Source organism: Glossina fuscipes, unplaced genomic scaffold (assembly GCF_014805625.2).
Source record: "Glossina fuscipes isolate IAEA_lab_2018 unplaced genomic scaffold, Yale_Gfus_2 222, whole genome shotgun sequence".
In the NCBI taxonomy this organism is placed as follows: domain Eukaryota; kingdom Metazoa; phylum Arthropoda; class Insecta; order Diptera; family Glossinidae; genus Glossina; species Glossina fuscipes.
Window position 1 is genome coordinate 826,313 of NW_023998565.1, and position 72,089 is coordinate 898,401.

The 72,089-nt window shown below is 33.7% G+C and overlaps 3 protein-coding genes across 11 annotated transcripts in view; 1 reads left to right on the top strand and 2 right to left on the bottom strand.

Annotated features, from left to right (window-relative positions):
- LOC119642344 (probable RNA helicase armi) overlaps positions 1-9,046 on the top strand; it is a 25,283-nt gene extending 16,237 nt beyond the window's left edge. The window contains exons 2-3 of one of the 3 annotated variants that reach the window (XM_038041482.1): positions 7,050-8,717; positions 8,790-9,046. In XM_038041482.1, the coding sequence (XP_037897410.1) occupies positions 8,577-8,717; positions 8,790-8,939 (291 nt within the window). In that variant the 5' untranslated portion in view covers positions 7,050-8,576 and the 3' untranslated portion in view covers positions 8,940-9,046. Of the gene's footprint in view, positions 1-5,543; positions 8,718-8,789 lie in introns of those variants that run through there. The other 2 variants (XM_038041483.1, XM_038041481.1) reach the window with 2 other exon arrangements.
- A 17,365-nt stretch (positions 9,047-26,411) lies between these two features.
- On the bottom strand, positions 26,412-29,078 carry LOC119642342 (glycoprotein-N-acetylgalactosamine 3-beta-galactosyltransferase 1-like). Its single transcript, XM_038041478.1, has 4 exons — positions 28,115-29,078; positions 27,967-28,060; positions 26,599-26,784; positions 26,412-26,546 (listed from the first exon to the last, which is right to left on the bottom strand). Exons 1-4 carry the CDS (start codon positions 28,594-28,596, stop codon positions 26,412-26,414), a joined length of 897 nt encoding a protein of 298 aa, XP_037897406.1. The 5' UTR covers positions 28,597-29,078.
- A 6,052-nt stretch (positions 29,079-35,130) lies between these two features.
- LOC119642340 (glycoprotein-N-acetylgalactosamine 3-beta-galactosyltransferase 1) lies at positions 35,131-50,085 on the bottom strand. Of its 7 annotated transcripts, none has more exons than XM_038041475.1 (7): positions 49,837-50,085; positions 37,872-38,502; positions 37,586-37,796; positions 37,009-37,519; positions 36,836-36,932; positions 36,489-36,773; positions 35,131-36,424 (listed from the first exon to the last, which is right to left on the bottom strand). In XM_038041475.1, the coding sequence occupies exons 3-7, from the start codon at positions 37,626-37,628 to the stop codon at positions 36,158-36,160; spliced, it is 1,203 nt and encodes a 400-aa protein (XP_037897403.1). In that variant the 5' UTR covers positions 37,629-37,796; positions 37,872-38,502; positions 49,837-50,085; the 3' UTR covers positions 35,131-36,157. The 7 variants fall into 7 exon arrangements, with proteins under 7 accessions (XP_037897403.1, XP_037897404.1, XP_037897402.1 ...); XM_038041476.1 differs by having other exon boundaries at positions 37,872-37,984; positions 49,763-50,085; XM_038041474.1 differs by having other exon boundaries at positions 37,872-38,426; positions 49,763-50,085.
- Positions 50,086-72,089: the final 22,004 nt, after the last annotated feature.

Consider the following 72,089-nt stretch of genomic DNA (forward strand, 5'->3'; position numbering starts at 1 on the left):
TTAGCTTTCTGAGCCGCATGACAAAGAAAGAAAAAAAAAACACACAAAAAGAGAAAATATTTTATGTCGGTAGCCTGTCGTTCGTCCGTCTAGAGTGAGCCCGTCTGTATCTGTCCTATGTCCCCCTATGGATAAACAGAATGAACTGCACATACAACTTCTTCAAACGTTGAAAATAAAAGTCCTTTGTTTTCAAATTTTCTTCTTGAGCACAATTTTCTTACAAAAACTTCTTTTATTGCCCGCTGCATATTTTTTATTTAACTATTTTTCTTTCATTTATTATATAAACGTACATTTATGTATCAGCGATCATTAAATTTTTTATTCAGTCACTTTTCGGTTTAATACAGTTTATTAAATCCGTATACATATTTATGTAACTTAATTATAGAACTTAGGTATATTTGATTAATTGAACACTTTGCACGATTGCCCTGGCTTTATTTCGCTTCCTCTTTTTCTTGTTTATTTCATTTTTGCCTCGTTTGGACATATTATTTAATCTTGATCAATTTTAAGAGAAAGAAACTTTGCTTCTGTATGTATGTGTACGGCTTTTACTCATCATGAATGCAGAGATCACACAAAAAAAAATAAACAGACCAATCGCACACTTTGGTAAGGTTCACCATGGAAATGTATGATTTAAATCCTTGCTACGACGTGCTACTAGCTTAAGCAATTGTTACCATTATGAGGAATCTTTTATGTCACCGTCGAGTTTCTTAGACACTATTTGTAGATTTGATTCCTTGAGTGAGCATATTTTTCACTGACGAAATCACTTCCACGCACTTCCTCAAAACTAATATTTTTAATTTTCATAGTGTATTTCTGTACATCTTTAATTTACAGTTAGTTTTAAAGGAATCTTTCCATTGTTTCTTTTTACTGCTATATTTATACTGTGTGTGTGTCCACACAGAAGGTTTTTAATTCGAATATATTTTTCTTTTTTTTATTTTCATTTTTTTCTTTCTTCTTTAAATTTTGATTACAATTATTTTCAGACTGATTTGTCCGCATGATTTTTGATTTGTTTTTTTCTTTTTTTTTTATTATGATACATAAATGAAACTTTTCGAGCACCCCTTTTACTAAGATTCCCTTTTTTTTTCTTTAATTCAATATTTCGTTTCCTATTTAGATTCACTGCTGTGTCTTGCAAAACATTTAAATTTTATTATTCATTAAATAAGGTTGAAGTTAATCGCAATCCCTTTTACACATATTGATCTAATTGCAATAAAAATTTCGCGTAGTCCGCACACTGTGTTAGTCATTTACTTTAGGCAATCCAAACTCAGACTGCCTGTACTCTTCGCATGATCTTTTTCTTTTTCCCTTTTTTTCTTTTGCTTTATGTTGCTATATAGCGGCCCGCCGCTACTTTTGCAAAAAAAGGACAGTATACCCCAAAATCATGCGATTTTGCATAACGGGATGCCGTTATTGCAATACTTTAGGCTGACATGGACCGACCGACACCCTACCCTAAGTTTATTCGCGGACATTACAATGTACAAATGCATATATTTTGCCCTAAGCCTGTACAACATTATGCCATTCTATAATGTACCTTTATCACTTTATAATATAAATATGTATAGGTCATATTACACTGTCAGTATGTATAATATTGTTGGCATTTTATACAGTTCTTCATTATTAACTTGATATACACACAATATTACATTCTAGATCTGATATTATATTTCAAATATTTTATGTTATCAACATATCCTCAAACATTAAAGTTCATCACATTATAAGATTACACTATATTGGTCTTTATTATTCTCAATGTTACATTATTATTATATTTCATATTATTCAGATATTTTATTACAATTACTGCATTCATCTATACTCTTTATTTCTCATTTTATGTCGACATGAGTTCTTCTCTTATAAGTTATAACTGTAAATATTTACTATGGGTATTACATAAAGTTAGCTTAAGTTATCCTTACGTTATTTCCCACCAAATTCAAAACATGAATATGGCTGTGACGATATAAAGGGCGCAGCAAAACGCATTATTTTTCAAACGTCATTAGCTCTAACTGATCGTTTCCCTTAACTGTTGTAGCTTAGGTTTTATCTCACTGTCGCTTGCGAAAGTATGTAGCAAAGCGGATTACCCCAAAGGCGATACCTCGAACGTATCATAAACCTCCTGGAAAATCTACAGACATAGTCTGTGCGAATATTAGCTAGTGCTTTCACAGCATAATCACAACCGCATTAGCCCTTGGCCATAGCTGTTGGCTGCACTGAGTGATCAGGACAGACGGCCTCGAGCGCTTCATCCCTTTGTTATCGCGGTCGGCAGCGTTTGTTAGGGCAGCTAGCTACTGCCAATAGTACTCCAATAGTGCGCATGAATCCTTGACGTAACTGTCGTCTGCATCTACACAGGGTGGGCGAGGGTCACTGTTCACAAAATAATTACTACGTTTGCATGGAATGTAGCGTAAGTGCGTTGCTTAAGTCGTAAAAACTTGTAACTGGCAGTCAGTAAGCGCTAATATTTATAAAGCGTATACTATAACATCAAAGATACTCTCTCTCTTTTTCTTACAAATGTTTGTAACGTGAATCCTGTGAGTAGACGGGCTTTACACACAATGAACAGGTTCTACCAGGTGTAGTTATTTATCTAATTTGTATTTATTTTGTAGTAATTTAAATATTGTTTCGTATATTATATGACTTTTTTATTTTTATTTAAATTAAATATTAAATTTAAAAAAAAGAACAACAAGCAATAAAGGCAAATTTCCAATTTAAAATATATTTGCCATATTGTATTTATTTAAGTCGTAATAGGTGTTCAGCTATTTTTAAAGTGCTCGCAATTGGTATGAAGAGACATAACGTATTCGCTTATAGTGGGCAACTATATCTTTCGATTTACACTCCATAAAATTTTTCAGACAAAACCTCCCGTTACGCCTATTTAAAAAGTTGCAAAATACGACAATACGTTTAACAATAAATTCGGCGATTTCTGTATTCATACAGAGCTCTTCAATGTGCGGGTGGAATACTGCATGTTCTCTTTATGATTTACTTGTCCTTGAACGACGAACATTATTGTCTTGTTTTTTTCGAGCATACGGCCGCAATAAATTCCTATACACAGAGCTTTTCAGGAATATAATCACGGGACCGAGAGTTATGAGCCAAAATTTAAAACAATTATCGTGGTTTTCCTGTATCGTTTTAGTTTTTTCTGCGCCGTGTATGTGAATAAAACATGCCCATTTTTAGCCTTATTTTCTTAATCGATTAAGGAGAGCTTGCGCTTGTTTATTTCTGCGACGGGTGTATTAAGTATGTGCGGACGTATGTAACACGGGGGAGGGCTTATGACAGACCGATCTCTTATTGTACCGATCGTTTCAGAATCAAATGCTTAATCGATCTAAACCTGTCTATCCGTCTGATGTCTAACAATGTACATTTCCGCTCAAGCTGCAGGTCGGAATTTTTGAGATATTTTCATGAAATTTGGCACAATGACGTGTTTTGACCAGGACGAATGGTTACTTCGGATCGGTCCACTTTTTCGACCACTTCCCATATAACACCCCATTATGAAAGTCGTTATACGGAAAAAACTTGCAATTTTCAAAATTCCTCGGCAAAAGTGGCTAAATAGTACTATTTCAGCATGTAATGTTGTCTCAATTGGAAGATGATTCTATGCCATTATTTGCGAAAAAAATATATTTTTAATAAAAAAAAGTATTTTATTGCAAAAAAAGATAATTATTATGATATGGTTACTTATACTTTAAATTATTATTGTTATTATAACATTTTTGAACTAAGGAAATGAATTATTTGACTAACTAAGAACAAATTGAGCACCGGCAGGTCACCGACTCTTGGAAAAGAGACCTTAATTGTTTTATATTGCCCCAGCTCACAGTCGAGGGTTTCCTCATAACTTTTAACAGTTGCGAATTTGTTTTTATAAGCAAGGTTCATAGCTTGAGGATAGCTTGAGGATAGGTACGATTGTGAAACGCAAAGCACTTTCGTGAACTATGTGGTTAAGCAAAACTTGTCCTGAGGCATCTATCACGGCATAGGTAGGCGGCATACCGTTAGATTTGGAGCCGCTTGTATAAGAAATAAGCCAACCGTCACATTCCAGTGTTTTAGATTTTGCTTCAACCACATTCCTAAAGACGTAATTTTAAGCATCCTTGTAAATAAAAAGCGAAATGTGAATTAGAATAGCCGTTCAAAACCCACGGAGATTTAAGATCAAAATTGCTAAAAACTTCTTGGTGAATGTTTAATTCCTTTGCGGCATACAAACAATGCGAGTGAAAAAGGAATTAAATAATAATTCATATCTAAACAAATAAGAGAGAAAAAAACATGGACACAAAAAGCAAGAAGGCACCCCTACAACAATCCAAGTAGCAAGTAAACCCATAAGCCATTTCAAATATGCAAAAGCTTGGCAACAGATAAAGTAAACAATGTCAATTAATTTTCGAATCATAAGGAAATATTAAGGTTAAAAATTAGTTTAAATACCACGTAGGCAAATCGCGCGTATTAAGCCTAGTTGTTTTGATAAACTTTAAACAACCCGATATTGAAATTAAGCGATAAGCATCATTCAAATTTCTGCAAAAAACCGTAAACGGGTTAAAAAGTTCGTAAGTATATTTACATTGACCCTGGTTAATGAAAATAAAGTGCCTAGAGAAGCGGTTGGGTACATTAAAGCTTATCTCACTAAGTAATGTGGACGAATCGATAGTGCTATTAACTAACTTGATTAAGAAGGAGATACCGAGAAGAATAATAGTGTTTCTCAAGAGAAGATAAGGATAACAGAAGCAACCGATTTTGCAGATAAGAGCTTATCCGTTTCATTAAGTGCAATGGGACGCCAGAGGCCTGGAGTTTGAAAAAGTGGTTAACTAAATCAAACGCTTTACTAAGATCATGACGACATCCGCAACTGCCGCTAGAGAAAGTCTTGAAAAAGTGACTAGTAAACTCTAACTCGTGACAGTTGATCTTCGTTTTAGGAAGCCATGCTAGAATGGAGAAATGTAAGATTTGATAGCAAAAGCTAAATGCTGAGTAATAATTTGCTCAAAGAATTTAGGTGAGAAACTTAACATGGCGATGCTTCTACAGTTCTCAACGTGATGTCTGTTTCCACGTTTTTGAAGCGGAATAAGGAAACTACTCTTTCGACAGAAACACCTGATATCAAGGACCGATTAAAAATCTTTGAAATGACATCGTAAATCATACTAGTCAGAGCACAATTTGAGCACATATAATGGAAGCCCATCACGCCCAGCCGCAAAACATTTTTTTTAGAGACCTCAAATATGTGAAATGCCGCTTTTTGAAATGACCGAGTTAGTGATCAGATACGCATAGTTGACAGTTAAATTGGAATCCGTATGTGAAAAATTTCTGAAGTATTCAGCAAACAGATTTGAGGTTTCAACATCATCAGAAGACTCATTAAAAGAAACAAACGAGGTATATAAAGAGATTTTTCTTTTGGAGTTGACAAGCTTAAAAAAATATTTAGGATTAACAAACAACAAGGAGTTTATCAATTCAAGGTATTTGCTATTGCAGATCCTTGTTATTACTTCGGTGGTTGAGGTAATTAAATCTATGGCTTGCAGCAGTAGGCGAAATAGTCGTAAGCAGAACCATTTTTCATAAACTTGTTTAAAAATTCATTTTCCTATTTTCGTAATATTTAAATGTTTTGTTAAACCAATGCGGACACTTGTTTTAAGGGCGAGGTTGCTTGATCGAAATGGTTGCGGAAATAGCAAGGTTTAATACATTATAGAAAGATGACATTAGAGTTTCAGTATTTGCAACAGAAAAGTCGAGCAAAATATTTAAGCAGTTAAATATTCGTTTTGTTAAATTCATAATATTTATTGGAGGATGTTGGATTTGGCACGTTAGAGTACTTTAATGGACCATCGTGCCTGTAATAAAACGAAATACAAATTGTTGGATGATACGGATCATCACATAAACTAAAATGTGGACAGCGACTTACAAGTATCTCCGGGAGGAAGTAAATTACGATCAAGTAATTCATTGCAGAACACAATCCCTCTATCAAATGTTGAAGTGGGGACCATACAGCCAGAGTTATTACTCTTATACCAAGTGACTTGTGGCAAATTGAAGTCTCCTAATGCTATGAGGGCAGAATGTTTCTTATCAAAAGAGATATCCGCATTTGGGGCAATATAGGAGGAAGTTACGTATAACTGTTTATTGGCAATTTTCGCCCGAATGGCAATAAATTCAACGTCGGAAGAAGTATGAAATTCAATTGAATAGAACGGAATTGCAGCAGATATGGTATGACAATTAAAATACCAGCACCAGTATGATCCAATCGACCATTTCTAAAAATTTTCAAAGAATTGTGAAAAAGTTCTGGCGAATGTAAATCTGGCTTTAAACAGGTTTCAGTTATAGCCAAACAGAAAACTCTGTGGTCACTGAATTTAGGAAAGTGGATTTTTGAGTTTACACCATTAACGTTTTGGTAACTGAAAGTTACTAGGCCTTAAGAAACGTTCAGTTTTACGGGGACGATCCTGCGGAATGAATTCCGTCATTTGTTTAAAAAAATTTCCATGCTTTCTGTCGGTACTAACACCCTAATCATCTTATGTTGAGATAGAGCCAACTTGAAAATGCTAACAAATAGACGAACGGAACTTTAGCAACAAAATAGCTTTTTATATTATCCTCAGAGGTGACCGGCGTCAATCTTGACTCGAATATTTCCTTTCCGGGGAGTACTGCCGTTAAGAAAATGTCATCCGCTTTGGGAACGGTAGGATTTACAGGTAGTTGAGTTGGGGAGAAATTAGAGGCTGTGACTGCACTTGCTCGTGCATCATATGCGAAAACGTATATTCCATCTTCACAATCCTTTTTAAATTAATAAATTTTTCATTTTCCCATGACGTTTTCTTCACTACTACATATTTGTTTCACATTTATTATAGCGGGACTTTTAAAAAAATGTACTGTAAGCTTCCGTTTGCTGTCAATTTGTTTACAGGATTATGCAATTTACAGTAAACTTTCTAATAAATAAAATGGGGAGAACAGCGAAATGGACCCAGTTGAGGATTTCATTATGTGAGTATGTAGGCTCAGTGGAAAGAATTAGAATATTATGCATTATCCTCTTTAGAAATTCGACATAAAAGTCTTCGCAATTAACTTAATATATTGGAAAGATATTCTCTTGTAAATAACTTATAGTTGTTCGTGTTAGCAATCTCAAAATTTTTATAATAAATGACCTATTCAACCCTGGTAATACTAAGAAAAGCAATAAAAAATCAACAAGTAATAGACAGTCTAGGAGCAACAGTTGGAGCACATTGTTCCAATCAAGATTCTCACTTGTTAGAAAGTAATCAATAGTGGATGAACACTGAAATGTGTCAGTAAGCAACTATTTCTGCAACAGAGACCATTCTAAAACACATGGCTCCTTTGTTAAAAGATTTGCCGGTTGAAGTAAATCGCATTTAAAATCTGAAGCAAATCGCAATGGAAATCTACCTTCAGAGCATTTTTTTACATAGCAAGCATTATATCTTCTTCCAACCGAGTGCACGGTTAGTTCAACGAATACAGACTCACGGATCCCTTCTTCGAGGACTCGAAACATTACCCTATAATAATGTTTACGGGAAATCTATAAGCCAAATTTTCTCTATCTAGGCTATGCCCGATCATATCTCGACAAACTATACCTTAGTAAAACGCATCAGATATATTATTTTTTGCCATGATCCACTTATGGAAAAACTCTCAGAGAAAACATATCACCTACTAAATCCTCTTTCTGTTACATACATGACATCACGATTGAGAGACCCACACGATTTCTGGAAATTACCAACGTATCAAAACTTCATGACATCCTAACAATTAGTTTACAAGTTGTAGTATCATGTATTTGACAGATAGGGGACTTATTGAGTGATGTGGTACTAGCTTCAAAAAGTCTCCCAAGTCCATCTGTGCATATGTTAGCAAGACATACTTTGGCAGTTCAGATATGCAATGTTAAGATTACAACTATCCTACTTGAAGCAGGATAATGCTTCGAGTAGTACAATAAAAGTTCGGTAGGATAATCAAATACCATAAATTTAAAAAGAAAGGCTGGCACGTTAAAAATGTGTAAATAAATAATTAGACTTCATCACACCGGCTCAGAAAGACGTGAAAATCATATGAACACTGAGCACCTCTATTGGCACTTGGATTCGCTCTGAATAGATAGATCATGGTTGAAAATTTCGAAAATTTGGCAATTTTTCCATTTTTGTCATCTTTCTACAATCTGCTCAAGCAGCGCTAGGTGCCCTCAATGATGTCGGATACATGTCCGATACAATCCATTCTGTCCTTGGTACACAGCACGCCAATGCATCAAATTTTCTCAGAATATCTCCAAAATTGCAACATATAGGTTGAACACAAGAGTAAAAAAAAATTCCAGAGAAGCTAAAATGCTGAAACAACTTGACGATATACTGCCGCAATCACCAACTCGACACAAAACACATGGCGTATTCTTCTGCGGAATGCGTAGTAAAGATATGCAGGTAGAAGACTCGCCGTTCTGCTATAAACCTTACGAAGCGAAGGACGTAAGTTGTATTTAGTTTAAAAGCAGAATCCCTTCTATTTAGTATTTTATAACATTTATTTCATTTTTGAAGGTTTTCCTAATGACAGTCAAATTGTATCGTAAGGATATTAAACCAAAATCCATTGGCATCATAACACCGTTCGTAAAGCAAGCTGAACAATTGCGCGACCTTTTTGTTGATGTCGACGTAGCTAAACTTGATACTGTAGAGGAATTCTAAGGACAGGTATAACTTTCGTAAAATTACACTAATGTTGCAACTAATACTAATGTTGATTTCGCTTGGTTGTTTTTAGGAACGCGATATAATAATCTTATTAAACAGTCTTAAACAGTCTTAAACAGTCTTGAACAGTTGTAAACAGTTGTAAACACTTTGCAAACATAGCGAAATTCCGCATCGAAAGTATATAAAATGTCATTAAATGCGTTGGCTGGTATTCTGCATACGAATCTTATTTAACCAAAATGTCAAAGAAATGATTGAGAAAAATCGTAGCCTAGAATATAGTTTCACTACTTATTACAGATTGATTTTAATGGACGATTGCCGCGGCCCGAGTCAAGGGAATATAGTTTATATATATGTATATATATATAGTTTTGTTACTTAATTTTCTTCCATTAGATGTCATGGCAGAGATGCTCTTTGAAATTAATATAAAATTTTCTGCTAACTGAGCTAACTGTGAGTCAAAGAATTAATTCGAGTACTGTTTGTGCTGTTTGTTATAGCCGACGTTAATATTTTTACCGTTTTAGCACCCAAAAAGCAGTGCTTCTTATCGCGTAGCAAGTGTTGACAATTTTCGCATCTTGAAACATATAATAAAACCGAATCTTCTGCGTTTAAATGATGCAAATGCACTTGTGGTTGTATTAAGCATTCGGTTTGAACCTGTAAAGTCCTTAATTAAATTCTTCTTTTAATTGTTTTTGTCATGTAATAAAAATGCATTCATATACATACATAATTAGTACAGTGTTGCGTGATTATTAAACACATCATGTTAGGAATATGTGTGTGTCTGTTTGGTGCGTATTGTTGGCATTCTACTGGTCGCAAAAATGAAGATATCGACTTTGGTAGAAACATTGGAAGTGTTCACCCGCAGGTTGATATTAAAACTGAGCCAAATTGATCAGAACAGAAGCGCTTGAGGATGTTTTCATATATTAATTCAAAGAAGTAATAGTTACATGCTCCAAAACATAACATGAAATAATCGAAATCAAAATGTGGATTTTCTTTCATAATAAAATAAATATAATCAACGTATTCACACAAGATATTATACACACAATTTTTTGAAGCAACCCGAAAGTGAAATAGACGACTTATCTTACAACTTTGCCGGTTTAGTTTAAAATCTTTATTTTCCATCTGGCTAGACGTTTTGAAGCGCTACTTGAAACTGACTTCCTTTTTTCCCTGTTGTATACTTATTGGGATACTGTGCTGGTTAGCTACTCCTACAAAATTTTTTTTCAAACAAATTTCTGTGGCACCACATCATTTAATTTTATGTTGCACCAAATAATCTTTATTTAATTTAATCTTTCCCATTTTAAGTTTGAAGTAATTGTCACATGATTTTGTTTTGTTTTCACAAATACATCGTTGTTTTGCTTTTCAAAAAGGACACACTAAGGAGTTCTTTGAAATGTAATAAATGATGAGGGGAAAAGAAATCATATTTGTTATCTACCTGTTGTTTGTTGTTTTTCCTACATATCCACTTATATGTAAACTATGGCGCATATTCACTTAAAAACACAATTGTATATGCTTCTGCTTTACAAGAAACAAGCACACACAAATGAAAGGTCGAAGAGTCAAATGGGCTACAACTTCTGTTATTATTTTCTTTATTTATATATTTTCATATGAAGTTCAGCTAAAATAACAGCTGAAATTAAAGAACTTTTAGATATAAATCTAATGCCGAGTATTACCAACTATTAGAAAGTATTTGAAGAAAAATGAAAAAAATTTAAATAAATAAATACAACAAATTTCATGTGTGAATACACAGCATGTACATATTGAACACAGCGGCACACTCGAATGGATTTGATGGAATATAAAGAATCCGTTATAAAACGGTGCGGTACATTGAAGTTTATCTCACCAAGGAATGTCGGCGCATCGATAGTGCAATTGATTTACTTAATTAAGAAGGAAACACCAAGAATAAATCTGCGTTTCTCAAATATTGTTTGTAAAGTTATGCCTGTAGCAATTCTCTCTGTCTATCTAACTATCGTGCTGCTGACTTCATTATTTTTAGAGCTACTCTTAAGTGCCATTTGAAGAGTATCGGAGGTTGTAAACATAGACGCACGTTTCATTGCTGAGCTGGCTAGTTCGTGAGATATGGGAAGGTTTTAAATTTCTGTTCCACGGACACTCCACAGATAGTAGGAACGAAATACACGTCTTTGGCCCTTATCGGCAACAGCGAGCGGACGAAACCTACTTACCCAAAGGGCAGATCATAAACCCTGGGCCATTCTTCACCCTACCCAACCTGTATCCCCTTCAATTTGCAATAGGATACACCGAGGTTGGATTCGACGACCCTCTAAACTACTTTAACACATTTTTACATGTATTCTGTTTCTTTTCTTTTTAATTCATATTATTACTTTCAATAACAAAAACAATATCAATATCTCTGTATTAATGAAAAGGGAGATTAATTTATAATTTGTGGATATAGATGTATGATTACCTAAATTATGTTAGTTACTAAACAAATTGTATATATACGTTATATATGTTATATAAAAAAAATACGATGAAGATATGCCGACTGTTTGCTATTGCAAACGATAACCTTGATATTAGACATAACGAAGTTATGAATGATAACGATGTTGATATCATTATCGAATAATGAAGTTGACAACGTAACGAATACTGGAAATATGTAGCACTGTTATGTGCAGCAAAGATTATCCATACTTATTTATGGTTTCGCTATAATTCTGATATAATGTTAATTTCTATGCAATGGTGCGTATGCTTTTGTACACATATGTGTAAACAGTAACAGATATGCGATGCAGGAAATCTACTGATGCATATTAATGGCTTACCAGTACTAAACGTTCAGACGCTGCATATTCTCGGGCTCAGTTTTTCCAACAAGCATCTTTGGAAATCACACTGTCTTCGATAAAAAAATTCTATTTTAACAAGGGTGAATTTCATACAGTACGTTACTTGGAAAAGCCATGCGCACGTTAACACTATTGCTTACCTTACCAAAATGTTTATTTTAAGCAGGATTGACTATGCCTTGATAATTTATGGCAATAGCTGCAAATCTAATATCAACTTCCTTAAACTGGTCTATCACCAAGCTGTCAGAGCAAGTTGTTATGCTTTTCGGACCACGCCGACTTTATGAGTTAAAAGCCAAAATAGTTCCCAAGCTTCTTAATTCAAACAAATCTGTTCTCGGTGATGACGTGAGAGAGATTATTATTGCGAAGAAAAATGCAAAGTCACCATCTGCAATTGACCATTGTTTGTACGTCGCAAAGGAATTGAACATTCCCTTAAATATTTTTCGCCCTTTTGGTGTTAAACCTCCCTGGATTTTGAAACACTGCTCTTTTGACATCTCACTGTCTATGCACAAGAAAGAAGATACTCCAAATTACGTCTTCAGGAATCTAATAGCTGAAAAAACCCAAGTATTGGACAGTACCGGTTGGAATCTTTTATACACAGACGGCTCAAAATCTTTTGGCCTGCCTCCTGCTTGTGCAGTGGTAGATGCTACAGGGCAGATTTTTCTCAATCACATTTTTCACGAAAGTCCCTCAACGTTCACAACCGAAGCCAGAGCTATCCTTGGCCACATACAAGAATAAGCATATAAAAATTTGGCCACATACGAGAATAAGCGCATATATTCTCAATAATTCGAAAAATGTGAGAATAAGCGTCCAATTTGTTTACAGTTGTTGAATAATTGTTCAAGTATTTGTATAAAAATTTGGCCATGTACGAGAATAAGCGTATAAAAATTTGGCCATGTAGGAGAGTAAGCGTATAAAACTGAAAACGATTCTCAATATTTGTTCAAGTATTTGTATAAAAATTTGGCCATGTACGAGAATAAGCGTATAAAACTGAAAATGATTCTCAATAAACCAACAGATGTTTGCGTGCATGTGAGAATAAGCGTCCAATTTGAAAATCATTTGTTGAATAATTGTTCAAGTATTTGTATAAAACTGTTTTCAGCATGACAACAGTCTCGGCCTCATTACGTACCTGCACGGCTTTCTCAAATTCTGCTTCCAAATTGATTTTTGCATATTGCTTCCTTCGACGGTCTACTTCGACATCACGCGGCAAATGCTTCTTTAGTACTACATGAGTCATTTGAACTTTCGGTAAAATGGTTTTTAGAGGGATTTTATGCATACGATTATTTTTCCCCTCAAAATTCAACCATTTTTGCGCCGTCTTAATGACATGGGAATGAGGTGTCAATTGTTCATTTTTAACTTTCAATTCTGTATACAAAGCGCTCGCACCGGTCTGTTGGCAAGTTCTGGGTTCCTCAATGCTAAGTCGCTCAATACTCTCGGCACAGAGTTTTAAAATTTACGACGAGTAAATGTTCGTACGGCGGATTTGCGCTGGATCAGCTTTCAGTAACGATGTTGCTTTTTTGAATATGGCAGTCGAAGGTGTCGAACGTCTGGCTATTTTCAACGTTTTTTAAATTTCAGATTCTTCGAAAATATATTTTTTTTCTCCGGGTTTTCTGATAGTTTTTTCTTTTCCTGAAAATACTATTTGCTTCTCAAATGAATAATTGAAAGCTTTCTAAATTCTACATAATCTTCCAACCTCCACTTTATTGGAAGAAGAAAGTAAACAGTCAATATAAGAAAGGTTGTGAATGGAACAAATACAACTCAAAGCATTTTTAAAAGAAATTATAAAGTAAGACAATAAAAACTTTTTTTACTCCGAATTACAATCAGTCTGTTGTGGAACTAGGTAGTCTACCGAGTTTCATTGATTCCTTTTCCAAGTATATGACCAAACGTGTTAAACTGGTACGAACTGTTTGAACAGCCGCATATCGTTCTTCCAATTCCTTGTATGGAATTTGTATTTTCTCAGATGGTTTGAATTTGTTGCTTTTTTACAAAGACCTGTTGAATTATTGAGAACGAATATGCGCTTATTCTCTAAATCGGCACAATACATGCAAACTTCTTGATAATTGTATACGCTTATTCTTGAAAAACGGGACAATACATGTAAAGAATTTGTATTTCCTTGCGTTGCGAACTAGCTTTACTCCTAAAAGTCTTCTCCAGTTTCTGAACTTCTTCAGCTAATTCCATTTGCATTATAATTTCAGGTCAATCATTATCGGAAAACATATCCATTAAAGCATCGAAAGCTTCGGACAATGTCCAAACATCTTCTTCCTGGAATAAATTTCGAATTATTTGCAAATAATTGCTTTTATTAAAAAGGAGTTGAATTCCTACATGAGTGCAAGTTTCAACAATAAACTAAACTACTAATTTTACTAGTGGTTCCGCTGATAGACAGCCTAGTGTACCCAACATACGTAACCAATTCGCTCGAATTTCGGGCATCGAACAATTTTTCACCGTTATTCCTTTTCGCCTTAATGGTTTTGTGAGGAAAATTTGTTCACCATAGTTATTAAACAAACAAAATTAAGCGGACCTAATATGAACCACATGGTTTTATTTTTTGGCCTCACTTCATATATAATATCCCTTGGATAGTAAGCCCTTCGAAAAATTTTAATTTTTAACATTTTATAATGAAGGTTAATCCAAAGTAGCGTCAGCAAGAAAATTAACAGTAGGGCCTATTCATTTTGGACTCGAACATGTATAGACGCTAATACTAAACACAAACTCTTAAATGGGGAGAAAATATTGCGGAAAAATTATAAGTTTGCATGAAAACAATGCCAGGTTTTTATTGTATTATTACCAAATGAACGAATAACTGTACTAGGCGAAGTGGTGTAGAGTGTGTAAAAGTTGACGTTGTCCGGCTTTTTTGTTGTTTTTTATTCAGTTTGTTTTGCTCGGTGTTACCTGCCAATATGAACAAAAAGGACATTGCCACACTGATTACCACTAAAACTCAATCGAGATTGGCTGCTTCCAAGGATTTCGTTAGGAACACTTCCTCAATAGGATTATTAAATGGCTGATGCAGATTGTCAAATAAATAAGAAATATAGATAGTTAAAATTAGGAAAAATAATAATATGGATACATTTATGTTAATAGATAGAGAGAGAAAGAAAAAGAGATTTCGCCAAAAGTAAATGGTCGAATAAAGAAATCTCAAACTGAGGTTTCTGTTGCTTCTTCTATGTATATAATTCCCTAAGTTAGCGAACTCCTAAGTATACACAAATTTCTAGCATAGTGCTAACATATACACGCGCTCGTCTATTAAATACACCCAATTTTCTTTTTATATGATTTGTACGTTCCCATAAAATTCGTGTAAAGAAAGATATTGGCTAAATCGAAAAACAATAGATTGGCTCCAGCCCAGCAACTGAAAAGTACAAGAAACAATATTGAAAAATTCTTGTTAGAATTTACTTAAGAATTTATTATTTATTTATTGCTTAAGCATTTTAATTCCAAAAATTAAATTATAAAAGAAAATTATACTTTGAAAAACTAAACTAATTATTAATATTATCTCTTTACTCTATGCGTAATTCACGCGAGCCCACTTATATGTTCGTACAATCTAACTGAACTGCGAAAAATATAACGCGAAATCACAATTGTGATTCTTTCCACAATTTAAGTTCTACATTGTGAGGAGTAAGAATGAATAAAACAGTTTCTGTAAAGACTGAATTCTTTTTTCTTTTTAACTCATGTTAAATCAAATTTCGTGTAAATAAAATTACCGCACATACCGTAATACCGTACATTCTTTGTCGTCTTATATATATCCTTCGCGCAAAAAGCAATAACTGAATTAATTTTAGTTTTTTCCGCTCTCTTGCTTTCATAGTATTCGTTTGCCTCGAATATCGTGATCTTTCTAATAATCTTGTTGGGGAAATATTGTTAATGAAATGGAAACCTTATATATATGAACTAAATACATGGAGACGTCGTCAGAATCTTTTAAATAAAAATTAGTAAAATATCAAGATTTTGGTGTTTCTGTTATCAACAACTAGCTGCCAATCATATTCATGCTCTTTCGCTCTCATTATATGGCACCAAAATATATGCTGTTTCAATGGGAAAAGCCTGTGGCAACGCATGAACAAAAAAATCCGTTCGTTCCGATAAAAGTACTAGAATGTTGAGAAAAGTATAATAAAAAAAGGTGCTACCAATTGAAATGAAGAATGCCACTGCAATGGAAAGCATAATAAAATTCCGTACTAGAGGCTGCTCTAGAAACGAATTTAGCAGAAGGTAAGAATTGGATTAAGAATGCGTTGATCAAAGTATCGATTTGGCAATGCAGTCGGCAACTTAAAAACATGCAATTTGTCCCGGCGGGTTTACCTGTGCGAAATGCTGAATTTTACGTTTTCCTTGAAAGTTTAAAGAATAGTTTGACTTTTCATTGTTTATTAATTCTCTTACTTCGCTTACAATTCATCAATAAGTGTTAAATTCTTTTACAATACGGAAGCATTTCAAGAACCGTAGATTGATTAAAGTTGCACACATACTACATTCCAGATCAATGCGCACTCGTTCTAGTCATTTTACAGCGTTGTCAATATAATTATAAATTTACATCGAGGTTCCACAAATTGTACAAACACTTCGCCAGTTTAGAGCATACTCTCGTTATTATTGTCTAATAATAAATTTCAATTTTCTGTCTTATTCGCGTTGTCGTTTTCGGCTCTCCTCTGATTCTGACTCCCCTACTCGACCGGACCGGTCTGCCCCTCGATATGGATCATTTGGAGCTACCTGTTTAACGACTCCCGTCAAAGTTGTCGTTTGGACACTTTACCGTATCCCACGCAGAAACGTCTGTTTCTGACTGGAATTTTCTTACCTTCCGTCATCCGTCTAGTAGTTTATTTAATCCTATTCTTAACTTAACTCAGCCTAGCACTTCCTTCTCAGAAACGAAGAGGGAGTGAGACCGAAACGAGGGACGATTTTAGCTCCTCACAAATGTTGTTAGTAAATCATAGTCGAAAGACTTGAACCAAATGTTGTGATAGTACCCTGCGAACCTCCCTGTAAATAGCCTCACTGAATTTATTATTATAGAACTGGATATTAAAAATTAGATTAGTAAAAGCGTACTTTCCATATAAATGGTTATGCCCAAAAGGTTAAAAAATTGCACTATGTGTTCAAAACAATGCAGTTAATTTTTACACCAAATTACTATTATGGATCAATGTTCATTATAAAATGTTAAAACTTTGTAATGTGTAAGTGGTAGCAGCTGGGTTCAAGTTTTTCGCTGTCCGACTAGCTCAACTACACTCACATTTTTTCCTTTTTCCCCTCGCTTCCTTTTCCCTTCTTTTCTCTTTCCGTATATATATATATATATATCAGATCAAAAAGAAAACAAATTTTTTAGTCAAAAATAACTGAACCTGTCTGTGAGTCTCGTTGTCCGCTAGTACTGTTCATTTGTCCTTTAGTTAATACCAATGGTCATTTTCCTACGCTCACACGCACACACACACATATGTTCTCTCTTCACGGAATCTGTAGAATGCGTAGTTTACCATTTTTTTCATAACTTATCAATAAAGAAAATATAAAATTTCTATTAATACGTAATTTTTATTTTAATTTCCTTTTTCTTGATGTTTTTTTCTTCTGACACATAAAACTAGACTCAGCGACCTTTATATTCGCTTAATCGTATATGCAAACAAACAAGCAAATAAGTAGACATTAACCTAAAAGCTACATAAATATCAATGTATAAGAAAATCTAATAGAAACTTAAACACCCTATCTACGGTACCATTAGTCGATGACTCGATTCCGAAAGATGCTTGGACACTATCAATATTTTCCGTATCATAGCTCATCCAATGCCATTTCGTAAAAAAAACATACTCCTTAGGACTCTCAGCTCGATGATGATCCACCATTTCAGACAGTATTCAAAATTTCTACTTCACCATATATTGGTAAGAAGAATGTTGCTGAAGATGTGCCAATGGCATCGGTACTATCGGCAAGTAATGTGGGAAGCTCACCATAAATAACAGACAATGAAGCCAGTATTATGGCCAAAAATATTAGAAATCGTTCTATTATTGTACCGTATTGGAATAACTGAAAGTATGAAGCCTGTCTTGCTGTTTGTACGGAACTTTCAATTTTTTTTTAATTCTTTAAAATTCCCTGTTTGCGTTAAAATGTTTTCACCGTTTTGTTTATTCTTTTCCAAATCAATTCGATTTAAACGCATTTTTATTTACAAGTCGCGTTAAAATACGCGGTTAAAACTAAACGTAAATCGCATTCAATTAATATATATGCTACGTATATGTGTTTATTAACAGCGTTTATTAATTCTGTTGTTCAGGCACTTTAGATTTAATGCTATTTATTGCATACGTATATATCACATTTATGTAACTTAATTTATATAACTTAAGTATATTTGACTAATTAAACATTTTTCACAGTTACAAATCCCTAGTCCTTTTTTCATTTTATTTTTTTTATTTTAGTCTGCCTTGTGTGGACATACTTTGATTTTATTCTTTTCTTACAATCACATCAATCCGTAATCTTTTATGTTGAAGACCCCAGAAAGGTGGTTGCAAAAAATCTTGGGAGAAATTCAGCAAAAAAAGTACCACGTCCTTATTTTCAATATTATATTGCAAAATTCTTAAATTTTACAAATTCCCCTTTTTATTATTATTTTTTTTTTAATTCTTTTTCTCAGTATTTTTTTTTTTTCAAATTTTCATGTACAATTATTTCAATATTCTTCAAACTTTAAGCAATTTCACTCCTCAATCATGCCTTCTGTCACTAATTTTATTTTCAAAAAAAGTACTCTAATTCTATACGGACGGAATTCAGGCTTTGTTCTCTTTTCATAATTCTCTCTCTAAATAGCACTACTGTGAGTGAAGAATTATGAAAAGAGTTCTTAATTAACGCAATTCCGTTATTATAAATAACTCTACTCTATTTGTGAAGAGCAGCGACAAAGCCGACGGACGGAAATCCCCTACGGAAATCCCCTACGGACATTACATCTTACACATTTTTGTTTTATAAACCAAAAATTTTCGTAAATCTCTTTGTAGACTAAGGTGCAAAAATAGGCATGGGTGGACCAAATTTTGCAGAATTAATTTTTATATCAAATTAATTATGGGTGAATTTTCATCATAACATATTAAAAATTCGACTTTTCTGCTTTGTAAAGAATCAATTTTCATCAAAATGCTTATAAAGGGTAGCAGGCAAAAAATAAAACGGAGTGGCCAGTCAATTTTTTTAATCTTACGTTACTATTATGAGCCAATTTGCACCATGAAATATTGCAAATTCAACCGTTTTATCGCATAAAGATTCTGTTTCCATAGAATCAGTTATGTTAAAGGGCGTTCCAAAAATTGCCTTAGCCAACCCAAAGCCTTCACACAAATTTAGAATGCCGAAGTACTACTACTTAACCACGTTTGTCGAGAAATTTTGAAAATAGCTATTTTTTTCCATATAACGACATTTCAGAATAGGACGTTATACGGGGAATGGTCGAAAAAGTAAACCGATCTAAAAGATTTTCAATAGCATTAGTCCTTAGGCCAACGTACGTCTGTGTACCAAATTTCATCAAAATATCCTAAAAATTTCGACATGCAGGTGGAATGGAAAAGTACAAGGACAGACATTAGACGGACCCAAAATTATTTCAGTCGTATTAGCTGACTTAAATAACATACAAGAGTTGATGACATTAGCTGATAACATTTGGAAAATCTCTTCTAAAAATTAGATAGCACGCAATTCATCCATGAACAATGAAAACGGGATATAATACGACGTGATTAATCCCGTAAAAATTCAAGCTGACGAATTGCACCCTCGAACAAGCAAACAATAAATCACGGTGTGTCTTTTCATTTTATAAGCGTAATAAAATAAAAATATTAATGGACAGTGGAGCCAAAATTTTTGTCCGTCCGTTCATCTTTTTGCCAAATTACGAAAGGCACACAACCTTACCGCTGAAGGTGTCCTTCCGGGACCATGACGTTTGAACCCTACCAATAGCACAGCGGAAACTCTGTTTGAGTGCTTGGTCAAGTCAGAAAATTGCAAACCATCAAGTTCATCCGTATCTTCACCATTGCTTCTCGTCCCTAAAAATGTTATCATTGTCCCAGATCGCTTCGAAACGTGCACCATTTAGACATTAACATTCGTGATAAACAGATATTTTTAAAGACTATCCCCAAATCCCTGTGGTTACAGAGGACATACACAAGATCGCGATCATCAAAGGTTTTGGAATATTTGAGTTTCTTCGCATGGCCTTTTGTCTACAAAATTCTACTGAAATACCCAAAGATTCGTCAAAGAAATATTTCAGGAATTGGATTTTTTTTTTTTTCCATATAACGACGATCACTTAATAATTTGCGAGGAAAAGGGACAGCATTTAGTACATATAGAAACTGTTTTTAAACAGTTAGACGAATATAGATTGAACATTATACCATGCAAATATATCTTCAGTGTATCTAATATTGATTGATTAGATCGTAACATATCGGAAGATGTCATACGATCATCTAAGTCTTTGTCAACAAAAATTTTGAACGTCCGATATCTGTAAAACAAGCTCAAAAATTGATTGGTTTACTCAATTACTACCATAGGAACAGCAGGAACAACGACCCAATTACATTCAATTATCGCTGTGGTTCTTAAGAATAAAAGGAACACCCTAATTTCTGATGATAACGCTATTAGAAATATATCACTTTTGATCGCGAACTTTTGGTTGCATTCGCTTGCATTAAACATTTCAGACATCTTTTTGAAGAAAGAAATTTCAGTTTTCACACATCATAAACCAGTGAGCACAGCTCTTATCTCTTAAACAGAGAAAAGCCCGCGACGGACTAAACGATTAGAGTTTACTTCCCAATTCACAAGTGATATCAAATGTATCTATACAAACGTAAACATACAAAACGGGGATACAATTTTACGAACATTTGAAACCGATCAGTCATACAGTCAGACCTAAATTTAGCGAACCACATAAAGGCCTAATTTGGACGATTCAGCTAAGAATAAAAACCAAAACTATGAATTGTTCAGCATTTTTAACTTCCAAATTTGGTGCGAAATTCTCGGTCAGTCTGGCAACTGACGTGCGCGAGATCGATCGAGTTTTATTGCTAAAATTTCTTTGTTTTCGTTTTATACGCGTTTAAAACTGGGTTTATGTAAAAGTATAAAAGGTTTGAACGTGTAAAGGGTAAAAATTCATTAATTACATTAAAATTTTTGTGATTTTCATTTTGGTTCTTGCGATTAGCACTTGTGATCGCAATAGTAAATCTCTTTCGAGTCTGTTCTAGTTTTTTTCTTTTGAGTTTTTTTTTTTATTTTCTTCCTTTGGTGTGAAGAGAAAGCTTCAGTAGTGTAGATCTTACGTGTAATTTAAGAGAAAATCTAAGAGGAAATTTTTCTGATATGTATTCTCTCTTTTTTTCGTGCTTCCAGTTTGGTTTTGCTTTCTCTTGTTCTTTTGCTCCCTTGTTACAGTGACAACGTAACGGAGAAGTTTTATTAAATTTCTTAAATTTGTAGATAAACTTAGTGTAGTGGATTCTTTTGAATTTTTTTCTTTTTTGTCGTAAACTTCTGACGATAACGCCATCTATACTCTCCCCAACTCAAAACTCTCCAGTCGTGAACTCTACTGCTCCTAGCTGTAATGATACTTGCTTGACAGTAGTTCCTCCCAGAAAAGGTGTATTTGTGTTAAGGTTGGAACCTGGCATATTTGCGGGTAACATAAAAAGTTATCTGCCGGCGAAAGTCCCATCAGTCAACTTAAAGCGTTTTAGCGTTTTCAAAATGGCTCCTTCTCAATCTAGGGCAATCTCCCCTTTTAAAATACTAGTTCCGACTGAAAACAGTGATATGTTGTTAAACAAACCATTGTGACCAGTAGGATCCTTGATTAAGGAATTTATCCCTCGGGCTAAATTCAAAAATTGGCTCTAATTTTCTAAATTCAGTAAATGAGGAGTTTTTCTGTTTGTCCTTCACTGAAACTTGGCTAAAGCCTGGTCTTTATTCGTCGGAACTTTTTCACAATTCTGTTCAAGTCCTTAGAAATGATAGAGTGAATCGCATTGGTAGTGGTGTATTAATTGCCACATCTGCGTCAATCCTGTCCTATTCAACAGAATTTCCCACTTCTCCTGACGTTGAATTTATTCGTGCGATAATGCTTAATAAATAGCTATTTGTAACCTGCTCCTATATTCCCCCCAATTCTGATATCTCCATTTACAAGAAACAAACCTCATTTGTGAAGTCGCCAAGCAGTCTAAACTCACTGATTTGGTTGTTGCGCTGGGTGACTTCAACTTGTCTCAAGTCTCTTAGTGTAACAGTAAAAATTCTGGCTGTTTGATTCCTACTTCAACATCTGATAGATCCGTTGTGTTCTTTAACAAATTACTTGATCGTAATTTAGTTCAATATAATCGTACCCCTAATTGCAATGGTAGACTGCTTGATCTCTGCTTTGCCAACTTTCCTGAGATTAACGTAAATCGTTGCCCACCTTTTAGTTTACCTGAGGACTCTTATCATCCATCAATGTACATTTCCTTTCAACATATGAATGATGGTTCGTTGAACAGCCTTAATGTGTCTAATCAAACTTTTTTAAATAAATGTTATGATTTTCATAAAGTCAATATTGTATTGCTAAAACATCGTCTTTCACATATGAGGCTTGATTTCTCAACCGGAAGTATTGAAAGCTTATTGTCATCGTTCTACAATACATTAAATCTAGCTATTGCTGCATCTGCTTCGATTAGGCAGTGCCGACCTCGAAGCAGATGTCCCCCCTGGTTTAATAAGACAATTAAATATTACAAGAATAGAAAAAACACGTTATTCAAATAATATTCGAAAAGTGGCTCTGCGCTCAACTTTTTCGCTTACTCGGTGGCGAGGCATAGATTTAACTCCCTCAACTACCAATATTATTGCAAATACCTTTAGTTCATTAAATCCTCTCTGTTTGCTAATCCTAAATACTTTTTTAAATTTGTTAACTCTAAAAGAAAAATTCCCACAGATCACTCTCATGTTTCTTTTAATGGCTCTGATTCCTCGGATGATTTTGAAATCCAAAATCTGTTTGCTGAGTATTTCCGACGAAACTTTTCGATTCCTAATTTCGATTTATCAGCAAACTACCCATATCCTGTAACTAACTCTGTCTCAATTCCTAACTTGGTATTTTCGGAAGATGACGTTTTTAAAGGGGTGAGTTCTCTAAAATATTGTTGTGCGTCAGGACCTGATGAAATTCCATCATATGTACTTAAATCTTGCGCTGTCGAGTTATGCGGTGTGATTTTGAAGATTTTTAACCTGTCCTTGAATTTAGGTGTTTTCCCTTCGTGTTGGAAGAGTAGTTTCCTTATTCCTATCCACAAGAGTGGAAGTAGACAATTTATTGAGAACTACGGAGGCGTAGCCAAGTTGAGTGTCTTGTCCAAATTGCTCGAGCGAATTGTGACTCAGCATTTGGCTTTTGCCATTAATTCGTATATTTCTCCGCACCAGCACGGCTTTCGGAAAGGGCGATCTACAGTCACTAACTTGTTAGAGCTTACTTGTCATGTTTTCAAGGCTTTTTGTAGTGTCTCTCGTAAAGATGTGCACTGATTTCAGCAAAGGGTTTGATTTGGTTAACCATAACTTACTTATCTTTAATCTCCAACCCTCTGGCTGTTTTTTCTATTTAGTGAAATGGATAAGCTCTTCTCTGGTCAATAGATCCGTTCTATTTGACCATAGGTTACGTTTCTATTTGACCATAGTTTACGTTTCAACTTGCATGTTGAGCTCTCGATAAGCAAAGCTAGGTCCGCGCTTGGTTTTATAAAAAAGTGGTCCAAAGAGCTTGATGATCCCTGCATTACGAAAAGGATGTACTGGTGTTTGGTTAGACCCATACTCGAGTATGTCTCTGTTGTGTGGTCTCCTTCATATAAGGGCTATGTAGATTCAATTGAATCTGTTCAAAAGCAATTCTTGCTGTTTCCCCTTAGAAAACTGGGTTGGGATCCAATTGCCTCTCTCCCTCCGTATGAAAATAGGTTGCTTCTGCGGTCCTTACCGTCTCTTGAGAAACGTAGGTTTGTTCTTGGCGTTTCCTTTGTAATCAAAGTAATAAATGATGCTATTGACTCGCCTTTATTACTTGGTGAAAGAAGCTTTAATGTCCCTAACCGCTTGTCCAGGCACTTTATCTTGGTTAAGCTTAGTCAGTGTAAATATAATTATGAGCTGTTTAATCCACTCAGAGTAGTTTGCAAGAACCTAAATGACGTCTATCACGCATTCTCGTTATCAAATTCTTAAAAGTCCATTAAAGCAACATTGCTTAATACGCGCGATGTACCTATGTCTTACTTAAACTAGCTTTTATCCTTAAAAGCCGTTACGATTGGAAAATGAATTGTTGTTAAGTATTATCGGTTGCCAGGCTTATGCATGTTTGCGATGGCTTAGGGATTCCTTTGCAATTTGGTCCTGTAGCGGTTGTAAGTGTGGCTCTATGCTGGTTGTGTACATGCTTTTTTTCTTTTTTTTCCGTCTTATTTGTTTTATTGTACTTATATTAAGTTTTATTATTAATTTAATATAAGTTTTCCTTTAAGTGCCAATTGAACTCAACTGTTATTTGTTTAGTTGAGTTTCGTGTGTAAGTAGAATTAAAATAAATAGATAAATAAATAATACATGACTATATGTTCCTTCACCTTCACACATGGTGAACTTGCAAAATTTGTAGGAAGCCACAAAATTACAACAATACTTTACCATCCGTACTCAAATAGCAAGGAATAGCAATGAAACATTGTATAGCCGATTTGAAGCGACCATATCAGCCATAGATAATGCCAACAAACGATTCTACGAACTTCCCAAAGTACTCCTGGCCTTCGGTCAGTCCATAGAGAAGATATTTCGGCAACACCGGCGAAGATGGCCTACACACGTTCGCCAACAGAGATTTTTGGATAAGAACCTACACCCAATTGTCACGATTTTTTAAGTACCATTGAGGAACATTGCCGAAATGTGCAGTCAAGCATCCAACATCATAAGGATTCTGATTGTGGTTTATATGTACCCAAAGATTTAAAAACTTATTAGTTTGATTTCCTTCGAAAGATTGATGAACACAGATTATAACACCGGTATGAAGAACCTTAAGAGATTCTAGAAAAGCAGCGAAAGTATTTCATTCCCAAAGTAAGCAAAGAGACTGTTTCTTAAATATAACTTTACATAAATAATATATAAGTTGGAATTATTTTCGTGCATTACAAATACATATTCATTCCCTTCTTAAAATATTAAAAAGCACTAAAATTTTTATTTAGAAGAAGATGAACGTAGGTTAGAGGGTCTGAAGATCTACCTTCGCGTTCTCTCACAAAAAATCATGGGCTTTAGGAGACCGTAGTTAGGGCAGGGTGTAGCGTGGCCCGGAGCATGTAGTCAGCCCATCTACTGTACTTTTTGTTTGTAAGCGTCTGTGGGATATCTGTTGAATAAAGAGTAAGATTAAGGCTCTAAATATATTAATAATCTTTCGCCACGCGCAGTCAATGAAACTGAAGGCCGTCGAAGCGGATTCTTTAATGCGATTCAAACAATATAATGATAGGGCGAAGCCCATATAACGGGGTATTTTCCGGAGCAGGTGTAAACAACCTCATGTGTAATCTTTTTATAATGTGTGGAATATTAAATTCTCTAAAAAATCGATCTAGCACAAATCCGTCTTTATATACGAAGTGTTCACTATGCAAATTGAAATGAAGTTTATTGTCAAATAACACACCTGGTTCCAAAAACACTTCTACATTCTTTAATTTATGTCTATCAACGATTTATTTGTTGCGAATAAATCGCTTATTTAAAAACATTTGTGCCTGAAACGTTTATATTTTCTAAATTTAGTAATCGCCACGTAATCAAATTTTGCAAACCAGGTTAAAGAACGTTGGAGTTGGGAAAGAAGCCGATTGGCTGTCTTGAAGGGCAATTGACGTGACTAGAACTTTGCAGGAATGAAATTAAAAAGAAGGAATCTAAGCCATCTGTTATAGGGGTAAGGTGAGGGTACGGAGAAAGTGAGGTGACTGTAGCTTAGAAACAAATAGTCTGTCGTTACTATATTTGAAGGTCTTTCAAAAATTAACATATATGATACCCGTCTCCCACTAGGAAAAAAGCCTTAAAAATATGACTGCTTGCTAGAGAAATAGACAATTAAGTAATCTTACGTATTTCTGAAGTTGAATGTCTTAAGCAATAATAATTACTAATAATCATTTTTTATTATAATTTTGTTTATTTAACCAAGGTTAATGTACTATTTTTCCGATAATTTTTGAACGACTTGGGACAAACCAAACTTGTGAATCCTATACAATAAAAATTCAATGACAGCCATATTAACGTCTTGGCTCTGAAAGGTAAATGCGATAGTATACGGCGAACAGCACTCCTATAACGTCGAATTGCATTAAAAAAATTATTATATCTCCAATATTACTCACCTTGGAAAGTAAAGGCAACCCGTAAGTATCACCAACAGTTGCGTTAATAGTTTGCAAGCATTTTTTCAATTGATTGTTATAATCATTAAGTAGATTACATTGCTGTTTAAGTTGAAATGCTACTTCCACCAATGCCTGCAGAGTTTGTTTGCTAAGAACAAAACTACCCTTAGCCGTAACGGAACCCTAAAAAACAAACTTCTTTGCAATTTTTTTCGTTTTTCTTCGAAATAGTTCTTAATATTTAAAAATTGCTGGTGTTATCTGGAATTCAGAGAAAGCGACGGAACGAATTCAGAAAGTGAAAAGAGAAAGCCAAATACGTAGTTGCGCAGTCGGGTACCAACCACCACCTTTTAGTGGAATGTTTTCTTAAGCTGTACATTTTTAATGACTTGAATTTAATTGCCATCCATTCTTACAACTAAAAATGAAACAAACAACCTTTTTTCTCAGATACTGCCAGACTAAAAAACAGTTGATCAATAAGAATTTAAAGGCATTCAAAAAATTTTCATCAAACTGCAGTTATTTGTACGTACACTATTAAATGAATCCTAACTAAAATTTTAGGTTCCAATCAACCACTACTCTTTTCTGAAAGAAGTGTACGTCCTTCATTTATATTTGCAATAGCATCAAGTTCAATCATTTCATGATCTTGGGATTTTGTTAACGGACCCGCTTTTTTCGACTGGCTCTATCTTCTAAAAATAGTAATTGAAATGCAATCAAGTTCGTATAGTTCGTATAACATTTACAGCGTAAGTTTACTTAAATGAAAAAAAATAATCTCAGGAAGTTGTGTCAAACTGAGATGAAACTGAAAAATAATTCCATGAAGTTGTACCAAACCAAATAATCTTAGGAAGTTGTTTGGTACCAAGCCAAATGATATTATAAAATAAATTATTTTTTGTAAATATTGCCATAGGTATGCCACTGCTGACTGCTGCACACTGCTGACAAGAGCGACATGAGGTATTATATAAATAAGAAATTTGAAAAAGCTATTTTAGCGACTTATTTCTTTGCCAATAATAGCAACTACTCCACTTCCTATAGACCAGATATGGATGTCTGGGTAATTTATCTCAATTTGAAATCTTCTAATTTTCGGCGCTGTAAAAAGGAGTAATCGGAATTTCACTTCTGGGCGTTTAACCTGGAATTGGGCAAATAACTTAAGAAAGTTAATGTTTAGAGTCGCACGTTTTTCATCTATCTTTCCACTTTATGTAAGAAAACAGTTAAATCAGGGCGTTAAAAAGCTTCATCAATATAAGCTGAACAGTTAGTTTCAATTAAGAACACCTTCAAATAGGAACAAACTAACTCGTATCAGAAGTATTGGAAGTTATTTTTTACCTCATCTAAATGAACCGGTTGAATGAAAAAGTACGTAGAAGTTTGAGCATGGTAAGGATGCAGCAAAAAGCGCAGACTCTCCATAACAAAATATCTATAAAACGAGATAACGGTATCATATTCTCTTTTCTATTTATTTTTTACTTACGTATCATCGTCTGTCAGCAGAAACCACTCCGCATCATTCGCATGATGTTTATAAATGTATTTAAAAGCATCTTTAAGTTTTGAACCTTCGGCGCTTGCATTAATAGCATCATAATCTGAATGATCCGGTAAGCCTAGGAACAACAATTTTTGACAACGTTTACCCCACGTGTATTTAATGTGAACGTCTCGCTTATAGTAGTTGTCTGACATGGTATTAACTAAGCAGATAATTCGCACCTCTTTCAGTAAGTCATTGGCAATGTCCGTATTGGCATGTTTGGAAACGAAGTTCGAATCATCTCTTACTTTATAGTTAATTTCTTCCCGAAAGTACGCATTACTTTCTGTCGTCTGTACTGAAACTTGAATTACGCAAACCGGTAATATGATCGCTATACTACCAAAACACAAAATTAGAAAATATTTCCAAAAAAAGGATTTCGTAAAAGCACTTATATTTTTTAAATATCTAAACTTCATTGTGGTAGCTATTGAAGTAAATGAAAAGTCTTCATTTTCTTTTTCTTTTAAAATTCAGCATATCAATAACATATGATTTACTGTTCTGAGAAAAAAAGGTTCAATGTGAACACAAACTTCCTTATCTCGTAATAAAGTTGGCGGTATATGCATAACTTTTTTCCTTTCAGGTCCGCGACATAACTGCAATCATTTTGCAATGTTTGCCAATTATTTTCTTATTTCATTTTATTTTCCTTTACGTCCACAACATTTTTCTATTAACATATACTGGGATTTTGTTTATTTTCCAAGTTTGATATGATTTAGCGTAATGAATAATGCTATAGAGTGAGGTGTGTCAACGTGAATATTACAAGCGTGTACATGTATCTAAGTTCCTAATGTGGGATATGTTTTGTAAATAAATGAAATGCGGGAAGGAGCAGATTTACAGGTTGACCGTAAAAATTGGCATATTCCTAGGACAAGCTTAAAAAAAAAAAATGGCGGGTATACGGGGTTCCACCATCATTGCAATATTGTGCATACAGACAATCTGCGATGCGTGGTATTAGGAACAAATGCACAGATATTCGAACAAACAAATAGAGAATGGTCAGCAGATTGCAAAGCATGTGCCTGAGAATTTACTCATTACTTTAACTTTAATATTAACCTATTAATAATTGAAAAAGCCGCAGCAATGGTCATTTTTATTTTTTTATTATAGATAAAAAAGATATCAAACTGAACAGACTTTGAGACACAAGTTCTTTCCAAATTCAATTATTGAAAGATAATCATTTTTCCTAGATTTAATGAAGACTAAATACTCATTTCTGTAGTGTAGATAGTACCTCGTCCCGGACCTAATTTCGCTGAAAATTCATCGCTTATGAGAAATTTTCTTTACCTTATTGCTGTGTGCTAGAGTTATACAGGCGTTCAAAATTGCTTCAGTTATTACATAACTTACCATCCGATTAAATTAAACCGAAAAATTGCCAAGACACACACGTTTCGCTAAAAAAATATACAAAGCCATAATCTTCATTGTGTTCAAACCGCTCTTATTAATTTAGGATATTTAAAGGTATATTGCTCAAATACGTAAATCCTAACGACCCACGCGGTTCTAATGGCCCATGCGGAACTAACGTTCATCAAATTAGCGTAACTTCGTAGGGGATAATGAGATGCTCGCCTAAACTTTATACTATCCCTAGTTAGACCGTTCGCACTCCAATGCAAAGTCTCAGCTCCATGGATTAGCTTTATCCTTCAATTAATTCCTAAACGGCTCCTCACGTCTATTCTTTCCACGAATGCTTACGGATCGAACTTACGTCGATCCACCGCGACAGCTTCAATCAAGATCAGCGTTGCCCATCGATTGACTATCATATTCGAAATAAGCTTATATGTTTTGTAATGTGATAACCATTCTGCCATTAGTAATTCTTGCACTCTGGTAATTTGTTAAACGTATTTTTTTTACATTTACAAACAGTGAGAAAAATATATATAAAGAGAATAAGAGAATTTCGACATATAAGAAAAGGATAAGGTGATATAATTATATATGAGATGATACAAGATAATGTATATATATATATATATATATATATATATTGTTACGAAAATCCCAAATTCAGTTATATGTCAGCTAAGTAATTTTCGTAACAATAAATTCCCTAAAGAAGGGAAAACCAAATGAGCATTCGCAGGCGCCTCATGCAGCTGCAGGCCAATGAAAACGATTAGTGGAAAAGCAAACAGGTAAAAGCTAAGTGCATATTCGCAGGCTCGTCATGCAGGTGCAGGCCGATTCAGACGATTAGAGGAAAAACCAGGCTGGGATTAGACCATAACCATAAATTTAGGTATAGTAACATTCTTGTAAAATTGTATATAAATCGAATATTTGTGAAAAGTAGAGTTAGTCTGGCAAGAACGTAGAAGTTGAGAGTACGGCCAAAATTAATTGTAAATAAATATTTCTACTGTTGTGAAAGACAAAGTAGTAAAATAAAAGAACTTTGAAGTGCATTTCTCTTGATCAAAATATCCACGATCTAGTGATACAGACTGATCTTGTAAAAAGCGAATTTCATAACAATATATATATAGATATAAGATAATGTAAGTATATATATATATATATATATATATATATATATAACTATAGGATAATATAATGTAATATTGAACAATGATAACAAGCACTTTGGTCCTATATATGTAGAATTATGTAAATGTGTAACTATTATTAAGTTAACGATCGTCTACGAGTGAATATTAACCATTTCTTGCAGTCAGATGCTTTGCAACTGAAATGCAATTGAATGCAGATGCTTGCATTCAAGTCTAGGAAACATATCCCAATTGATACTATATCTTCGTTTATTTTCGTTGTGATTAGTTTGAATTGCTCTTGCATTGAAAGAGTAATTGGCAGCGTCATTCCATAGTTAAACATTATTGAACAACATGCATGAGGAAATTAATGAAAATGGACTGAACGCAACACAACATCGAGACCTTCTGTGACTGTACTTATCCACAGTGTAACGTTTAAAATTATTTTACCGATGTCGCTGTTCAATTGCATCTTTTTTCCAACTTGGAAGTAGAGATATTTTTCTTAAGAAATTTATTTTGCATAGAAGGCTTAATCGTCTTGTTACTTTCGGCGAACGTTCATCACAAAACCAAACTACATTTTATCGGTGGTACATTAAAATGTCCGTAGTTTAAGCCACGTCACGAAAATGTGCATGTCACGGACGGCTATTTTCCGGATTTAGACATGTTGCTTACATATCCCTACGGATTGCCCATTATTTTTCATTTCATCCCAATTATAAATATTACTACTGTTATGAAATTCTCTTTTACTAAGATATAGACCGTATCACTGGAACGCGGATATTTTGTTCAGGAGAAATACACTTCAAAGTTCTTTTATTTACAATTGCACTCCTTAACAGTAGGAGTATGTATTTACAATTATATTCCTTATATGTAGGCTTAATCACAACTTATTTTGGCTGTATTCTCAGCTCAAATGTTCTTGCCCGACTCAACTCACCCTTCCACAAATATTCTATTTATATACATTTTTACAAGCATGTTACTATACTTAAATTTATGGTTTTATTTCTAATCCCAGCCTGCTTTTCCTCTAATCGCGCCTGCGAATGTGCAATTAGCTTTTACCTGTCTGCTTTTCCGCTCCTCTTTTTCATCGGCCGCCAACTGCATGAGACGCCTGCGAATGCTCATTTGGTTTTTCCTTATTCAGGGAATTTATCATTAGGGAAATCTCTTTGCTGACATTAACTGGATTTGGGATTTTCGTAACACTACTAACAGTTGAGTGTAATGGGTGATAGATGTGTAAAGATTCTAAAGTTTGTTTAAAACTTTCGGTTCTAAAAGAACGAATTGTATGCTCAATAGGATAATGTGCGCCAATAAATGTTGATATTGACATATTTGAGGGACGCCAGACATCTCAGGAAATTCATTCGGCGTGATGAAGTTAAACAGATCCCTGACTGATTTGTTATACCGATAAGAGGTTAGTTATTTCACTAAGTAGAAAGGGAAGAGACGTGGCGTTTGAAGATCAAAAAGTTATGGTTAACTAAGTCAAATGCTTCACTAAAATCAAAAGCCATTAGGAAACATGGCAAGTAAGTTCTAAAAGATTCATAACGGTTGATCTTCTCAGAAATATAGGATTTGATAGCAAAAGCTAAATGCTGACTAAAGATTAGCTCAAACAATTTAGGTAAGACTCTCAATTTAGCGTGATGTCTGTTTCCAGATATGTGAAGCGAAATAAGGAAATCTCTCTTTCAATGCAAAGGGAAAACACCTGATTTCAAGGACTGATAAAAAATCTTTTAAATAACACCACATAGTTCTCCAGAGCATGAGTTGAGTGAACACGACGGAATGCCATCATTCCCAGGCGTACAACTACATTTTAGAGGCCTCAAACCATGTGAAACGTCGTCATTTGAATTGACCAACTTAGAAATGGAAACCGAGTTAGTTACCAGATACGGATAGTTAAAACTTAAATCGGAAACAGCAGTTGTACAATTTCGTCGGAAAAATTCGGCAAAGAATTTTAAGGTTTCAATATCACCAAAAGACTGGCAGTCGTTAAAAAAATGATGTTATTATTAAGAAAATATTATTCCACCACGTCGTTGTGTCCACCGCATTTGGTTTAGAATAAAAGCATTTTTAGATAATATAACGCCATTTGAGGAATTAACAAACAACATAATTTTAAACATTCTCTTTTGTTTGCCTTATTAAATAATAAACATAAAGCTTAAAAAAAGTTAAAATTTAGTCACTTTTAACTCAGCGTGGGCGTGAGCTATATTTCCCATTATTGAAAATAAATAGAGTATTTCGTAGAAATAAACGCGCAAAATTTCACCCTTCTATCTTTCACGCTTTATGAGTAATGAATGAAAACTCATAGAGAAATGGATTTTCTGCGGGCGTGCATAAATTTGCAAAGTTTCTAACAAATTTGACGTCGATATCTTCATTTTTGCAACCAGCAGCACACACACAACAACAAACACTTTATAGGCGGACAGAAATGACTTAATCGATTCAGAATTTCGCGCTGATCGTGAATATATATTTTTTAAAGGGTCTGTTAAGCTCATTCATTTGGGTGTTGCAAACATTATGACAAAATGAGTGTATAGATGCACTATAGAAAGTAGTCAAATAGAAGGTTTGAATTCAAGTCTTTAAAATGGGTGTACCATTTCAAATATATACAATATATTATAGGTGAATTGGCAATAGATTCCAAGAAGTTTCTATGTATCTGTAAACGCCGGTAGGAAGACCATTGGTTACGCTTTCTTGTGCGCTACGTGTCTTGTGAATTCTATAAGAACAGTTCTTATCCCATCAGATCTTATAAAAACATACTACTAGTAGCTGCGCTCATTTGTGTCGTGTGTCTTGATAAGCCATTTACAAGTATACGTATGCTGAATGTCTCAAAAAAAATCAATTTCCACCGGTTTGGAAAAATGCCAAATTATGCCATTTTATTGCAATTAAGGATCCACTCAGTAAATATTGATGAATAGACAAACTTTGCGTTATACTGAAACTATTTGAAAAATTGGTATTTAAAAAACTAATTTGTGCAATTAGCGTAATTTTTTCTAACATTCACCATAGGTATATTAAGGATCGTTCTATGTCCACTAACTTTCTTCAACTAACCTCTCATAAAAAATATGGTTTCATTGATACTAACCTTACTTATATAACATTATTTATATGAAGTTTTTAGCCAAATTGACTATTCTTTTCTGCCTCATAAACTATTTCTAAATGGTTTTCCTGAAAATTTAATCGGCTAATTTTCGTTCATATTTAAAGCATTGAAAGCGATGGAATTAAGGTTTTCTCATGGGTCACTTAGAGAAATTTCTTTTTACCAACTTATTTACAAATGGCTTACTTAAGTGTAGCTAATGTTTGCAAAAATATTCCGCTCAGGTAATATAACTGACGACATTCAACTTTTCCAACCGGACAAAATTGCTTCGAATTGTTGGCATATTACTAATGAAATATCGCTTGATCTAAAACTATAATGTAAACTAAAGTATATGGTAAACTTAAACTTATTATTGATAATTGTATGGGAGGTTCAGTTCTAAGATTTTACATTTATATAAGAGGCTGCGTAAATAAGGCGAAATTTCCTTATGAAACTTTGAACTTTGAAGGAATTAAATGATTCGTATATCAGCAAGGGCCTAATTGTCTTGTTAGGTGCGTTAGAATACTCAACCACTGCCTCATTGCCACGTTAAATATTGTACAATGATATATTATTAACGGTGTTATAACTTTTGCTATTTTCTTAGATAGCAGCACCTGTGTATTGATATGCCCAAATTCCATTGGCAAAATCAAAATAATTTATCGTGGCTGGAGCAATCTGGGTGCATCCATTCCTTGTTGTAGCTAATTGTTGCTTTTAAAAGGTTATAAGCAAATAAGTACATTCAATTACAACTTATTGTGTCAGACTTATTCTTTTTCTATTTTAGTTAAGTATATTTAGCTAGAAGAAATGTATCTAAGCTTTAAATGAATAAATAAATATGTTAATGAATACATATGTTCTCACATTTTTCCTCAACGGTTGCGTGTAAATCTAATCGTCAAAATATCTCTTTTACGCAACCGATAGAGAGAGAAAGAGAGAGAAAGAAAGAGAGAGAGAGAGAGAGAGAGAGATGCAGATTTGATGCTTGCCTGAGCCGCTATCACGTTGCAATAACAATTTTTGAAGTGTGATGTTGAGCCGGTTAGGAGTCGCTTGCTTTCATCTTGACACACTTGTGATCACGAATTCATGATACATTAAAAATACGGTTATTAAATGAATTCTCTTTAGCCGTTTAATTTTAGTATTTTGATGTGGACTATTTTTTATGATTTTTATGACTTGGCTTCATTTTGGAGAATTAATCTTTTTTTTTTATATATCTATCTATTTATTGCAAAAAGATGTTTCTTATAACTAATTCTTTCTAAAATTTACTATATGCATTTTTCCTATTTATTAGTCTATTCAATACGTAGCAACTATTTATTTAATTTAATATACAAATCTATTCATTACATGATATTATCGTGCACAGAAGCTCATAGTGCTTAGACTTACGGATATTTATTGCACAAATTTCAGTAAAAGTGTTCGTTTCAAATCTTTTACTTCCTTTTTCGTAGCTTTCGTTTATACTTTGGGTTCTGCAATGCGACATGATAATTTTCTTGCGCAATTGTTAGTAGCGATATTTCTTGTCTTATGTGAATGTATAATGTTTTCTGGACTTCCTAAAGAATCTGTGATAGATTTTGTGGTTTTTGGTAGAATGCGAAACGCTAACAGATAGCTCTTTTGCGAGTGTTATATGAGATACAATATGTCCTGTTTGCTCGAAAATTTCCTTTTTGTTCTCAAAAGTAAACGGTCCCGGTTTGGTAAGAATCACATATCATGCGTATAATTTATTATATAATACATGTTTTTTAGTGTGTGCGTGTACGTACAAATTAATTATTATTTTAAAAGAAGTCAGTAAATAATGATTTAGAATACCCTAAAAAGTTCAGTTATATCAAACCATAAATGCGAGTGGTTGGTTACATTGATGACAGATTCACGGTTAAACATTCAAAATTTAACTAATGAAAAGAGCCACAGCGCTCTTAAGTAATTAAAAGACACCATAGAATTATAATAACTATGTAATATCATATTATAATTTGTAGAATAAATTATATCATAATTAATTTACAGTCACATATGATCGTATATACACTATTACACCGGGAGAGATGTATAAACTTACTAAAAAAGTAAATATGCTTAAATGCTAAATAACTTTTTTAAATTAATGGGTAACACAGATGGCAATATAAATCTTAGGTATGCATGTCTATTAGGAAAGCGCCACGTTTTCATATGTGTGTACATATATAGATGTTTTGGGTTTTTAATCAACTAATTATTATTTCTTTGCCATTTTGAGGTTAGCTTTTTTCTATCTATCGAACTGCTTGGAGGTTCCGCTAATGTCGTCGGCATTGTAAATGCAGTTTCAATAGGTGGTGGTTCGGTTTCGCCTACGGCCAGTTTTGGTGGCAAATCTTCCGGTATGTTAACGATACCATATGGAGTCAAATGATATATTAGATAATCCAAAACATACATTTGGTTGGGTGTAACGTAATGAAAAGAAACCGCATGATCAGAGCAACATTCGATTCCCTGAATGACAGACGAAAACGCGTTAATAATACAAAGAACTAGTATTTAAGTACTCCGCGCTTACATCTTTTGTTTTATAGTAAATATATTTCCAATACCAAAAATCCTTGTTAGTATGATCAGGTATAAGATGATGTTCGGGCACAAAAGGAAAAAAACGTCCACGTGCGTTAGCATCTCGAGTATCACCGGCCATAACTCCGAGGGCTTCTAAACACTTACCGATTTCCACATCTTCTGCACCACCATTCTTATTACTACATATTTTGGGGTTAGCTAAACCCTTTTCAATAAATCGCTTAAGCGCTTCCTTACTTAGCACGTAGCCAGCACCACCGGACATGTAGCCCTTTTAACGATATCGCAAAAGTAATCTCACAAAACAATAATTGCTTTCTGTTTTCTTCTTACCTGTTTAACAAACGGTTTAAACTTACACCCAAAATAAATTGGTGTTTCAGGTGAGTACGGATACAAAAGATAGCGTAAATTTTCCAATATTGTATACCTGCATTATAAATAATATAACAAGCTATCGCACAAGTCTATTCACAACTAGATTAACGCATGTACACTTAACTTACGTATCGTCATCAGCTTTTAGGAACCAGTCGGCATCGTCTATGTGATGATCGTAAATATATTTAAAGGCAGCTTTTACTTTAGCCCATAGATTGTTACGACCTTCAGACACCGGCAGTGCTATACTATTTAAATCTGCGTCTGCTGTCGTACTCATAAATAATAATTTGTTACACCTTTTGCCCCAGGTACGTTTTACGTGACGTGCTTTCGTACGATGATTTTTGGGATTTGTCATGACCCAACATAATACCCGAACTTCTCCATATAATTTCTGAGCCAAACTGCTATTTTCATAAATATGTTGATGTGAACCGACATTCTGCTCAGGACCAGAAGCATCAATTAAGTCGTTACTGGCGTGTGGATCGTTAATGTCACCATGCCTATGGCCTGTATACAATAACCAGTCAGGTTTTTCTGGTGTGGAAAGAACAAACAATTCAGCTAATGAAAATCCTACCACCAATCCAATAATCATTGACACCAGATTTCGCCGATTTGGACGTGATCCTATCATACCGTAGCGATAGTATTAAAGTCGCATTTTTGTTTAAAACGAAACGTTAAAAGAATTACCTTCCTGTACAATTGCTCGTCCCAACAAACCGCCTGATGTCATTTGTGGGCTTTGCGATGTTTAGTCTTAAATTTAAGTCTTTAAAGTATTGTTGGCTTTCCAATATGTAGTTTCTTCTACTCGAAGAATTTATCACATTTATTTTTAATTGCAATAATTTTTGGTTTTCAATCCTGATAAGTTACGTATTGCGTTTGGTTATTTAATTATCTAGAAAGCAATACAAATGTTTTTAATTTTTCATCTTCTGATGTTCTTCTTCATTCTTCATTACGTTGGACTTACAATTAGGACAGTTATTACTGCAGCATACATTAACGCAAAACTAACATACTCGCATCCGCGGTGGTACGACTTCAACTGTATATTCGACTTTTACACACTCGTATCTTACTAAACTATCAGAAACATTAGTCGTTTTTTTTATCCACCACTGTAAGATGGATGTATACTTAATTTGTTTTTTTTTCATACTCGAAAGGAAACCTCAGAAACACTCTAAAGTATATATATTCTTAAACAGCGTGAAATTCTGAATTGATTTTGCTATGTTTGTCCGTGTTTGTATTGTTCTTGTTGGCACTTTCCTGGTCGCCAAAATGAAGATATCGACTTCAAATATGATTCAAACATTGGAAGTTTTTGAACGCGGGTTGGTATTGCAAATGGCCCAGATTGCTCAGAGCAGAAGTCCGCAGCGGAGCATAAAATCAGCGCAGCTTCGTTTTTTTTTTTAAATTTGTTATGGGTTTTTGCTCGTTACTCAGAAATTATAAAAGTTAGAAGGCTGAAATTTCCCATTTTTACTTTAGGAAACACTCTAGTCTTTACATGCAAAGACTGCAAAAAATTGGCCATGCCCGCATAAAGTTGCATATAGTTAAATGTTATTTTTTCGCTTTTTTGAGGTTTTATGCTTATTTAACAAAACGCAAACAAAACAGAATGTATAAAACAATTAAGTACATTCCTCAAACTAATATATATTATCTGCCTAAAAATGTTAATTCTAAAATGAATATGGTAGATACCGCGATTAATTTTGTAGCCACCATCGATATGGGTAACAAATAAAAGAACTTGGAGAGTAGAATGCGAAAAGCATAATGGTGGGTATGCAAGATTCGGCACCTGCCGAATATAACTCTCTTAGTTGTTTCATTTACATTAATCCATCCGCTCTCTACATAATAAGTTACACTCATTTCCCAATCTCTTCATTTCTACGAATGCAATTTTGGGGTTTTTCATTTCAGCATATAATCAACGCTTGTTAATGAATAACATTCACGATAGTGTACCAGAATCTGAATTTCACCTTTTTTCCGCCTTTTTGTTTTAAATGGGAAAACTTTGACTTCGAGATACTTTTTTCGAACCCAACTGTAATTTTTGTATCCTACACCGCTTGTCCTACAAGGAAAATTAAGCTTGCTGTCCGTTTATATGCTTCTATGTCTTTTTTCTCGTATTTAACCTACAGCTGCCAATTTTTAAGATATTTTGATGAAATTTTCGTACATTGGAATGTTTCGTCTCAAAGACGAACACTATTGAAAGTGGTTTGGATTGGACCACTCTTTCGAATACTTCCCATAAAACACCTTACTTCGACAAGTCGCTGCCTGAATAATTGTGGAAGCAAAGTGGTGCAGGATATCTAATAGCAGGCCGTAGCGTACCATAGTACTCTTGCTTGTTTAAATTTGAAATTTTTTTTGAAATTTTTTGAAATATATATATCTTTAAAATTATAATAAAAGATTCCAACAAAAATATATGTGCCAAACATGGGAGTGAAGTGATAATCGTGAAACGTGGACAATTGTTTTAACAAAAACATTATTTTACATAAATGTAATAAATATTAATAATGGCACTTTAAAAAAAAGAGTAGTCAAACAAAAACCGGCAAGACAAAAATATCGCCAAATAAAGTATTTGGGGCAACAGGCATGTTAGGCTAGTAAGCATTATCAGTAACGTGGACAACAAAAGAAAAACTACACAGAATGTTAAAAATAAAACAAATTAAAGTTATATCCTCTTTAAAAAAGAATTTATAAAAAGAAGATTTCATTTTCATGAGCTAAAAAGGGCAAAGAAAATTTTTTCCCAGATTCATATTGATATGATACTTCTAATACGAGCTGTAAAGTATATGATGTTTGGGAAACTTGATATTCTCTAAACGTTTTAAGGTTTTATGAATAGTTATAAAAAAGCGACTTAGAGAAAGTGTTTATTTTTCATTACCCACAATGCCTGAAATATCGATTGACAATTTCTATGTGGCACAAAAGCAAACTAAACAGCAGCTTATTAGAGGAATACACATAAAGGTGCGTAGGGATGAAACGAGAAAAGATTAACTCTTAATAAATTTGAAGCCAACCATATTGACTGAATAGCAACTTCCTGTTACCGCCATAGGGATTATAATACCAAGTATTTGAAGTCCTTGCATAAAAAGGAAAGAGGTTTAATCATCCTTAGATACCAACGATGTACTATCTATCGCCGCCAACAATTTTCATTAATGATGTGCTGCAGCTGATTGTCATCTTGAGCTTTGGAACGTCCAATGTAAATTCAAACTGTAGGACATTACTCAATAGTAATTAGATAAATAAATACATCGTGGGTATAAATATTTACATATATGTATATGCAAATGTACGTTCGGTATGTGCAAATATGTAGAAAGAGCACAGACAACGCGTAGTAGGTGTAAAGAGTAATTTACAAGACGACGATATATATTAAAGCCAATGAGTAAGCCTTGAATATTATTATTTTTTGTTATTTTTGAAATGTCTAAACAGACTTTTCCGTATTTTTAATAACCTAACATTCTAACACCTAACATGCATTAAATTGCAAATCGTGTGCATATACATATATATTTCGGCTACGCTGATGAATGCGTTGGATGCCCATATAGTACATGTACAAAATTTAAGTTACCAGCCTAGGTTCTTACAACTTTGTGAGTGACAACGGCGCAAAAGAACGAGAGCTATGAGAGAATCCACTTAGATGTTCACGGTTAACACACAAGTAAAAATATTTGTAGCCAGGCAACGCCGCCTATTAAATAATCTACACCACTGCACCTAAAGCAGTTCTTTTTTTCTTGGTAAAATTTTATATTATATATTGTTTCAAGATACAACAATACTCTTCATGGGATTAAGAATCCAGGTTTGTTAGTTACTTTGTATGTCAAATTACTCTTATGGGCAATTACGCATCATAAAAGTTTACTTTTCGTGGGAACGGTTATATGGGAATTGGCGCATACGATCTTAATTTTGCATATCAATTAAGTGTTTCAAAGTATTAATATTCGGCGATCTTTGCCGAGAAATTTTGAAAATGCAACGTTTTTTATGTAACAGCTTGTTTAAAGTAAGACGTTATTCGGAGAGTGGTCATAAAAAGCTTCAGACCTTGTCTCTTGTTAATAACGGTCGTCCTTGGTCTTTACAAAATTTCATTAAAATATCCCAAAAGGCAGACGAGCTTAAATGGACTCAAACAATGTTTCAAATCGATCGATATAATAAGAAGTGGATCTATCTTAATCCCTTCTGATTGTTACATATATCCGAACAAACTTAATTAATCCTGTACCCCAAGCAACATATAATTACAGTTGAAGAGAGAAAAATTTATATTATATATACAGCTATTACCAACCAATTAAGTAAATATCCTGAAATTATCAACTGATTTGTAACTAACGTAGAAAGATTTGAAACAACCGAGACTTGCTTATAAAAGTTTTGAGAGGAGGCTACAACTGTTGAATTTTCAATGAAGACACATGCCTTAATATTATTTTCTTGCCGAATAAGGGTTTACAGGAAAAAAAATTTAAGTGAAACTCAGGAAACAGAACAAAATGTATGTAAGTAGCTATAGAGCTGTCCGATCACGCGATTAGCTTATGGACTCAAAATATTCAATGCTACACAAATATATTTCGTCGTTACTGACAAAAGGTTGATTTTAAAATTGAAATCGATTTAACTTTACAGGGAGAAAATAAAAAATTATTTAATGCGAATTTAGTTTTGCTTTCTTTTAAGAAAAAGATTTACTACATCGCCGAAAGATTTACTACATCCAACGGGGAAGGAAACAAAAATGATACGAAAATTATTCTAAGCCCAAGAAAATTTTTTTCATTTTGTTAGATGTTGATGTTGCTGGATTTGCGTGGAATATAATTTTAATGGAAATAAGAGCCAAACATGTCAATTTTTGTCACTCACGATTTTTGCAAACTGTATTTTTATATTGCTTAAGAAGAAGGCCACCAGTAAGTTTTCTAGAAAAAGAATGTTTTTTATTGGCTCGAGACATGCTTTGACCCTTACAGAATATTTCGCAAAAATTCATCACCAAAAACAAGTTTTTTTCTTGCAATTACGAGCTTTGCCATACGAGATTCGGCAAGAGTGCAAGTCAAAAACAAACCTGACTGTAAACTTACAATCCGAAGTTTTGCTTGTTCATTTCTAATTTCTCTATTTCCCAACAGAAGTCTTTCAAAAGTATTTTTGTGTATTTTTAAAGTCGTTCCAAATAAAAATACTTCAGCGTAGCTTTATTGAGGGCGAAAAGAATCTATGCTTATGTTTGACAGCTGCAATCACAATGGCGCGTTCTAGCAAAATATCTTTGAAGAAAGGGTAGGCGTTATAACACTTGAACACTATATGGGATTTTTGTAATTCTTGGACTGCAAACTAATTGGGAAAACTAATAAAATAGTTACTACAATAAGAAAGCTTCTATAACGTATTCGAAAACTTTTCCTCGAAATACGATTTCCTACATTTTCGCACGGAAAAAGTAGGGTATTTTCGACAAGTTCGCTTAAATATTTTTTATTAGTAAAAGAACGCCTTATTTTGGGTCAAAAGTTAAACTTTTTTATTTCAACACAAAATTCAATATGTTTAAATGATCTTCTTCTTAGATTTAGATCAGTTAGATTTTTGAATATTTTTCAGAGATTTTTTTTTTTTGGTTTTTAAAAGTTAGTACTGGGAATATCGATTTCCACCAAAGAGGATTATATTGATCTCCCTTTTTTGTAAAATCAAAATTCCTTGATCAATGAAGAGTTTCTAGATGAAATGCAAAACAAACAAACAAAACACTGACCATATTTTCATAATGTTGTTCATAACTTTAAATATATTTGCGAAAACTTGCCCACATATTCTCTAGAAACGCCTCTAAGTTCAGTTCAAAAGCGATTCCAATTAACAAATTTAGCGATAAAATTTTAATTTCAATTTACTTCCAATTTATTGTCAATTTACTTTATTGCACAAACCATGTTCTGTCATGTCATTTTTGGATCGAACACGCGGGTGAACTTGAAAAACATGCATAGGGTCGAAAGTTATAAACGAAGATATGAAAAAGTATTGTTTTTTTCGAGATTGCTTTATTTTCTCATTTATAGTGGGCGTTTGTGTAGGCATGTCGCAACATTTTTTTACTTGGTCTCTTAATTGATCAAGGAATGTTTATCTTAAATTTCAGTCTCTTACCTTTAGTTTGTACGGCTGTGTCAAATCGACAAATATAGTGGATCGAAATGATTCCTTCTGGTAGAAATAAGCATATATTGGTATTCACCAGAAAACGGGGGAAAAAATGGAATATAAATATTTGAGTGTCTTTTTGTACAAGTAAAAATCACCAAAAAATTTTGAAACATTACGAGCGGTACAGCCATTTTTCTGAAAATCGAAAATTAAAAATGATCAAAATGACGCACTCGGTGGTTCTAGTGTTAAATAAATTAACAACCTCCTCGTCCCAAAAAAAATTGTTCAAAAACCTTTTTTTTTAAACTACTGAAACTCTTAGGAGTATTTCCTTCAAATGCAAACGACAGTCGTATGTTTTTAAGTTTTTGATAAAAAGGATAAATTTGTAGAGCTTACTGCAAATCTAAACTTTTGTCTTAGAAATGTTACTTACATAGTTACAGTTAGTGATCATTAGATTCGTTGTAATTTGTTAAACGCAAAATAGTTCCGACGCTTGTTAAGTTTCATTGATTTTAATTATATAGATCGTTGGAATAAAGAAAAATAAGAAGAACAGTGTCGTGTATATTTGTGATAAGTGAGTGAATAAATATGACTGAGCATATAATTAAGTACAGCAAGAAGTATACAAACCAAAAGCCTCAGTTTTAAATGAAATTATCAGCAAAATTAATTGAACTTATTTGACTTGTAGAAACGATTGTGTTAAAATTGTGCAATCAAAAACAATTTAACGTACATGCATATGTGCATATGCACGTTAATGTATATGCAAACGTTTGCCTACAAATGCATAATATACACATTAATTTGTAAGGGGCTGCATATATGTATAATATATATATACATATATATTGCGTGCTGATAAACTTATTTTATGTAGATATATTCGCAGCACTCAAAATGTTCTAAAAAACTTTAGTATTTCAAAAAATCAGTTACATTAATTTCAAGTTAATTTAATTTATTTTTATCTTTTTTCCTTCTCATTGCGGGAAGGACTTGCCAACTGTGTTTAATGGGGTCAGTGTTTGCAACTGCACATCTTGGACTGGCTAGCTTAACGCTTCGTTTTAATGCAGTTTGTAGATAAACACCAACTGCCTGGCTTTTCTAAACAGAAGTGCGAAGTGTGTTGCTGGGAAAGGCATGGTAAACCTTAAATTATTATTATATTTCGAAAAGATATCAGAAGATAGAGTCGTTCCTTTTGCTTTCTACCTAACGTTTGTGTTGCTGTAAAGCAACTTAACTGGGTTTTGGAAGCTACATGACCGGCAACGATAACTCTTTACAAAATATTTAATGTGAACTACTATCTTATACTTAACACTCGATTGCAAAATTGAGCTTAGATCGGTCGATATAACGATGATGAATTGCGTCGTTCATGTTGTATATATTTCAAATCATTTTTTAAGGTAGTACTATATATACAATTGTCCGAAATAAAAATTATATTTATATACAAGCGTCCTTTGCGGTTACTTCTTACCGCACTGCATCGAAACCGTGTTGCACGAAATTTTTTTATTTATTTGAACTACGATAAAATATATAAAATCTAAATTAAGATATTGCAATATAAATAAAGGACACGCGTACCGTGTTTTATCGGAGACCTCTTTTGTGTTTCAGCGAAGCAGCGTGATGTATTTGCAAATAATTTACAAGAACTTATATTTACGAAGCCTGTTCTGCCCTTTAATGTTTGAATATTACGATTCAACTCTCCTAAATTGCCTTCCGCAAACGTTCTGCTTACATACCCTTTTACAAACAAGTTACCGAAACCTGACTTCACTGTCACATTTTTGGGTTAATCTCTTTTTCCTCGAGATGTTCCGTGAATTATTGTTAACCTATTTACCAGTCGCCAGATGCCTCGACAGGTAAAGCAAAACGAATATGCATTTAGTTTACCATCTTTAGAATTTGGTTTCTTAGATGTTCACAGAGTTTTCATGCAAACTCAAATCGTCAAATATGGGATATTCATAACACTGCCGTCCACTTAATCTTGTTCGTTTCGACAAAGGCTGCTTTAAAAAGCTACGAGCCTGCTTGTCTGTGCCACCTTAACCATAGCGTTGCCTTTCAGATGTTTTTAGATCCGATAAACTCTGTCGTTCATTCTTGTGAAAACTTTGTACGATCCGTCCCAGTCAGCTTGCCGATTTGAGGACAAGCTTCAACGAAGGGCAAGCCATTTCTGGTCACTAATCTCTCACTTTCGATTTAACTTCTGTTTGTAAATCATTCCCGAGAGTTATGAATCAATCCACGCTGCTACTGATTTCCGATGTCCTAGGCAGAAAAATTCCGTTTAATCTTTTTAACAGTTTGCGTGGCGCTAAAAGGCTCGCCGTCGATCCTTTGTGGAACCAACAGCCTTCTGACGGGTGAACCGTTTCGTACTGTACTGTATCCATGTACGCATTCCCCTTCGCAAATAAGACTTTCCCGATAAATACAATACAGTGCCGTGGGGCTTTCCTCACCGATTTATTCCTTGGTAAGACATTCATCTTCTTTATCAACTATTTTTGGGAAAGCCTTTTTTCGAGAACTTTACATTTGTCTCTACCATTGTGCGAATTACTATGATGTTTTCTTCAACGTTCTGTTACATACTTTCCTCACAACCTTTTCTACATTCTGCAACTTTACATGGTCCTGATTAGTGCAGCCATCTGCTAGTTTATTCGATTTATCTTTTCTAATGTAACGTTCTCGTTGGATACCGCACAAGTTTTTGGACTTGACATCTGCCCTATTACCGGTAACTAAACTTAAGCGTGATCCCTTTCGGTGAATTTTCCGTTCACTACCAAAGTACCTAACTTTTTTGCAATTAAGGCATTTGCGCGCGATTGACTCTGATCTCTGCTTGTTTGTATACTATAACTTGGAATATTCTTTACATACCTCATTGGAAACGCTATCTATTATGGACGTTTTAACATTGGAAGCACTGACTGCAACACTAACTTCCCGGAATTGTTTGCTTTAACGAGTCTATTCCTTTTCGGTAAGCTTGCAAAATCGATTAGCGTTTCACAAATTTTTCTTCCAAAACTTCTACCTGACCATCAAACTGATTTACAGTATCAGTAGCTTTCCCAAGAGAGAGAGAATTTTCACTATGGCTGCAAACTGTACAGATATTTTGCATTTCTTCTTCTTGTTGTTCTTGTATAACAAAATTGGTGTTTATGCTTGCTCTTCTAGAATAAGCTTTGAGATCATTATAGTTATCTCAAGGCAGAAGAAATGGTACACTTTACGTGCTTTGTAGTGCGTATTTCACATTTACTGATGCAATATGCACTACGTCGGTACATGCGGTAGTAGATTCTCATTCAACTTTGAAAATATGCATGAATTTGTTCTTCTCTTACTTTGTTTAATTTCATATAAATAATTATGATTGTCATTAACCATGTTTATAATTTATTTTAAAACGTCTATTGATCGCAAGCTAACGAAAAGACGGGACGTTAACTTTTCCGCCTTGTCAAGATCTATTATGAAAGAATCATTTGCTTTCCTATCGAAGTACCAAACGGATATATGGTAATTACTTTTAAATTAATTCGTTCATCTTAAACACTTATAAAATGTTCACAATGAGAACTTAAAAGCGATACAAATAATCAACTATGCGGTGATGAAGAAAAACCCTTTAAAGCATGAAGCGATCCCTTATCTAACAACAGCTTACGCAGACCGTACAAATCAATACAGCAGGCCAAGTTACATGCAATGAAGTGCTGCAACGCCATAATAAGTTAATCTTCTGATTTGCCCACTGTACACAAATTTTTAATTAAAAGAGAGATAGAAAGGCAATTTTCGCGTTATTTTAAAATTTCTATTATTACATATCAAATTCTGTTCAGTTCGAATATTTACAAAAGGCCACATGTCAAGACGTCTGGGCAAAGTAACGCTTAAAAAGCTGCTTCTAACTGCCCATACTTGCACACTTGCTGAGATAGAAATGAACATGCATACAAGCTGATATGATATGGTTACAAAAAAGCAAAACTAGTCTACGGACTAAAAAACTAAGCTAGGTCACCGTTAAGCATTTTTAAGCAGAAATTTCTTTTAAAGTACTTACTAGAGTTGTCATAAGGATCAGAGACTCGTCTAATTTTTGTGTTTTGTGTAAAAATTTTTAAATTGTTTTTATTATAGCTTATGAGGAATTAGAAAAAACAAGTAAGAAAATTGTATTCGGGAGGGCCGAATCTCGCATACCCACCATTATACTTTTCGCTCTGAGATGAACTCAAGGGCGCTTCACATTTGGCAAATAATAAAACATTGTGAGTCAACGTTTTTTGTTAATAGTAAGGTTAACAAAAGTCCGATACAAATTCTCTTGATATGGAGCAATTATTAGGTTTTGATAAAAGTTTTTAATAAATTTTAGATGAATTTCTGATTTGTAGACTATAAGCTTTCCATGAACATATGCTAATAGAGTCTGAGTTCTTCTAAATTCGTTCCGCGTTTTTGACTATAATGTGGAAGATCTTTCTATCTTCATACGCTGTCTCTAAATTTTGGCTGACTTTCAATTGTCTATTTCAAACACTGCAAATACAGGAATGTCTGTGCCTGCATTCAACAACGTAAGATTCGGAATCTTATACTCTATAAAAGCAAGATTGGCGTAATTACATGTTACAAAATGCTTTGAACATGGATGCATAAAAAATTAATTCGTTCCATAGCGAAAACTAAAAATTGCTTCGTTCCTTATCAAATTGTGTTCAGCCTTCTCCGACAAGTGTGAAGCAAATGTTAAAAATTTGTTAGAGATCTAAGAAGGATATTATTCAAATCATTTTGTTGTAAAAAAATAAGAGAAGTATAAATGCGAAATCAGTCGATACTGACCGTTCGCGGACTTTGTCAAACTTTGTACAAATTTAAGGGTTTATAAAACCTGCCGACATATTTTGTAGTCGCACTTACATCTTTAATATATCATCTTAAGTCAAGTAGTAATGAATCGTTTCGTCGAACTCGGGCTTTATAAATGAAGTTACATCTCTGACGTTTATATCTTTTTACATTTGGCAACATTTGCGGTTTTCTCATTTCGACAAAAATGCTTGAAATTCAAAGAACTTTAAATTCGAAAAAATTTAAATTTACATACTAAAAAAATCGATGCATGTAAGCAAACTTAGGACCAAAAAAAAAATGATTTGAATATGATCCTTTCGGGAGAAAAGTTTAAGCATCTTGCAAAGATCTTGCCGTGATCAAATAAATAATATAAATAGTAATAAGTTCAGTTTAGACATGAACGTCATTAGGAAAGTCATCCATAAGCCTAATGACAAATGTTCCCGTGAAAAGAATGCCCTCATGTGGATATGAGATAATATTTGTGGGAAAGAAAGTATACAATTTGGTAGTTTTTCACGATAATAAATGGATAATTATCTTAAGAGAAGAAAAGCAGAATTTTTTAATGGCTCCTCTTGTGCGCTTATAATGTTTTTACTTGTTTTTTAAATCAATATTTGCAAAAATTTTACACTTTCTCTTAGGAAACGTCACACAGCTGTTAATCGGCTGAGAATTAATTTTCCAACGATTTTCGCTTTTGCTTATTAGTGGTTTCGTTATCAATTATTCTTGATTTGCTGTTCTTTTTACATTCATACGGGACCACATTTTTATGCTAATTTCATGGTAATTCAAAAATATTCAGCAAACGATTGTTAGCATTTACTTTTTATCAAAAATCCACTTTACGACAGGCACTCAAAACAGTTTTGACGTTTTATAAATCGACTTCGTATTTCGCGCTATTATTATTATACTTAGTTAAATCAAAGAAATTAATTCTAGGACTAAAGTAGAATGAACATTACCAACTATAACTAGGAGCTCCTTTTTAAAAAGGTACACTAGTTTAATCGCGTAAATAAAGTTATTTAACTTTATTGATGATATATTTTCGCCCTTCAAAACGCCCTTAGAGTTAAGCGCTCCAAAAACGAAACGAAGGTGAACATTCCAAATTTGGGCTTGCCGGAAAGGTATGCTCTTTTAAGTGTTTTGACGGATACTTTTTAGTGCCTTTTGTTACAATTTCTTATACCTGTATCTTCTATGTATGGCCCACAACCGACATAACCGTTAAGCCACTTTGTCATACCCTTCAAACAATTTGTTCAAGACTTAAGGCATCATTATGTTGCAAAAACAAAACTAATAAAAAATGTTTTTCGCAGCCGCATGCACACAAAAAGTAATAAATTGAAGACACATGTTTCAATTGCGACCAACGGCTTCCTTCTCTTTATAATCAGGGTTATAAATAAATTTTGAGATCTCTTATTAAGGTGTGTTACCAAAATCGCAGTTGTATTAAACTAAATAATAACATAATTTAGAACATAGAAGTAGTGAACTACAGTACCCATAAAGTCTTTGGCATAAAAATTTACTAAGAGACGGTAGAATTTCTTATATCCTGCATTTATATGCATTTTTATAAATTTAAATAAATTTTAATGGCAATCTTTTTAAAACAATAATAAATTGCTCGTTGAATAAGCAGCTCACATTGATTTATAAAAAGTTTTGATCTCGATGGTGGTACATTGATTTTTCGCAAACAAAATGAACTCATCACGAACTTTTACAATATTTATATACCGCCTGCTCACTAATGAAAGTTGTGCGTATCTAGTATTCTTTTTTCTTTTCATAGATTAGCTTAACATTTATTGTAAACAAATATAATTTAAATCCGTTCCCCTTATATCGAACTCATCCAATTTATCCAGATATGTACGGAAAAGAATATTCGTTTATTTTATTGACTTTAAAATCCGCACTACTCCCGTTTATGAAAACGTACACAAAGCAACTGTAATGCCTAGTTACACTCATCGATTGAGTAAGAAGAATAAAAAGAGAACCATGAGACCAAGAACACTCTGAGCTAAACAAAATAGCGCAAGCAATAATGCCACCACCAAAGCCGTATATATAATAGAAAAAATGCTGTCACCATCACTATTGCTCGCATCAGCGTACTCTCGTACCCTACAAACACTTTTACTCCTCGGTTTCTTTCCTTCAAAATTATCATACATGTATTTACAAAATGCTTAAAAGGGATGTGTGCACTTGTATAATCTGTTAGTATTATATAGCAACAGTTTATAATATTATTTTTTATTTTTATACTTATAGATATTTACATACACATTTCTTTCATAAGTTTAGAAAAAAAAAGTAATAAAATCTTTTCTATTCTTATCACACATACTCTCATTTTCTATAATGAAAATCTTAGTACATATGGTGGTTTTCAGACTCGCTCGTTTAATACTCTCAGATTATTGTGAATCGAGGTGGATTTAAGGCCCGCTCATTAAATTACTCTCAGATGACTGTGAATCGAGGTGGATTTCAAGCCCACTCATTAAATCCCTTTGATCATAGAAGAATAAAAGTGCCTCTGGATATGTAATCAATAATCTCTAAGGGGATGAGTTTTTAACATTAATAGTCTCAAAAACTGTATTTGACGGCTTTCAATCCCTTTACCAAAATCACAAAAACTGAAGCCCAAACCAGAAGTTGAAAATTATTTGAACCTTCATAAGAATATATTTTAAAAACGTGCAAACATCATTTCGCTGTCACAAGCCCAGTAAAAGAAGGAGTTAAGCAATTATTTTATTCACTTGTTAAAATCATAAAACTAAAATATTTGTAATTAAAGATTAATTCATTTTAATATATTAACAGGAAAAGTTATATTTTCACATTGTTTCCATGTATTTCGCTGCTATTATGTTCATATTTTTGCACGAAATTCTATGCTGATATGAATGAGTGAATGTAAATGTGGAACATTGTAAACAAAACAGTGACTGCGGTACACAATAAATGAATGAATCTACGCTGCACTTATAATTAGTAATCTAACTTGCAGCTAACTAAAGTGAGCTTGTGAAATATAGTTCATTTTTTATTTTTTCTTTGCGAAGATTTAGTTTTTGTTTTTATTGCAATTTAACAAAAATTAAGGCATTATGAAAGAAAGCTTTTCATATTTTATCGCGGGTGGACTCTTCTACCTCAACTAACAATAAATGATATATAGTCTTCCACGTTTTTCAGTCTAATAATCAGTTATTTTTGGTATAGCCGAGGTTTTATTTACAATTTTTTAGGAGACCTGTTTGCAAACTATACTGAGGAACTTATATTTACAACGTTTTAACTCTCTTTACTAGGTCGACTGTGCCTTTCGCAAATATTCTGCTTACACCCTTTTATAAGCAAGTTCCGAGTTCAATTGCAACTTTGAAAATGGAAAATATATTGCAGCTTTGGAGCTAAAAACTATTTCTTAATTGTAAGTTAAATGAAATACGTGTATTATTACGCCAGAAAAAATAGTTCAAGTAAGTTCATGTGTGTATTCATGCGTATTTCCATGAGTTGGTATCAAACTGTACTACTTATTATAATTCAACAAATCAGGAACGTTAGTACAACTGATTATCTGTCAGCAGACCATCCAAAGTCTGTTGGATCGTATTGTACCAAAGAGCTCACAATTGGGGAAGTTATCACGTAAATTCCATAGTAATGAACAGCTATACGCATCGCGGACAGTAATCTTGATCAATCGTAGTAGTAGGGAATATATATGCGCCATATATTTATCTATATATCTATTGAAAAGATTGAAAATTTCTCGCTTATGAGAAATTTTCTTTACCTTATTGCTGTGTGCTAGAGTTATACAGGCGTTCAAAATTGCTTCAGTTATTACATAACTTACCATCCGATTAAATTAAACCGAAAAATTGCCAAGACACACACGTTTCGCTAAAAAAATATACAAAGCCATAATCTTCATTGTGTTCAAACCGCTCTTATTAATTTAGGATATTTAAAAGCATATTGCTCAAATACGTAAATCCTAACGACCCACGCGGTTCTAATGACCCATGCCTAACTAACGTTCATCAAATTAGCGTAACTTCGTAGGGGATAATGAGATGCTCGCCTAAACTTTATACTATTCCTAGTTAGACCGTTCGCACTCCAATGCAAAGTCTCAGATCCATGGATTAGCTTCAATTAATTCCTAAACGGCTCCTCACGTCTATTCTTTCCACGAATGCTTACCGATCGAACTTACGTCGATCCACCACGGCACCTTCAATTAGAAAGAAGGAAAAAAATTCTTTCATCATCACCTGTCAAGATCAGCGTTGCCCATCGATTGACTATTATATTCAAAATCAGCTTATATGTTTTGTAATGTGATAACCATTCTGCCATTAGTAATTCCTGCAATCTGGTAATTTGTTAAACGTATGTTTTTTACATTTACAAATAGTAAAAAAATTATATATAAAGAGAATAAAGAATTTTGACATATGAGACAAGGATAAGGTGATATAAATATATATATTGCATTAACCATTTTTTGCAGTCAGATGCTTTGCAACTGAAATGCAATTGAATGCACATGCTTGCATTCACGTTTAGGAATCATATCCCAATTGATACTATATCTTCGTTTATTTTGCTATGATTAGTTTGGATTGCTTTTGACATGATTGAAACAATAATTAGCTTTGGGAACAAAATATTTAACGTAATCGTAAGAATTTTTTAAACAATTCTCTTCTACTAATTTTAGTCTTGGGTTAAACCACTCTGGATGTAAGCTATTCGTAATGAACCCGAATTTAAAAACAATGGGGAAATGACCTTTATACAGTTGGGAAACGAAAAGTGCTATGTTCATAAGCGATTGATTTCGAATTAGATTTTTAAATAGGGTGAAATATATCTAAACAAGGGTTGAATGAATTAGACTTAATAATATTACTGAGGTACATAGAAGAGGATTATGATGAGATAGCCAGGATCGGGCAAAATAAGTGCCGAGCAACGACTAATTGAAAGGTCAATCCTGTTTTAGAAGATTAGCTCCAAGATCCAATTATTGACATTTGAGATGTCAATCTCCTCAAAATGCAAATCTCCTCAAAAATGCGTTAGATCCACCTGATGATCCGATAGAGATCATAAAATCTCTAACATCGCTAAGACGCCAAGAGAGACAGGACAAGTTAAAATCACCGAGCGAAATTTTAGCATCCAGTGACTTTCCGTCACTGCAAGAATAAATTCGGATTTTGGAGAAGTAGATGAATACGTTATAATAACATTTCTTCAAATAAACAGCAATAAGTTCAACGTTCAAGGAAGCTGAAAATTGACAAGGTCAGTATGGAGGGCAGAAGGTGCAGCTGCAAGGGTGCCAACACCAATCTTATTCAGTCAATTATTTCTGGATACTCGGAAATTAAGAGGAAAGAGAGCTCAGATTTGTGAGCTTTAGACTTCAGCCTTATTGCTATAGAAACCGCTATTGTTACTGTTATTAAAAATGGTTATAAGTTATATTTGGGAATCCACAAGTATTAAAATGAAGAAAAACAAAATTTGTTCACGCTTATGTTAATTATGTTATAGTTAGGGCTAAGGCAATGTTCATACTATGTAGTGCGAAAAAAAGAAACTTCAAATGAATAAACAAGAAAAGAGACAAATGTAAATGGTCAGATATGTTTATCTGGCAATGCTTACACATATACAACATGGACATTAAAAAGAGCAGTCATTGAATTAACCTGACACATGTGTTTTCTTGCGCTGAGTACATCGCAAAAATAAAAAATACATAGTTAAAAAGTTTTGGCTAAAAAATTCACATGTATCGAGCAATTTAGGCACCTTTTATTTGAAAGTTAAAGATCACGGAATAGAAGTCTTTGATTATACTACTAGACTCATATACACAAATCGAATGACACTCGTTAAAATTGTCATAAAGAACCTGCAAAGGATTAAATATTTCATGATTAGTTGTACATTGATTAAGTTTAAGTAAATGAACTTGATCAGTTAAGCAGCGTCAACTTCATTTAACAAGAGCGGTGTATCCAATTAGCGGATCAGCAGGTCACAGATAAAGCTAATAATTGCGCTTTCTTAATGACAATATGTTAATTACATAATGAACATAATGGCAGGGAACAGTAGCCAGTCTCATAAATGGTCTTTTCGTTACGTCACTGAATTCTATCGACTATCGTTTCTTAAAGGTTAACAGGCTTTCTGCGCCGTTAACTATAAATTCCGGGAAACTTTCCGCGAGCGAAATGTGCCGAGAAATCAAAATTATTGGGGAAACAGTAAGGCTTCAAAAGCATTACAGTGAAGGGTAAAAATGGTCTTATCGTGAGGAGAAATAATTTTAACACATAAGTAGGTCTTTTTCTTTTAAAACATCGCATTAAAATTTTGCTAGAATACAATTGTTTATGCGCATAAGTTCTAATGTCTTTGCTGAAAATTTCATCTTTGTAAGGGCTTTTTGGTTCAGCGCTTTCTTTGCCTCACGAGCATCCGTATCAACATAGCATATATACATATGCGAAAATTGTAAACTTGTTGCTTTTATTTGAGCTGGGCGGCAGCACAGGGAGAATCGAATACACATTAATCGATAATTTTATTCGAAGAGTTGCAATTTATTGAAAGCAACCATGTTGTCTCTCTGTTCTCACAACATAGTACTTCTTTTTGTAAACCATGTAAAGGAAAAACGTAAATAATTTTATGTGATAACGCACACCAAAGCAGTGCAACTGTATGAATGTTGTTCATCCAAAAGAAAAAAAAGGAACGTCCCTTTCTAGAAGATTCAATTTTTCCGTAGAACAAGAGAGCTTCATGTTTTAAGTCGTAGTAAAATGTTTGATATTATTCACCTAAATATTTCGACGATCGGCTTGATTTGAAGTAAGACTTTTGATATCGTTGATTTTTGACCAGATGAACCTAAGCTGCTAGCTGCTGTGAACGTAGAAAGCTTCCGATCTAAAGCATTTTCGAAAGTGATTGTCCTTAAACCAAAACATGTCATTGTACTAAATGTACTAATATAATAAAAGGTGGGCCTATTTACAAAAATTTAATACATCATATACAAGAAAAGGTGTAGGATGTAAAAACAAGACTTGCTTCTCTAGATGATTACGCGGCAATAGGTACCATTTGAAGTTAATATATTGAGAATTAAAAGGCCAAGAAACGTGGCCGGAGCAAAAACACAGTTCCGAATAAAAAATAGATTAAAGTCATAAGTAGCGCCAATTTTAAATAGCCACTTTATTCGAAAAATTTATTTTTTTGAACACAAAGAGAGTTTTCACACCATAAAATATTTTGAGCACATTTCTTGAATATCAGTAAAGATATTGTCTGATTTCTTGATAGAGCCTAAGTAAATGACTAATATATTTCTAAGTTTGGTTGTTACAATTACTTTGAATTTCTAGGTCTAATACATTTAAAGGTTGCGTTCCATATTGACTTTGGTCTGCTTGCAATTTTTCTTTAATACTCATTAATGTATCCAGTTGCTCGATAACAGAAGCAGCAAAATTAATCAAAACTTCCAAAATGCAATTCAACTCTTCAAAAATTTTATTTCCTTATAGAATAATTTATTACTCTCTATTTTTTTCTTTAAGAATTTGTTGATAAATAAAATTTCAAATAGAGAATACAATATGCAAACGGCTATTATCAAACCAAAAAGGTAAATATTGGTTTGCAAGAGAGAGTCGCTTTCAATGAATCTTGATCTTCTGATCTGGAAAATTTTCAAATTAAAAGCAGAAGATATATTTACAAATACTTTAATTTGAAAAGGGTTTTTTTACCTCCGTATTGCCACTTATCTCAGCCTGCAGAATAAAAAACAAATAAAGAAAAGGAAGTTTAGTGGCAATAGATCTTAAATGGTTCGGTCATGATCGAATATAATTTTCCTACTTGTTTTAATATATATAAATAATCAAAATAAGATGAGAAAATTGTAAACATAGTAGAGGCTTGATCTTCTGAAAAAGTATTCAAAAATATGGAAATTGTTAGGTGACACAGCTACACCGAAAAAAGGTTAAGAGAAAAAACTGAGAATAGGTAAAAGAAGTTAAAATCGAAAGAATGAAATGGAATAAAAGGAGAAATCTGTTGTGGGAATTGCTAGTTATATTTAATTTCTAGTAAACCAGGTAAATATTCCTGAGTCAATCAAAATAGTATTTTTGAAGTTTTTCAACGAAGTTTGTCCACTGGTTATGAACTGGGTATAAGATACCACCTACCCAAATGCAAAGAATTTTCGATTATTTGAACGCAGTCTTACTGTTAAAGTTAGCAGCGAAAAAAGAAATCTTATGATAAGTCGAGATTATAGCCTCCCAATGTAAGAACAATATAACTATCGATATGGTGAGTGAATAAATAAAAGGAAATTATATAAATTAAGAAAATTCACTTGAATATAATTTAAGGAGCAAAAATAAACTGACCCCTAAATGAAAGGTCCGCGATGCCGTTTTAAATCGCCAAGGGATTTTGCTGAGTAAATACATGTTCAAGTATTGAGAATTGTAAACAAATGTGGACGCTTATTCTCACATGTTTGGAATTTTTATACAAATTGTTGAGAATCTGTTGAGAATCATAGACGCTTATTTTCAGTTGGCGGCAAATTTTTATACGCTTATTCTCAGATGTAGGCAATTTTTAAACAAGTACATGTTCAAGTATCGAGGATTGTAAACAAATGTGGACGTCATAAAAATGCTTTGGAATAGTTTATGAGTTGGTAAAAGAGCAATTCATTTCGGCTAAGGTTTCCGTCGTTTGTGGCCTTTTTAAGTAAATAGCATCGCTGGGTTACTTTGCGTACTTGCGACCAGAAATGAACATGTGAAACAGTGGAAAAGGGCCCTGCGAGTACAATGCTGCACATTTCCAGAATTTTCAGTTGAACTTACTCCTTTGCAAAGGTTTCTACTAATTTTCGCAACTATCTGCGCGTTCGGCTAATCTTAGTTTGAGAAGTTTGAGAACTGAGAAATCTGCAGTCGTCAAAGGATGCAACTTTTTTATGTGCTACTTTGCACCCATATAAAAAGGTTGCATGGTACTTTTTCTAATTATGTGTTCGAACGGTTGATCAATCAAGACGATTTTACGTAGAGTTTTTTTACGGCAATGGAAGTTATATTTGAAGGCTAAAAAGGAGGTTATCTTTTCAAGAACGATTTATACACAACTGAGTAATTTATTAATTCAAACATATTAAAGATTGTGAATTCATTACTTGATCTAAATATTCTCCTTGAGACTTTGCCGCAATTAATTATCATAACAACTCATAAATAAATCTTAATCTGTGCTTGAGCTGTTTAGGAATATAAGTCTGTTGTAAGCCTATTTTCCGCATTGTTATACACACCTTTTTATTATATTTAATGATTTTGAATTGATCTAAGCTTGTCTGTCCGTCTATTCGCATGTCATTTGATATCTATCCATGTATTTTTGCGTATATTTCCGATCTGTGGCAATCTTTGATGTAGCGCTGCGTGCTGACACAAGGACGAACGCTATTGAAAATGGATCGGATCTGCCCGCTTCTTCGACCACTCCCTATATAAAAAAAGTACAGTTTTGAGAATTTTGCGGCAAAAGTCGCTGAGTAATAGTACCTCTACATATTAAATAAGTATGAAAAGAGTTTGATGCGGCTGCAGAAATTTTTTGAACGCTTTTTCTTATAACCTTTCCTATGAAAACTGAATCTATACGGTGAAAAGGCGCAATTTTCAATAGTTCATAGTGAAAGTTGTTTCATAATAGTAATTTTGCAAATGAATCTTACTAAAGTTGACCGCCATATATAAGGATTTTCAGGAAATGTAAATCCTTGTATGCCAAAGAGGACTGATCGTTAAAGTTTTATGATGAAAGTTTGTTAATGATAGTAATTTGCATAACAATTAAGTGGAGCAAATTTGAACCACATTGGTCTATTTCTTGCACCGCATTTCATGTAAGATTTCTCATGAATAGTAATTGCTGCAGAAAAAGTTTTAATTTTTAATATTTTATGATGAAATTTGGTCTATAGTAGCCATTTAACAAAAAAATTGACGTTAGGAAATTTAGATCGGAAAGGTCTATTTTAAGACCCTAACGTACATAGGAGTTATTTATAAATTTATTTGCTTACACCTGAAACTCAGCTTAAATAAATTAACAAACGACTTAACAATTGACTTTTAGAAGTAAATCTTATTATTATTATTATTAAAACTAGTATAAAGTATATATCGAGAAGTAAAGAAGCAAAAAATAAAAAAATAATAATTCATGTATAAATACTTAAGAGAAAGGGAGAAAGAAAAAAAGCATGTACACAACCAGCATCGAGCCACACCCCATAGCCAGTACACATTCAAATTGCCAGTGAATCCGTAAACCATTTCAAAAGCTTGGCAACCGATAACAGTAGACAACAGCCATGTTAAGATTATGAGTTAAGCATAGTTCTTTTGATAGATTTTAAAGAATTAAATTTTGGGAGTAAGTGAAAGACATCGTTTACGTTTTTGCAAGAAGAGTCTGAACGGATTTAACAGCTTATAATTAAATTAATTATAGTGACTAAGTTTTATGGAGTTGAAGTACCTAGAGAAGCGATTAGGGATATTAAAGCTTACCTCACCAAGTAGCGTAGGCAAATCATTAGTACCATTTATTAACTTAATTAAGAAAAAAACACCAAGAGTAAATCTACGTGTCCCAAGTGATGGTAAGGATAGCAGAAACAACCTATTTCCATAAGGGGCAGAGAGACAAGGGAGCTCAAACTTAAATTCCTAAGGGCAAACAGTAAGAATTGCTTTTGAACGGATTCAATGGAATTTTCATAACACCTATAAGATAGAGTAAAGAGTGCAGCCGAAACATATACAGCCTTTCTGCAATATAAGGATTCTTGGATCACGTCATACGATGTTTGGGGGACGTCTTATAAATATGAATCTACGTAGTTCGCGTACGTATTTCTTGTTTATTGTCTTTCTCGTCTAATGGCAACTAGTGCCGGTGCGCTGGAATGAAAATCGTACATATTTCTCGTATATTGTCTTTCTAAACTTTTAATAACAAATAACGGTACGCTGGAATGAAAATCGCAACATTTCCTTTTTTGATTATTTTTATACTCATGACTGAAGGATGAGGAGTGCATTCATTTTGTCACAACGCTTGCAAGGCTCAGAGATCCCACAGAGTATATATAGTCTTGATCAGTACCAAATTCTGACTCGATTGAAGCACGTGTATCTATTCGGCTGCGTAATGCCTATTGTAAACATTCTCCTGGCCGCAAAAATGAAGCTGCCGGCTTCAAATTTGGCACAAACATTACAAGCACGGCGATTGATGTTGCAAATAAGCCTAATAGGTGAAAATAGACGTCTTTAACGCCACGTAACAGAAAAAAAATTTTTGTTTTTGCTCATTACTCATAACAAGAATTTCGGGCAGGGTGGATGGTTTTTAGCAGGTTTAAGTCTTGCACAATAGTTTTTTGTGCTTTCACATCTAATAGTAAGAAATTCCACAAAATAATTATTTCAAGAATTTAAAGAAATTTGCATTGGTGTCGTCACAGTTTACAATTAAAGCGTAACTAACAGTAAAATTTTCATTATAATTGGAACGTACACGTTTCTATGCCGTACAATTTCAAGTTTCAAATCCGATAGAAAATAAATTAGCGAATAATAGTGAATATAATTAAAGATTTAAACGCCTCCAAATTCGAAAAACTTTTGGTTTTTTTAAAACGAAAATTGAATTAAAACATGGGACAAACTTACATTCGGTCGCGATCGAATCTTTTATATCCATCACCGTTATTCTTAAGAAAACACAGACGGATGGACGTTGTCGGCGCGTTCTTTGGAGAATTCATGTCACTTAAAAATTGTTTATAGGCGATAACCTCAATTTTGCTAAAGGGAGCATCTTTACCAAATATATTGCGCAGACAGACAGGCGGACATAGTTAGGTGAATTAAATATTTGAATTTATGTATTATATGGAGTTTTTGAAGCTTGCTTCTACGCGTTATAAAAGTATTAAAAAAGAAATAAAATTTGGCACGCTATAATATTAAGTACGCGAGATCAATTTTTTCCATTTTTGTACAGATGTTACAGCATCCCCCGTAGAATATGCGATCAAATGAAAAAGTTTACATTTCAACTATAATGACAAACGTACTGTCAGGTACGTGCAGACTGTGAACCGTGACTTTATCAATGCAAAATTTTTATTTCTTTCAAGTAGTTTTTTTATAATGAAAGTGCTCTATTTTCTTAACCCTTACCCTGTGGTACCGATTAGTTATATCTTGACAGACGACTTGTCGTTTGCTCGCTTTCTGTGCAACTATATTGATGCTCCTCATCTGTGTGTTTCGTCAATGTATCCAACACATTTAGGAAAGGATATTATCCTTAATGATAACTGAACGCTGTATCCTCAATGATAACTGAACGAGTAACCAAACAAATATTTTTGTTTAATCTTGAAACAAAGAGGTTTGGATGATATATGCAGTTTTGATTAATTGTTAGTAATTCAACGTGTATCAAGTTTTATATCTTACACCGAAGTTGTATTGCTTTACCCTTTTATATACTACAATAATTCTTAACAAAAATAAAATGAGAGCTTAAAGTGTTGCCCAAATTAAACTCATAACTTGTTAAATATTTGGAGAGAAATCATATTTGCCTCCCAGCGACGCGAAGTCGTAAATGAAACGAACCGATTTATGGCACGAAAATTAAACCTTCGATACAATTTCATGCTCTCTTTTTGCTTGGTCTAAATGGACGTCCATATCAACTTCTATCATATCAATACGATGTCTCCAACCTATGGTTCTAACAATTAATCGTGTCAACGAAAGAACTGTGCTGTTGGGAATAATAGGTAGTGTTTTTCATAGACGGTATCAACTACAAATCTATATTTATCAAAAGTTTACCTAGTAAAGCATTTAACTCTGAGCTAAAGAAGGTTGTCCACTTTATCTATATATCCAAATTTATTATATATCGATTGATTCCGATGGACGGAATGTACTGTTATAAAATTCTCTGCTTTTCTAAGATAGAGTTCGTATCAATAACCCTGAAAATTATTTAAATTTGTAATTTTTAGCTATTGTATCAATATTAACGAGTACATCGCTCTCTTTTCCAAATTTACGCACGCAAAAATCGTTTACTTCTAGAGACGACAGCGCGAAATTACGTTAGAATTAATTTAGGACATTATGCCGGTCAAAAATACATATTCCATCGGCTCTTATATCTAATGCTATAAAATAGTCTTTAGAGCAAATCATTTTTCGACTTCATTAGATGTAAATGCGATTTAACAGAGGAGTTCGTTATTAGAGGAATTCGCTGTTTTTCACAAAGAACTCTGCTAATCCAGGCATTTGCCGGGTAACAATTGAGCTCTCTCTCTAAAGCACATCAGGGGCCTTTAAAGAATTCAATACAATTGAACTTAAATGAACATCTAAAGGGAAATAATTATTAAATTCATTGATTATTTACACTCACATATATTCAATACTTACTTAATAAGAGCATTGGACGTTTGACTCCTCCTTTAAAACTCCATATAGCCAAAAATCTTCATTACTGATGTTTTGAAAAAAAAAACGGAAAATACCCAAAACGTTACAGTGGTGCAAAACCACCACACGTATTTCCAACCAACACAGCCCTGAAGGCCCTAGAGGAGGCAGACGCGTCATTATCAACAAGATATATTGTTGATTTGTTAAATGATATTCTAGGGTAGCTGATATAAACAAATAAATATTTTCAGTAACATTCGAAGTGGTATCATTAAACTTATTACCTAAATGGTTTACATATCGAGTGCGGTTCTCCTTCGAAATTTCAGAAAGCACACCATCTGATCAGGTCGTCGATCCTAAATAAATAAATTTCGAAACTCAGCGCTCGAACGAATCTAAAAACCCCAAAATGTGCTTGTTGTTGTTTCCAAATTACTTTCGGAAAGAGAAGGAAGGAGTATTGCTTAAATAAAAGTTATAATATAAACAAACATGATAAATTTATCGAGCTCCTGAATTATTTTCTGTGAAATCTTATTGTACGATTGATGAATGTAAAGATATTTGAAGAATATAGTACACGCTTTACGTTGACTGTATGACATCACAAAAATAAGCATTTTATTGTAGCAATAATTGGCATTGATTTGTATACATTCTGCAGGTGTAGAAGAAGAACGGAATACTGTTCTATTACACATGCTCCTCATCGTAATTAGTAGAAATTGCGCGCGTGAGCACCGTCGGCACGTTACGTCGCGCTTGCAAAAAAGTGTACATAATACATCAAGGGCGAAAGTCTTAACGACTCCACCCAACCTTCAGCAGATATCGAGTATTAATAGAAAAGTGAAAGAAACCACCCGTTTATACTGATCGAAGAATTGACTTGTTCAAAATAAAAAAATATGGTCGTTATGGAAGAACTATGTTGATCCTCTTTTACTCGTTTCAGCTGACATGTAATCGGTCATATGCATTTATTTCTTGTCCATCTATGATTTGTTTATCGCAATGAAAATTCCAAATGTAGGTCAGCCTAGAGTACATTTCCATTAAAGTTTTATTGCTGAAAATGATTTCGCGTTTGTTCGCAATTTTACCTGACACCGGTCAAAAAGTCATGATTTCATCGTATAAAAAATGCCTAAGCAAATCGTAATTTCCATGAACGAAAGTGAATTTGCTTAAATTGAAAGATTCCGAATGGGGAGAGTGGCGCCATGTAAAAGGAGGTCACATGGTTAATGTATCCAGAAACATTTTGCACTTTGTTAATGATTACGTACACCGTATGCAATTATAACCCCATTTTTTCAAACTATGCCAGTTCGCCATTTGCTGTTACTGCACCAATTTTATTCAACTTCATATACACATGACATTTAAATTGCATATGCAGTGCTGGAACATAGACTTGTTAGGTCTCCTTGATGTTACTCCGAAAACGGCTGCTAATGGTCCAATCGTAAAGCCACGTACTATAGATGTATGCGCTCACTAATTACGTTTTCTTTTAATAATATTTTTTGATTTATATTTTTAAATTTATTTTTAAAAATGAAAATATATATTACATAATTATTTGCCATTTTTAACAAATTTCTTCAGTTTAGAGCATTCTATTTAAAATTTTTTAAATTTTTTTCAATTTTTCTCAGTATTTGAATTTTGTACGAACTTCTTCACGAATTGGTTAAAATGTGTTTGCTTCTACAGAAAACCGTTAGTTGATTTTTCCTTTACAAGTTTTATAAAACAAAATACCATGTGTTGAGAATATAGAGAGAACAAAGTTGCTTTCAATAAATGATAACGCTTTGAATTTGTGAACAAAATAAACACGAACAAAAAGTACATGAAATAGTCATAGTTTAAAAATTGAGGTCCGTTCACGTTATAGTTTGAGAAATACGTTTCGGGCCTTAAAATATAACGAGAAAAATGCGCTATAATTTGAAAAATCTGCTCCGGATCGTTAAAACATAACAAGAAGAAATGCGCAATAAGAATCTAATTTACTTGGAAGGAAATAATTTATTTATTTTAATACTACTTATATATGACACTCAACTAAACAAATAACAGTTGAGTTCAATTGCCACTTAAAGCAAAACTTATATTAATTAATAGTAAGACTTAGTATAAGTACAATAAAACAAATAAGAAGAAACAAAAAGAAAAAAAGCATGTATACAACCAGCATAGAGCCACACTTACAACCGGTCCAGGACCAAATTGCAAAGGAATCCCTAAGCCATTGCAAACATGCATAAGCCTGGCAACCGATAATACTTAACAATAATTCATTTTCGAATCGTAACGACTTTTTAAGGTTAAAGGCTAGTTTAAGTACGATATAGGTAAATCACGCGTATTATGTAATGTTGCTTTAATGGACTTTAAAGAGTAAGATAACGAGAATAAGTGATAGACGTCATTTAGGTTCTTGCAAACTACTCTGAGCGGATTAAACAGCTCATAATTAAATTTACACTGACTAAGCTTAACCAAGATAAAGTGCCTAGAGAAGCGGTTAGGGACATTAAAGCTTATTTCATCAAGTAATAAAGGCGAGTCAATAGCCTCATTTATTACTTTGATTACAAAGGAAAGGCCAAGAACAAACCTACGTTTCTCAAGAGACGGTAAGGACAACAGAAGTAACCTATTTTCATAGGGAGGAAGAGAGGCAATCGGATCCCAACCCAAATTTCTAAGGGCAAACAGCCAGAATTGTTTTTCAATAGATTCAATTGAATCTACATAGCACCTATATGAAAGAGACCACACAACAGAGGCATACTCGTGTATGGGTCTAACCAAGCATATGTACAGCCTTTTCGAAATGTAAGGATCATCAAGCTCTTTGGACCACCTTTTTATAAAACCAAGCGCGGACTTAGCTTTGCTTATCGAGAGCTCAATATGCAAGTTAAAGCGTAACCTATGGTCAAACAGAATGCCTAAATCTGTGATCGAATCGACGTCCTCCAATTTCCGCGAATCTAAGAAATACTGAGTAATGAATGACTTTCTTCTTGAGAAAGAAAGCTTCTTACATTTACTCAAAAATGTTTGGTGCAAGGAGCTCCACCAGAGAATCAAGCAAAAGATAAAATACGGCATTTTTACTAAGGTTTATTTAAATATTTTCCAAACTTCTATTTAATTATAATAAAACTAAGCGTTATTGAACATATACTGAAAACCGAACATTCATGATTTATATGATTTGATGAGATAATGAGTGAAAATAATATCTCATGATAAATAAATGATAGACATATAGGAGAACGACCGGTAATGGGCTATAAGAATGTGAAAATATTGCACTGGAAAGATTAAATATAAAATATTGGTGTTGCGAACGTTTTAGCAAAATGAATAAACCCCCTATCCTTCGCTGATGGGTGTAAAAATATAATACTTGCCGGTGTAATCTGAATTTTAACTGAACGTCTATCGCTTATATAAGTTGACGATCATCCTAACAAAGAGCATAAATTCACGAACCACCCTAATAAATTAAATAAACTAACATAGAATTTCATAAACAATGAGTATCTTACGAACTCATTGTAAATACTTCTCACCATCTCGCATTACACCCTACTAAAAACACTTCTCACCAATCTCATATTGCACCGTAATATAAATATTAATCCGTTTTTGACAAAAGTACGGACTGTCGATTATTGGATAACCCAAAGTTTTCTAGCGAACTGTTTCTGAAACTCGTACTCGCAAAACAGGAAAAGCAGCTAACTTACCAGAAATTACTTGAAGATTAAATCGAAAGAGGTTGCCTAGATAAGACCAACAAGGAAATTAAACTTTTCAGCAACTATTTTATTCACGGGCGAACTGTACGTATGATGACTCAACTCGTTTGAATGGATTTGAACTACGAATTTGGTAATTTGATAGTAATTAATTGAGCGAACTTCGAATTTGACAGAGTAATTAAATGAGCGACCACTTGTTTGAATGTATTTGAACTTCGAATTTGGTAACTTGAGATAGTAGTTAAATGAGCGGCCACTATTGCTTATCTCCAAGTTTAGAAAGTTATAGCTCCGTTTATAAGCAAACTTTTAATTTTGCTATATACAAATAAAAGATTTTTTATTTTCACTGACTTGATTTTCACATCAATGCGTACTGGAAAAAACCTAGATGTTTTCGCTGAGAATATGGATTCCACATCTTATAGTATATATATAAGCCTAGATATCTCTATTCTGATTAGATAGCCTTCGAAACACTTTCTCGCCATGCTTCAAAACAACAGTTAAATTCTATAAAATTAGAAAAAAACAGAGTGTTCAAAATATGCATGAAAAATGGCTCTGTACACGACTATTTCTGGTACAGTAGACATCTTCGACTAATAAAATCTTCACTCTTACTAATGATCCAAAAGGACAGTCTCCATATATCCATCATCGACGTCATTTAAGGATTTTGATTCATATAGGGATGCAGAAGCCATGAATCTCTTTATCCAGTATTTCCGACGGTGCTTTTCTATCTAATCATAAACTCTGTAGCGATCCCGAATTTGCTCACTTCTGAAAGTGACGTATTGTTTACAAACCAAAAAGAGGAATAGCGAATTCAAAAGGAAACATATGAAAAATATTTTCTTCAAGATTTTTACAGAATTTTTTTAAGTGGGCGGATAATCACATTCCTTATTAGATTATTATTATTATTTTCAGCTCACTTGCAGCACGCGCTATTTCAATTTATACTTGATTCTCTTCTACAGAATGAAACCCCTCTAGTTGAGGACGCAACTAAAGTGCCGAAAAAATTTCGATATCTCTTCTTTACCGAAATGTTATGGTACATATTAGCCCGCTCGGAAAAATGCAGAGATTATAAGAGAACAGCAGCAATTGGAAGCTGCGCAAGCCGCTGCAGCGGCCGTCTCCACTACGAATTCTACTCCGAACTCGGTGATCCGCGAAACTAGTACAGCGACGACTAATGAGAATGGAATAATAAGTGCTATCATACTTTCACCATTCCTGGACGATCTATGTGGTTTGTATGAAGATGTGTAATCTTACCCTTAGGATAGGGGTTTATGCTAGAAGAGCAGCTTGATTATTCCTATGCACAAAAGCGGACGCAGGCATATAGTCGAGAATTGCAGAGTCATTGGCAAGTTGACTGTTTTACCTAAGTTGTTTGAAGGAACTGTTACCCAACAATTAACTTTCGCTATCAGTTTTTCGATTTATCTACATCAGCATATATTCTTAACAAGAATATCAACCGTTACATACTTGTTAGAGCTTGCTTGTCTTATTTTCAAAGCTTTTTATAGTGGCTGTCATATTGATGTCATATACGTAATTTTAATAACGCTCATCAAGTCATCATTTATGGGATTTTAAACTACAAGCTCTGGGGCCTTCATACATTGAAATGGATAGGTTTTTATCTTCATAGTATATCATTCAAAGTTCTTTTCAATTCCATCACATATGATGAATGTCGAGGTGTGCCTCAAGGGATCCCTTAGGACGCTTGCTAATTATACTGCATATCAATGACTTACTTTCAGTGATCAAGTTCAGCTATATCCTGATGTATGCTGATGACTCAAAATTGTTTTTCTCATTTAGGATGAAATCGCACTCTTATCTCTTTCAGCGGGATATACACAAATTGATTACATGGTACTCAACAGATTTTATGAAATTAAACCTACAAAAAAAGCAAGAAGCCTTCCTTTTGTAGGCGGAATCCAGTTTCGACTGAGTATTTCAACAATTCACACAAATTGGAAAATGTAGATACGTTTATTAATTTAGGGGTATTGCTTGGCCAAAAACTCCGTTTTAATTTATAATTAAAACTAGATCTATACTTGGCTTTACCCAGTGTTAAAAAAAGGCTATTCACTGGCTTAGTGAGACCAATGCTTGAATACGCCTCATAAACCTATAGAAGCCAAGTTGACACAACAGTGTTAGTTCAAAAACAACTCCTGCTGAAGGAAGGAGGAATACGGATTGAGACCCGCTTCCCTTGCTGACTCCTTAGAAAAATAAACGGCCTTTTCTGGTTTTATTCTCCTTAAACAAACGTAGATTTGTGCTTGGCCTTTCCTTCTTAGTTAAGTTAATAAATCTTACTATTGACTCGCTGGCACTATTAGTTGAAATAAACTTCAATGTTTTTAGAAACATTTCATTTTCAAAGAGGTCAGTGAACGTAGACACACCTATGAGCTTTTCAATTCACTTAGAAACCTTCTAATGATTTTTTTAACTTAATCTCCACATTTGACTGTTTAGTCTCTGTTAAAGCTATTCTTTATAATATGCGAGCCCCATCTATTTCGTATTTAAACTAACTGTTAATTGTTGTTAATGTCGTATTAACTGTTAATCATTAAAGCAGTAGTTTTTTGTGCTCATTTTTTATATTTAGTTTATCTTTTGTTGACAATTATACAACTTCGAAGTTCAAATATATTCTAACAAGTGATCGCTCTTTTACTTACTCTTTTAAGTGATGAAATTCGAAGTTCACTCATTTACTTACTCTCTCAAGTTGTGAAATTCTAAGTTCGCTTATTTATTTACTCTCTCAAGTTGTGAAATTCGAAATTCGCTCATTTACTTACTCTCTTAAATTGTGAAAAAGCGAAGCTAGCTCATTTACTTACTCTCTTAAGTTGTAAAATTCGAAGTTCAAAAAGGTTTTCCAAGTATCTTTTTAACTCATATTATCTCATAAAAAAAAGAACATTTATATATACACTAAACATTTCTTAACTTTTTCTTAGCTTTTGTAAATCCACCACGAAGACAAAATCCCTTTAACCGACCGCCGCCACCGCCACTAAGTGGTAATTTGGGTGCTAATCCGATATTTTCCACTAATGGAAATCAAATTGCGTCAAAACAACGAATAGCTACCGATATTCAGCAAAGTAAGTAAGTAAAACCTCTTTTTTTAAATCAGTTGTCTGTTTCGTAGATTAAGCTCAAAAAGGTTTTTTTGTATATTAGTTTAAAATAATAATGATCTGCTAATAGCATTACTTAATTATACATTTTCTTGATTACAAATTAATATACCTTCCTAATAACACGCGCATAGTATAAATTTTATCATGATTACAAACATGGCTATGAACTTCGTTATGTACTTTTAGAATTTTCTGTATAACCTAGTGTTTGTGTCAAATTCGAATTTACAAGATTATATATGTCTGCTTGTAAAAAAAAAAATATAAAATAATATTTATACCAATGGCGAGTTATGTTTATTTTTATTATAGCTCCACACTCCAAGTTTGATTTAATTTGACTTATCCGATTTAACATCCATGTGAGAGCGCTCTGGTCTGTTGCTAGTGCTGAATTCGTTTGAATTATTAAAAAAATTTTGATTTCGCGACGACCGCGTAAGCGGATATGATTAGGCCGTGAACAGTTGCATCACATGGAATCATGTTTGTTTTCGAATCGGGATTAATATAGAAAATTCGGTTCATGCGAAGATAGCATGCCAGGTTTAAAGCGGCTGGACCGTTAATGTTTTCTATCCAGGGTTCACAAAAACTGCTATACACTTCGTGTATAAAAGGAAAAAACAATTTATTAAGAAATCATTCACTCATATTTCCGAAGTGTAAGTGATATATTATAACGGGCAATTTATTTTTATGATCGTTGACAACCTGCTCGGCTAAACATTTTGCAAACGTATAAGTGTTCAGATGATTAGAACTATTCATTTTGGAAAGTATATCCAATGTTTTGCTCTCGATCACTTCAGCTAATTTAATTGTTGTACACCAATCACAACTGCTTGTCATAACCTGTGTGTAAACATTGAAAATATTGGAAAAAGTGTAGTTTGCAGTGTGCGTTTTCATATAATAGTGGGATACCTTTTCTTTTACGTGGACGTGATGTACGTTCGCATATAGAGTGGAAAGGTATACGAAAGCCTTTAGCTGTGGCATTGTTTCAGCGATTTTCAAAATTGCATGAGTATCACGCAAATTTACAAAAATGCAATCTTTGAAGGGTTATCGAATCTTTTGAGAAAAACCGAATATTGAATTTTTTAAGAAAAAAGATTACAAATTATTTGTTTGCTTACTTCGGAAATTGTGCTTATTTCACTATGTTGAACACTTCAGTGTATGATTAGAGCGAGAGATTTCAATTTCATCATAGAATTAACTAAAAAGCCCCAAATGCTGACTTCTTAATAATCACTTGTTTTTAAGTTATTAAAAACTGTTTGTAGGTTTTCTTCCTTCTCACTAATGCCATTGTAATGATCTTTCATGCTTTCGACATCTGTAGCAATGGCCCGAAATCAGCTACCAATTTTTCCTCTTTCTCATAGCTTTTTTGTGCCTCCATAGAGAGGCGATATTCCGTGAATTTTTTCCATAATTCCTGCACAGAATGCTGTAGTTCGGAGATTTTCATTACAATAAGTGATTGGTTTCTTATTAACGTAGTGGACGTTTCGTGCGAAGCCTGAAAGGTATCCGGTAACAATTGACTCGTAGCTGAAAATAAAGGGGAAACAATTAACAGAACTCTTTAAAAAAATAATTAAAAATATATATAGAACTCTTGCAACTTATTCCGACCTTGTTCAACTTGGACCTTGCAAATCTCCTCCTTAGCATTTTTAGTAGTGACATAAATACGCCAGAAATGTAGGAAATCTATTGTCCGACTTGCGATGATTCTGCTAATGAGACTCCAGCATGTCTTAATAAAATGCATGATCCGAGAAATAAAGTTTTGGTAACGTTCTAACAGTTCGCCATTTGTTACGGCGTTGAGCCAGATCGAAGGCGTCTTCCACACAACCGCAAAGTACAAGAATGTGCAGAGCCTGGTTTTTACGGTTTTCCGCACCACCCTTGGGGTACTGTGATAGACACGTTGCCAATTGTTTTAAATGGCTAGCTCCCCAGTAGGCCTACACCATTATATACATAATTAGAAATTACAATAGTATTTAGAATAATAATAATACATAATAATACATATTAATGCATAGTAATACGTAATAATACGTAATAAATAAAAATCCCTGCTAATACATAACATACATATAAATAAATAGAAATTCCTGCTGTGCCTGTTCATATCTTTTCGGTGTGCTGACATCTGCAAAAGAAAAATATTGTGATTAATAAATATTGTATACAAAGATAATCATAAACTTACCATTGGTCTACGAAAGGATCCCATTCTGTTAAAACGATGAGTGGAGTTGCAAAAGCAAGCATGCTTTTTAATCTAAAATAAAATAAAAAGAAATGAATAAATTATACATTATAATAAGTAAGGATAAATGCAAACTTACCTTTAGCAAGTAGCGAATTTTCATCGATATGAGGCGGTGAACGGAGCGAGTTGGACTTGATTTTGCGGGCGGACCTAAAGCACGACTTCTCCTTTAAAATGATGATAAATTTGTAACTGTTTCTTGCACCCAGTTTTTGTCAGTCAGTAACAAATGTATCATGAAGCCTAGGAGATTAGTGCGGTGACTTCTTCCATTGGGGCAGGAGCCTGTTTTCTTGAAGAACGCAAGCTGCTTCACTATTGTCGCCTGGGTGCGCATGCTGATGTTGGGCTCAACCATGTGAAACTTCATGATTGTCAAGTGCATGCTCATGGCTTTCAAAAAAACATCAAACACATTGTGCCTCGGAAATTCGGGTTTCAGTTTCTTATGGGCCAGGATTTCGTCGTGTTCCGGGTCATTGGCGACAAGTTTGCCGTCACTTTCGGAACATGCTTCTTCCTTCCTCAGTGTTGATTTACAACTCTTGTATATACTTGTCTTGTATATACTTGTACTTGTACATATGTACAGCGCTGGAAACGAGCGTCATTTTAAACAAAAATGACATCGGTTGCCATGTGCGAAGGTAAGTTTTGCAATTTATTTTATTAATTTTGATTTTATAATAAAAATTTTTTTTTTGTAGACAAAAAAAAAGCTGCAGCGAGAGACGAGCGGCGCCTTGTGCGCCGCAATGCCGACGTAGATCTGCATTGGCAATTAAGCCGGAATGAGGGCGGCGATTCTCGCCCAGAATTACCCAAGCGGCCTAGGCGTAGGCGCACAAGAGGTGGGCGGCCCGGAGTTCGCGCCGCACCAATTATTATTCATAATCATTTCTATGTCTAATGTATTTCAATTCGATGAGAAAATAAAAAAAAGTTATGTAATTTGCCTTATTCAATCAATGTTGATATTTAATTTGTAATATGGCTGAACCTGTTTTTTTT

Excerpts from the sequence above, each read along its gene's own strand:
- LOC119642340 (XM_038041475.1), bottom strand. The coding sequence starts at position 37,628 with ATGACATCAGGCGGTTTGTTGGGACGAGCAATTGTACAGGAAG. Across the intron at positions 36,933-37,008 it reads CTAAAAGCTGATGACGATAC|GTATACAATATTGGAAAATT; the intron begins GTAAGTTAAGTG and ends TTTATAATGCAG. Across the intron at positions 36,774-36,835 it reads TTAAACCGTTTGTTAAACAG|GGCTACATGTCCGGTGGTGC; the intron begins GTAAGAAGAAAA and ends TATCGTTAAAAG.
- LOC119642342 (XM_038041478.1), bottom strand. The coding sequence starts at position 28,596 with ATGAAGTTTAGATATTTAAAAAATATAAGTGCTTTTACGAAATCCTTT. Across the intron at positions 28,061-28,114 it reads CTGCTGACAGACGATGATAC|ATATTTTGTTATGGAGAGTC; the intron begins GTAAGTAAAAAA and ends CTCGTTTTATAG. Across the intron at positions 26,785-27,966 it reads AACCGGTTCATTTAGATGAG|GGTTCCGTTACGGCTAAGGG; the intron begins GTAAAAAATAAC and ends TTTGTTTTTTAG.